Here is a 60,326-nt window from a genome sequence, read left to right as displayed (position 1 = left end):
GTTGGGCTCTGGGAGGGAGTTTAGGTGGGGGAGGGGGTCTGGGGTGCAGGTTTTGAGATGGATTTTGGGTGTAGGAGGGGGCTCCATGCTGGGGCAGCGGGTGGGGATGCAGGCTCCGGGAGGGAGTTTGGGTGCAGAAGGGGTGAGAGGTTGGGCTCTGGGAGGCAGTTTGGGTGGGGGAGGAGGGGGTCTGGGGTACAGGCTCTGGGAGGGAGTTTGGATGCAGGAGGGGGCTCCATGCTGGGGCAGCAGGTGGGGATCCAGGATGGTGGGGGTGCAGGCTCTGGAAAGGAGTTTGGAGGTGGGAGGGGTGCAGAGGAAGGGGATGTAGGGGTGAGGGCTGTGGGGTGGGGCTGGGGATGAGGGATTCATGATGCAAGAGAGCTCAGGGATGGGGCAGAGGGTTAGGGTGCGGGAGGATGAGGGTTCTGGCTGGGGATGGGGGGGTTAGGGTGTTAGAGAGGCTCAGAGCTAGGGCAGAAGGTTGAAGTGTGGGGGGTGAGGGATCTGGCTAGGGAGCAGCCCGGAGCTTCAGGGGAGAGGCAGGGATACTCTGGAATCCCGGGAGGTGCGCAAGGGCAGCAAGTGGGGGCTGGGGGGCACTCGGGGGAGGCGCATGGGGCAGAGGGCGGGGCCACTGGAGAGTCTTAGCCCCAAACATTTGTGGAGCTGGGCCCCTGGGCCCTAAACATTGCTGGAGGCCGGACACCACGGGCCCATACAACCACCCTCTCCTGTTGGTACCTCTTTGCATTTTGTCAAATCTACTGTGAAAGTGTTCTAAAATGAACAACATGTGTTTGGTCATCATCCGAGACTGCTATAACATGAAATATATGGCAGAGTGTGGGTAAAACAGATCAGAGGACATACAAAACTCCCCAAGGAGTTCAGTCACAAATTTAATTAATGAATTATTTTTTTAATGAGCCTCATCAGCATGGAAGCATGTCCTCTGGAATGGTAGCCGACGCATAAAGGGGCATACAAATGTTTAGCATATCTGGCATGTAAATACCTTGCAATGCTGGCTACAAAAGTGCCATGCAATTACCTGTTCTCACTTTCTGGTGATATTGCCAATAAGATTTATCTCCTGTAAATGCAACCAGACTTGTTTGTCTTAGCGACTGGCTGAACAAGAAGTAGTAGTGAGTGGAGTTGCAGGCTTTGAAGTTTTATGTTGTTTTGTTTTTGAGTGCAGTAATGTAACAAAAAAAAAATTTACATTTGTAAATTGCACTTTCATGACAAAGAGATTGCTCTACAGTACTTGTATGAGATGAACTGGAAAATACTATTTATTTCACTTATCATTTTACAGTGCAAATATTTGTAATAAAAAATAAGATACATTTTGATTTCAATTACAACAGAGAATACAGTATATATTAAAATGTAGAAAACATCCAAATATTTAATAAATTTCAATTGGTATTTTATAGTATAACAGTGCAATTAAAACTGCGATTAATCACGATTAATTTTTTGAGTTAACCGCATGCGTTAACTGTGATTAAACGATAGCCCTAGTATTCACCATTACGTACTACAGATGATTTTATGATCTAATTCTTTTGTGTGAGCTTTCTGTATAGTCATAAAATGGTCAGTTATCTTAAGGGGACACTTGCCAGCCCTTCTGTNTTATTTTATTTTTAATAAATAATTAAAATAAAACATTTGCAACTGTTGTCTGAGGACACGGGCGGAGGAAGTAACTGCAATCTCAGACATCCTTCCATTCACAAGAATATTTCTGAGTATTTATTGAGGGCTGACAGTTTGCTTTGCTCTGTACAGAAGGCGAGCCTGCCCCAAGGTGCTTACCATTTTTAAGGCTTGAATTTACAGAGAGGTTAGTGGGAAATGTGACTAAATGAAAATGGCACCTTCGCACCCAACATATCTACTCCCTGTGTGTATTCAGAGTCAGAGCTCCTTACATTATTGACAGAAATAAGTTAGCACTACTTTTTGCTACTGTTGCTCTGCAGATTGAACATTCATAAAGAAGAATGAGCTGAATTGTAACGTTTTTATGATCAACAGAATTGTTAAATAAGTTTGAACAGCAGACTCTTTTTTATTATTGGTGATAATGCACGATTCAGAAAGAAAGCAGATTGACTTTTGGATCTCAGGGTGAGTTTGTAAATCAGGTTGGACACATTTGCACTAGAAACAGACAGAATGAAGATGAAACCCTCAGTATCATTTTTACAGTCACTTTTTAGCTTGCACCTGAAGGGCACAGTGAGATTACAGATCTGTTTTTCTGATCCCTATTCTTCCATCCAAACTATACAAATGCTAAACAGATAGAGACATTGGGCTGAGCCGCTGAAGGGAGTTTGATAACACAATATTGGGAAGAGGGTAACATCCCAGAGTTGGGAACTAACAAAATATAAAGGAAACATGGATGGATCACGTAGCTGGACACTACAATTTAAAATATTGTACAGAATATATAGACTCTTACCAGACTCAAGAAAGTTTGTCTTTTGCCATCAATGTATCTTGAATGTTCAGAGATGCTACATGTCCTTTGCACATATAGCATCCTCTCACTTAATCCAAAATAATTTAAGAGGTGGGGAGGGCTTTAGTGGAATCACTGGCGTTAAACTGATGTGAAGGAGAGGAGACTCAGACTCTACGATGGAAAATGTAGTGTTCCGGAATCATACAATTGAGGGTCAATTTGATATTACAAGTGGATATGAAGTTGAGCATGAAGTCAGTTATCCTGGGAGACACCAGTTGCCTGGTTACCTTTTGAGAAGCTTGTTTGTGACACCAGTGGTTGCTGCTAAGAGACTAACTCTCTCATAATGGAAACAGCCCTGTACACGGCACAAGATTAAAGTACATTTGAGCAGTAACTTGGTAGCTGTTTGAAAAATTACTTCATCAAATTAGCTAATCACCATCATTATAACATCATGTAGCAGCCCTTATGCAGTCTGGAGACACATAAATTAGGCTTTCTTGAGCATTACTGCAACAGGTAACATAATCTAATAGATGAGCTCGAACTGTGATGTGTCCTTTCGGACAGAGACAGGATCTGGGGTGTTTGTTAGGCATTTTCTTCTCTCCCATTAGTGGGCTGTTGTTTCTCCTTGATGCCCATGACTCTTTGTGTGTAATAGTTCTTTGTTATTTTGTTTGTTTTTCTGTTTGTTTCCTCTTAATTAGTAGCTTGGGGGAACAGAGGGGTGATCCTGAAGTTGTTATGTAATACAAATATTCAAAAATATAGAGCTGTCAAGCAATTAAAAAAAATTAATCGTGATTAATGGCACTGGTAAACAATAATAGAATACCATTTACTTAAATAGTTTTGGATGTTTTCTACATTTACAAATATATTTATTTTTGATTACAAGTATTTGCACTATAAAAAAACCCCCCAAAAGAAACAGTATTTTTCAATTCACCTCATACAAGTACAGTAGTGCAATCTCTTTATCATGAAAGTTGAGCTTACAAATGTGGTTCATGGTCACATACGTCCATGCTGATGGTGGGTTCTGCTCGATAACAATCCAAAGCAGTGCAGAGTGACGCATGTTCATTTTCATTATCTGAGTCAGATGCCACTACCAGAAGGTTGATTTCGTTTATTGGTGGTTTGGGTTCTGTAGTTTCCACATCGGAGTGTTGCTCTTTTAAGACTTCTGAAAGCATGCTCCACACCTTGTCCCTCTCAAATTTTGGATGGCACCTCATATTCTTAAACATTGGGTCAAGTGCTGAAGCTATCTTTAGAAATCTCACATTGGTGCCCAGGGGTGGCAGGTTTGTAGAAATTTTGGTGGTGCCCAGAACCCACTGCCCCCAAACTTCGCCCTCCCCCACACCTGCCTAAGGCTCTGGGAAGGCGTTTGGGTGAGGGGAGCAGGTCCGGGGTGCAGTCCCTGGGTTGGGGCAGGGAATTGGGGTGCAGGAGGGGTGCAGGGTGCAGACTCTGGGAAGGAGTTTGGGTGCAGAAGGGCTGAGAGGTTGGGCTCTGGGAGGGAGTTTAGGTGGGGGAGGGGGTCTGGGGTGCAGGTTTTGAGATGGATTTTGGGTGTAGGAGGGGGCTCCATGCTGGGGCAGCGGGTGGGGATGCAGGCTCCGGGAGGGAGTTTGGGTGCAGAAGGGGTGAGAGGTTGGGCTCTGGGAGGCAGTTTGGGTGGGGGAGGAGGGGGTCTGGGGTACAGGCTCTGGGAGGGAGTTTGGATGCAGGAGGGGGCTCCATGCTGGGGCAGCAGGTGGGGATCCAGGATGGTGGGGGTGCAGGCTCTGGAAAGGAGTTTGGAGGTGGGAGGGGTGCAGAGGAAGGGGATGTAGGGGTGAGGGCTGTGGGGTGGGGCTGGGGATGAGGGATTCATGATGCAAGAGAGCTCAGGGATGGGGCAGAGGGTTAGGGTGCGGGAGGATGAGGGTTCTGGCTGGGGATGGGGGGGTTAGGGTGTTAGAGAGGCTCAGAGCTAGGGCAGAAGGTTGAAGTGTGGGGGGTGAGGGATCTGGCTAGGGAGCAGCCCGGAGCTTCAGGGGAGAGGCAGGGATACTCTGGAATCCCGGGAGGTGCGCAAGGGCAGCAAGTGGGGGCTGGGGGGCACTCGGGGGAGGCGCATGGGGCAGAGGGCGGGGCCACTGGAGAGTCTTAGCCCCAAACATTTGTGGAGCTGGGCCCCTGGGCCCTAAACATTGCTGGAGGCCGGACACCACGGGCCCATACAACCACCCTCTCCTGTTGGTACCTCTTTGCATTTTGTCAAATCTACTGTGAAAGTGTTCTAAAATGAACAACATGTGTTTGGTCATCATCCGAGACTGCTATAACATGAAATATATGGCAGAGTGTGGGTAAAACAGATCAGAGGACATACAAAACTCCCCAAGGAGTTCAGTCACAAATTTAATTAATGTATTATTTTTTTAATGAGCCTCATCAGCATGGAAGCATGTCCTCTGGAATGGTAGCCGACGCATAAAGGGGCATACAAATGTTTAGCATATCTGGCATGTAAATACCTTGCAATGCTGGCTACAAAAGTGCCATGCAATTACCTGTTCTCACTTTCTGGTGACATTGCCAATAAGATTTATCTCCTGTAAATGCAACCAGACTTGTTTGTCTTAGCGACTGGCTGAACAAGAAGTAGTAGTGAGTGGAGTTGCAGGCTCTGAAGTTTTATGTTGTTTTGTTTTTGAGTGCAGTAATGTAACAAAAAAAAAATTTACATTTGTAAATTGCACTTTCATGACAAAGAGATTGCTCTACAGTACTTGTATGAGATGAACTGGAAAATACTATTTATTTCACTTATCATTTTACAGTGCAAATATTTGTAATAAAAAATAAGATACATTTTGATTTCAATTACAACAGAGAATACAGTATATATTAAAATGTAGAAAACATCCAAATATTTAATAAATTTCAATTGGTATTTTATAGTATAACAGTGCAATTAAAACTGCGATTAATCACGATTAATTTTTTGAGTTAACCGCATGCGTTAACTGTGATTAAACGATAGCCCTAGTATTCACCATTACGTACTACAGATGATTTTATGATCTAATTCTTTTGTGTGAGCTTTCTGTATAGTCATAAAATGGTCAGTTATCTTAAGGGGACACTTGCCAGCCCTTCTGTATGAAAATCTTTTACCTGGGTGTTTTAAAAGTGATACCTAAGGTTCTGTAACTGATAGAATGTAGAGAAAAACAATTTTCTCTGTTTTTCAGTTTGTGTTTAAATTGTTTAGCTTTTAAAAATTCACTATAAGCTGTTTCAATGTTGTTACACTTCTTAAACCTCCACTTAGTTAAAACCAGTAATTTCATCTTCAACACAAGTTATAGCATTAGGTGCTTATAAATTAGCTGCAGTTCTAGCTGAATCTACATTCAGTAATTCAGTGCAGAAAGTAGCAGATAGAAAACAAAATATATCCAGTCCATTCGTAACCCTGATGAAACTAATTTCTTTTTTACTTTGACTTAGCATGCTACAATAGATAAGGTACATAACTGTGAGTCTATTTCCACTGACTCGCAGATTGACCTTCAACAAGTCACTTCACTTCTCTTCAGTACAGTTTCCCATCAGGTAAGATAAGGCTAAAACTACATGCCTGCCTCACAAGGTGTTGTGAGGCTAAATTTAATAATAATTGTAAAGTGCTTTGAAATCCTCCAATGAAAGTAGCTATAGAGCCACAGAGTATATAATTATTGCCAGGATGTAATTGTATTTTCTGTTTAAATTAGGCCTGGTCTACACTAGTTGGTTATTTCGGAATTAGCCAAGTTAATTTGGGGGGAAAAAAGATTCCATCCACATGACCAAACCAGTTTTTTCGATTTAAAGGGCTCTTTCATCTGATTTCTGTACTCCACCTTGGCAAGTGGAGTAGCGCTTAAATCGAGATCACAATCCTGGGTTAAAGATATTGTGGATGCAATTCAATGTTATTGGCCTCCGGGAGCTATCCCAAAATGCTCCCTTATGACCACTCTGGACAACACTCTCAACTCCGATGCACTAGCTAGATGGGCAGGAAAAGCCCCGGAAACTTTTGAATTTCATTTCCTGTTTGGTCACCATGAGCACAGGTGACCAGCAGCACCAGGGCCGGTTTTAGGACGTGCAGAGCCTGATTCAAAAGAGCTGCTCAGAGTCTCATTGGAGCCAGCGGTGGGTGCAGAGGAGGATGAGGGTGTTGTGTGAAGCAACCATCTCAGAGAGTCCGCAGGCCCTCTTTTTATATGGCAAAACCACCAGGCATTGCTTGCTATGGGAAAGAGGGCCCTGCAGTATGAAAGCATTGAAATGAATGTGGAAGAAGCAGAATGCCGTGTGTCCCTAGGGCTTTCCGTGGCTCCCTGCAAGCTGAATTCTGTTGCCCGCATGTGATGGCTTACTCGCAAAAGTGGCAGACACTTCAGTATAAGAGGCAAAATGCTAACTTGTACAGAAAGAACATGTGCTGTGTACTATGAATTGCCTGGTTCACTGAGAAAGAGTGTCCCCTTTGTTCTCTGAAATTTATCTTTTAAAATACTGCCCCCCCCTTTTTCTCCTCCCACAGGTGCAAATGTTTCAACACAGCCCCTATCTACTCCATCCCAGAAACTGGTCCAGATTAGAAGGCAGAAAAACTCAGGATGACATGTTCGCCGAGCTCATGCAGTCCTCCCACACTGATAGGGCCCAGCTGAATGCCTGGAGGCAAACAATTGCGGAATCCCATAAAGCATTACAGGAACATGAAGAAAGGAGGGACACATGTGATGAAAGCAGGCAGGACGCTATGGTCAAGCTCATGGGGGAGCAAACTGACATGCTCCGCTGTATGGTGGGTCTAATGCGGGAAAGGTAGCAAGACCACAGACTGCCGCTGCAGCCCCTGTATAACCACCCTCCCTCCTCCCCAAGTTCCATAGCCTCATCACCCAGACACCCAAGAACATGAGGGGGGAGTCTACGAGGGCCCACATACTCAACCCAAGAGGATCGCCCAATCAGCAGAAAGTTGGCATATGTGAACTTTTGATTTGGTTTCTGGACTCGTCCTTCTCTCCTTTTCCACCCCCCTAAACCCAATACCCTTCACCTCCACCCCCACCCCGGTCTACCTTCTGATTTCTCTCAATGTGTTGTGCAACAAATAATAAAGAAGGGTTTTTAAACAATTGTGACTTTATTTCCTTTCATATATATAGGGGGCAGGTAACTTCAAGAGAAACAAACTCAACTGTCACATGACTGGCCTGTCATGAAACTGGCTTTCAAAGCTTCTCTGATGCACAGTGCATCCTGCTGCGCTCTTTTAATTGCCCTGTTGTCTCGCTGTGTGAAGTTGGCTGCCAGGCAAGTTGCCTCAACCTCCCATCCTGGCCCTGCCATAAACATCTTCCCCTTACTCTCACAGATATTGTGGAGCACAAAACAAGCAGCAATTACAATTGGAATATTGGTTGTGCTGAGATCTAACCGAGTCAGCAAACTGCACCAGCATGCTTTCAAACATCCAAAAGCACATTCTACCACCATTCTGCAATTACTCAGCCTGTAGTTGAACTGCTCATTACTACTGTCCATGATGCCTGTGTACGGCTTCATGAGCCATGGCATTGAGGGCTAGGCTGGGTCCCCGAGGATAACAGTAGGCATTTCAATATCCTCAACAGTAATTTTCTGGTCTGGGAAGTAAGTCCCTTCCTGCAGCTGTTCAAACAGACCAGAGTTCCTGAAGATGCGTGAGTCATGCACCTTTCCCGGGCATCCCATGTTGATGTTGGTGAAACGTCCCTTGTGATCCACCAGTGCTTGCAGCACCATGGAAAAGTAGCCCTTGCGGTTTATGTACTGGCCGCCCCAGTGTGCCAGGGCCAAGATAGGGATATGCATTCCATCTATCGCTTCACAGTAGTTAGGGAACCCCAGTGCATTAAAGCCATCCACAATGGTCTGCACATTTCCCAAAGTCACTACCCTTGATAGCAGCTGGTCAATGATTGCATTGGCTACTTGCAGCACAGCAGCCCCTACAGTAGACTTGCTCACTCCAAACTGATTCCTGACTGACCGGCAGCTGTTGGGCGTTGCAAGCTTCCACAGTGCTTTGGCCATTCGCTTCTCAACTGTGAGGACTGCTCTCATTTTGGTGTCTTTGCGCTTCAGGACAGGGGACAGCAAGTCACAAAGTTCCATAAAAGTGGCCTTATGCATATGAAAGTTTCGCAGCCACTGGGAATCATCCCAGACCTGCAACATTATGCGGTCCCACAAATCTGTGCTTGTTTCCTGGGCCCAGAATTGGCATTCCACAGCATGAACCTGGCCCAACGCCACCATGATCTCCCAATCGCCACATGCCATGCTTCTAGGAACATCTGTGTCCAAGTCCTCATCAGTATACTAATCGTCCTGTCATCACTTCCCTGCCCGGTTTTGCAGGTACTGTACATACTGCTAGATAATGTGTGAGGTATTTACAATGGTCAAAACTGCAGCAGAGATCTGAGTGGGCTCCATGCTTGCTGCACTATGCTGCCTGCATAGGTAATCCTGGAAAAAGGGAGCAAAACATAGGAGAGCTGGTTGGTTCAAGATGGTCGATAAAAGATGGTAAATGGTTGTCTTCTGTAGCTTTCACGGAGGCGGGAAGCTCGCTAGAGCTGCAAGAGTGGGAGAGCAGAGTTTGCGGCAGAAGCTGTGTGGCTCAGTTCACGATGGCTGAAAAACAGTAGGAAATGTTGCCTTCTGTAGCCTCCGCGGGAGCCCAGGACAGACAACATGGAGAAAATAACTAGTGCTGCAAGAGCAGAAGAGCAGAGTTTGCGGCAGAAGCTCTGCGGCTCGGTTTACGGTGGCCGAAAAATGGTTAGATAAAAGAATAGATAGAAAGACGAGAAACATGCGAGGTGGAGTCAGGCGGTACACCGTACTGCACCATCTGCTGGCAGTATGGCATCTGCCATAGCTTTCAGGGAGGGAGGAGTGAGTGACGACACACACCCAGAAACACCCACAAGAATATTTTTGCCCCATCATGCACTGGGACCTTAATCCAGAATTCCAATGGGCAGCGGGGACTGCGGGAACTGTGGGAAAGCTACCCACAGTGCACCGCTCTGACATTCGATGCTAGCCTCAGTACTGTGGATGCCCTCCGCCAAATTCATGCACTTTAGCGGGGACACACAACACCAAATGTATAAAATCGCATCCAAAATTTGGAATAGAATAATTTTGAATTAATTTTGTCCTGTAGACATGCCCTTAGATTGGCGATTGGAGCAGAATTAGGATCACCTACTGCCAGTTAATAAATGGGGGTTTTGCCATTGATTTCAGTGGGAGCACAATCAAGCCCCCTTATCTTAATTTCTACATTGTCTGAAGCTCTATGTACACTTAATATGCTATACTAAAATAAATACAGTATTATTCTGTTAAACAAAGAACATCACGAGATGGAAGACCGATTATACAGGGTATCTCTGGAAGACAGGTGTATACATTCAAAATGCATTGTCTAAATTGAATTGACTGTGTATATACTGCTATAGCTTCAAACAATATATCAAACAGATTCAGACGTGATACAGGAGTATGCCATTTGCAAATAAGATGTGCACATCAGAGGTATACACAGTACATAAACAGTGCATTATGCAATCTGTGCACCATATACTCATCATGACCATTGCAATGTTACGACTGCTCTTGCCTAAGATAGGGCAAACACCTAGACACTCATTGTTTACTGCCTTACCCAGTCTTGTTTTTATCATTTTATATGAAAGCCAATTGAGGTTATGCCAGAACCAGTTTAAATGAATTTCAAATAAAAGTGAGTATGGCTAGTGACAAATAGATAGCCCTGGATAGGGCATGGACAAGGCAAGCTTCTCTACATTGACTAACCTGGACTTTTTACTTCAAGGGGTGACAGGGTAGTTTGGAACATAGGAATTTTCATTCTGGATCAGCCCAGGGGTCCGTCTGCCCAGTTTCCTCTCTTTTAGTGTCCACTACCAGATGCTCCAGAGGAAAATGCATGAAGCCCCATAATGTACAATAACCTATCCTAGAAGCATTTTCCTAACCACCATCAGTTAGTGCATGGCTTATGCCTTGAAGCACAAGGGTTCATAACCATTTCCAGGGCCTAGTCAGTTCTTGACCTCTCTATTAAAGCCAGTTAGTTGTGTGTGTGATGTGACTACCTGACCATTAGAAAATGAACTGAAACTACCAGTTCATTTTATACAGGGCAAAGGGCCATAAGACCTAATGACTTTGACTTAGTATTGATTCTGGTATCCATCTTCAGATACTTGCCACGTGCTTATGTTATAAATAGATAGCTAAGGGTTAATGTTTCTTTTACCTGTAAAGGGTTAACAAAGGGCACCAAACACCTACAAGAGGAGCAATCAGGAAACCAGATTTTTCAAAGCTTAAGGGAGGGAATTTGTGGGTTTTTCTTGGTCTTGGGTCTTTGTCTGTTCTGTTGCTCTCTCAGCTATGAGAGGTCTATTTCCAGTCTTCTATTTCTGTTTCCCAGTTGTAAGCACAAAGTTAGCCAAAAGTTAGTCTTTAAATGTTTTCTGTATTTGCGCTTGTTGTATCTTGGCTGCGTGGTGATTATGTGTATTTGGCTATAAGTACTTTAAATTGTATGTTTGGGTAAGGCCTATTATCCCTTTTTCTATTTTTATTATTATCTTTCTTTTAATTAATTGACCCTGTATTGTCAACTTGATGCCAGAGACGATGTTAGTGTATTTTCTTCCTTTTATTAAGTTTTGCCTTTTTAAGAATCTGTTGATTTTTTTTCTGTAGTTGACCCACCAGGAAACTAGGTGGGAGAAGGAAATTGCAGCGGAGGGAAACTGCCTCTCTGGTTTACTCTCCTAGTGTCCCAGGCGTGGGAAGGAAGCGTATGGGGGAAGAGAGGTTATAGAATCTGTTCTGTATTCCTTTCTTTGGGGTTGTGTCTCTCTGTGGAAGAGAGGTAGACTGCGTTTCTCGGTATATGGATGTAAAGAGGTTGTATGCAGTACTCTCGTTAGCCAGAGAGGAAATTCTGGGTTGGCAGCCAGAGGTGCGGGGGAATGGTTTATTCCCTTGTGTGGTAAGACTCAGAGGCCTTCTGAGTCTGTGGGATTCCCCAGGAAGGTTGGGGGAGACCAGATGGAGCCAGACACTGGAAATCCTTGGCTGGTGCAGCCCGAGTAAATTCTAAGTGTATTCAGTCTTGAGCGGTTCATGCGCTTCTCAGGTTATGAACGCCTAAGGTCTCAAAACTGAGTACGAAAGCATGATAGCTTAACTTTAACTTAACACTCACGAGACCACAGGTCCTATGGACTGTCCTCACAGTGTGAGAAAGCTGTCAGCGAAGGCCTCAACGGTACTGATTCCCCAGTGTCACAGAGAGGCCCAGCATGGCCTACTTCCACCCACTTCCTACTCAGCTGACATTGTTACGAGTAACCTTTTTGAATCCAATAGCCTGCTTGTTTATGAAAATGTCTTGAAGGTTAATAGGGATAACGTGAGGAGGAAGAAAACAGTCTGTTTCTTTCCTGTTGTATGGAGTCTGCCAGTGATTTTACAAGGAGACTTGGCTTAGCCATATGTGCAAGGTCTGTATTAGTACGTCACAGTCAAGGTCTCACTCTTTATTAGGATTCCTCATTGTCTCTGCATGACATAAGAGCTCAGCATAATTTATTATAACCAGTTTGTGGCATTGTTAGGAAGCTAATATTATCAGTCGATTCCATATGACAGTGTCACTGGGAGAGAGCAAGGGAGATCAGTATGAAGTAGTGACAGAAATCAGGTCAGTGAGTCTAAGATCTAAGGAGATGTTTAAAAGCCTTTTGTCATGCAGCTAACTCCTCATCTATTTAAGGTGACTTTATATAGGATGTGAATAAATCCAGTCTTTCTATGGCAATATACTGAATATTTCCTAGAACTGATTAGCCCCTCAGAAGTGAGAAATCCATCTGAAAATCAAGACACTTCAAGTGGCTAAGTAAATTGTGAGAGGTTAAGGAATTTGATATGACAGTGATAAATCCTCATAGATGTTATCTGAAGCTGTAAATAGATCTGAACTTTTTCTACTTTAGTTCAGAATTCTTGTAAGCTGCATCTAAAGGAATATCACAAATCTGGGAGCCAGAATTTCTTGAGCTATATTCCTGGCTCTGCCTTCACACCTATGATTGTGTTCTGTCTACTATACATTTAAAATGTAGGCAGTCTTTCTTCCTCTCTGCCAAGGGAGCAGGTTTGGGATGGGAGAGGAGTCAAGAAAGAGGATCTTGCTGATTGAGAGACAGTCTGTTTTCCCTGTCATGGAGGTTTTACACTTGTACTTTCTTCTGTTGTTTTCCTTACTCTAAAATAAATCATGCATACTAAAAGTGTATATTTTGCTCTTTGTGTATAGGAAATATAGTAACTTCATTGGGGGTTATGCACATCATAACTCCAGGCTGAAGATACGTGTTCAGGACGCTGTTAATTCTGTAAGAGTTGAGTAACACACACACTCAGAGCAGCAGAGAGGCAGAATATTTCTGAGCACAGTCATGAGGTCCTGCATGGGTGAAACAGAACCCACATCTGTTTTGGCAGGAAAAAGACCAGAGAGTTAAAGTATGCCAAAATGGATACTTACACTCCTAAGCTATTCCCTCCAAAAAAAAATAGGCCGTTATTTGCACCTACCTCCTTTAGCTGTGCGAATACGCACACACATAATTTAACATTAAATAAGAGCAGCATATACACAACAACAAAAATACATCTAACAGATACTATAAATATATTCTTAAACAGAAAATTCTCTTTCGTAAGTATACTCTTTTGTTTCTAGCAACAAAGGTTGATATAGACGGAGCACGTAGCTTATCATTATCTCTATTTCTTAAACCTCCATAATGGGTGCCATGCTGCACAAAACTAAAAGAGATGTTTTCTGTTCTAATGAGTTTACAGTCTAGAACCCTGAATCTGCCACACTTATCCTTTTTGAGTAGAAATTGATGATGAAAATAATCCCATTGATTTCAGATAAAAGTTGCAGATGACAAAGATTAGTAGAGTAGTAAACAATAAGGAAGACAGGGCAGTCAGATACAGTGGTCTTGATTGCTTGGTAAGCTGGGCCTATTCAAACAAATGAGTTTTAATATAGCCAAATGCAAGACCATACATTTAAGAACAAAGAATGCAGGCCATAGCAACACAGTGAGGAACTGTATCCTGGAAAGGATTTAGGAGTCATAGTGGACATATAACTCAACATGAGCTCCCGGAGTAAGCTTTTGGCAAAAAGGGCTAATGTGATTCTTGGATGTATAAACAGAGTAGTATTGAGTAGGAGTAGGGAGGTGATTTTATCTCTGTATACGGAATTCGTGAGACAGATGCTAGAATAGAGTGAACAGTTCCAGGGTTCACGTTTTTAAAAAGATGTTGACAAATTGGAGACGGTGCAGAGATGAGCCACAGCAATGATTCCAGGGGTGGAGAAAATGCCTGAAAATGACTTGAAGAGCTCCCTTCCTTTCCCTTTTCAAAAAGAAGGATGAGAGGTGATTTGATTACAGTAAATAAAAGCATCTTGGGGGGAGAAAATATTGACTACTAAAGGGCTCTTTAACCCGAATGCAAAAGAGATAACAAGAACCAGTGTATGGACGTTAAACCAGACAAATTCAAATTAAAAACAGGCACCATGTTGTAATAGGGAGAGTAATTAATTATTGGAACAAAATACCAAAAGAAGTGGTGGATTCTCCATCTCTTGATGTCTTCAGATCAGGACTGCATGCCTTTCTGAAAGATATGCTATGATCAAACACATGATTTTGGGTTCAATTCAGGATGAACTGGATGAGATTCTCCAGCCTGTGAAATCAAGGAGGTCAGACCAGATGATCTAAGTGTTCCTTTTGACCTTAAAATCTACAAATCTAGGATTATGAGTGACAAAATCAAATCTCCAACGGACAAACTACACAAATCAGTTCCAACAGATGTTACTATCCTAGAGCATTTTTTGCCACCTGTCCTGACTTTTTCTTTCGTTGTCTAGTTAGTGACATTCTGAATTGCTCTTTCAGAACTAGAGCTTACAGAGCTAGCTTGGAACATCATTCTTATAATTATTTGACACAACAAGATTCTGGCCTGTGACAAAGTTACCCATATTCATCTATTATAATAACTGAAAGGTGTTAATAACGAGCATTGGAAGTTAACATAGGAATGATAGATTTGAAGATTTATATTTCCTCTAATTTTCACCATGAAGACAGAAATTTATGCACTGAACTGGCACCCATCAATAAACACCATTATCCTCTGGGAGCCACTTTTGAGGTACTCTGAATTAGAATTATGCCCTGAAAAATCTATGTCCTGCAGTAATATATCAAAGATGGACAATCATGAGATACGAGAATGTTTCGAGAAACATGGTAAAAAGATACAATTGATTATGGCAGGACTTTCTAAAGCTCTCAGCAACGGTCTAACTCTGCTTCTGTTAAATCAATGGTTAAATTCCCATTGGCATCATCAGTGGGAACAGAGTTAGCCAACATTAATCACTTTTGAAAATATTTCTTCTGGTTTCTCTTGTACTTTTTAAATTTTCAAACTGATCCAGGTTTTTTTAGATAACACACAAATACACATCTTGGTAGTCCATCGATTTGATGATGCCAAATCTGTGCAGATCATCTATTATTGGTCTCATGGTATGCCCTCTGATGACTATACAAGCCAATTCTAGAGGTGCACATTTTGCTGCAGATGGTGTATGCACATACATTATTGGGGTACTGTTTGCAATTCTCATAGTTAAGGTTGAGTTGAGCTTTGCACTTAAAGCAGTGGTTCTCAAACTTTTGTACTGGTGACCCCTTTTACACAGCAAGCCTCTGAGTGTGACCTCCCCCCCATAAAAAACTCTTTTTTTATATTTAACACTATTATAAATGCTGGAGGTGAAGCGGGGTTTGGGGTGGAGGCTGACAGCTTGCGACCCCCCATGTAATAAGCTTGTGATAATAACCCATTGAGGGGTCACAACCTCCAGTGTGAGAGCCCCTGGCAAAGTATATTGTCTATTTGCCAAGCTGTGACCGCCCTGCCTCTTCCCGTCCCATTCCGCCCCCTCCACTGAGCACACCACGACTTCGCTCCTCTCCAGAGAATCCACCATGCCACGAAACAGCTGATTGCATTGGGTGGGAGGCATAGGGAGGGAGGAGGAGGCACTGATTGGCGGGAAAAAGTAGAAAAGTTACTCCACAGGTAAGAAGCAGGAATGGACACAAGAAGCAGGACTGAAGACATGATGGAGATAATGATGCAGCTGCCCTTTATAGTCCTTTTGCCACGTGTCTGGTACTTCCTTTGTCCAAACACAAACTCACAGCACATGGCATTAAAAGGCCTTAGAATTCTCTCCATAGGCAGGCCCCTGTACGTCTTTGCTGAGTCATAAGGTGTAGCCCCTGGCCCTTTCAATGAGTTCATTGTACAGTTGATGTCCCTTGATGGGCCAACAAGCAGGCTAGGCCATGCTGATGCCAATGTGTCTGGGGGTGTTACCCAGATGCACAGCATAAATTTGGAAATACAGATATACCACACATATCTATAACTTACAATACAAAAGTGATACAACCATATCAACAAGATTATCATACTTGGGAAATTATAACATTTTTGCAGATATCTCACATAGCATTTTATAATATCGATATCAACCATATCATAAAGTGTCTCACATATTCCATGCAGTGTCACACACACAATAGCTGATTTTTGGATTATTGCAGGTCAGTTTCTCATTTGCAGTAGAAATCACTGATGTTGAGTCAAAGTATTTTCTTAGTGGGAACTGTTGATTTACAAAAGGTACATATGCTCTGTTTTCTTGAATGGGGGCAAGGGTGTAATAATCTGCATCCCCTTTTGCAGAAACCTGAGGTCAGACACCACGAAGCAGCTGTCTAGGGTTTCACACAAATCTAGAGACTCAACAAAACAGTTTTTCTCTTACTACTTCAATCCCTGAGCTTTCCACCTGGGAAAACTTTAGCTCAGAACTCCATTCTAGGACCACATGGCCTTCAAAGATGAGCCTGGATGTGAACCCTCCTTTTATGCTTTCTATTACAAAGGAATCTCAGTGAAGAATGCTTTAACTCACATATTCTCCTTGCAGAAGGTATGGGTGTTCATACATCAATGACCTTTAATGGAGCAAACCATAAGTAACTTTTGGCATAACAATGTCTAGATTTGCAAGTTCATACATATGTCCACAGAGTTGTTTGTTCTTGTAACCAGTTTGGTTTAAACAACTGATTACAATTCTCTAGAACTTCAAGACGAAATACTACAGGGATTAACTGTACTTTCCTTGCCATTTTTAGCTTTCATCACAAACACATAAAAGGGTAGAAATCCAGTGCCAGAACCACATGCAGTTTTGCTAAAGGGGCTAATATGAAATAAATATTTTACAGTACAAAGTATTATGTTTCATTTTAAATTGGGTTACAGGGTTGGGCATTTGACCAGTCCAAAAATAACTGGTTAGTTGACTGGTCAAACATTATCAATGTCAAAAATGGTCAAATATTTTAAAGCACTAATGAATTAGAACAGCAACAAAAAAGAGTAAGATGTTATGGTCTCCAATAGGCTTAGTCTTAGACTATGTCTACACTATAGCATATGCCGGCAAAACTTATGTCCCTCAGGGGTGTGAATATTCCACCCAGTGCTTAATTTGTGCCAGGATTTGCCAGGGCTGAGCACCTCTGGGCTTGGCAGTTCATAGCCCTGGCACCTCTGGGCTTGCTGCATCAGTTATTATGATGAATTAGGGCTGTCAAGTGATTAAAAAAATTAATCGTGATTATTCGTGCCGTTAAACAACAGTAGAACACCATTTATTTTAAATATTTTTGGATGTTTACTACATTGTCAAATATATTAATTTCAGTTACAACACAGAGTACAAAGTGTACAGTGCTCACTTTATATTTATTTTTATTACGAATATTTACACTGTAAAAACAAAAAAAATATTTTTCAATTCACCTCAAAGTGCAATCCCTTTATCGTAGAAGTATAACTTACAAATGCAGATTTTTTTTATTTACATAACTGCACTCAAAAACAAAACAGTGTAAAACTTTAAAGCCTACAAGTCCACTCAGTTCTTCTTCTTGGTCAGCCAATTACTCAGACAAACAAAGTTGATTACAATTTGCAGGAGATAATGCTGCCTGCTTCTTGTTTACAATGTCACCTGAAAGTGAGAAGGGCATTCTCCTGGCACTGTTGTAGCTGGTGTTGCAAGATATTTACATGCCAGATGTGCTAAAGATTCATATGTCCCTTCACCCTTCAACTGCCATTCCAGAGGACATGCTTCCATGCTGATGATGGGTTCTGCATGATAACAATCCAAAGCAGTGCAGACTGACACATGTTCATTTTCATCATCTGAGCCAGATGCCACCAGCAGAAGATTGATTTTCTTTTTTGGTGATCCAGGTTTCTGTAGTTTCCACATCAGATTGTTGCTCTTTTAAGACTTCCAAAAGCATGCTCCACACCTCGTCCCTCTCAGATTTTGGATGGCACTTCAGAATCTTAAACCTTGGGTTAAGCACTGATTCCACCCAGTGTGACATGAATGATACCAGCATAAGTGCTCGTGTGCACAGTATTATGTTGGTGGGAGAGCGTCTCCCGCTGATATAGCTTATGCCACTCACAGATGTGGGTTTTTTATGCTAATGGAAAAGAGCTCTCCCGTTGGCATAAAGTGTCTTCACCAGATGTGCTGCAGTGGCACAGCTGGTATGAGAACAGCTGTGGTACTGCAGCACTGTACATATAAACCTGGCCTTAGGTAGGTACTTATACCTAATTACAAAAAACAAGTTACTTAACTGAGTTATTTTAACTCAGAAAAACACAACACACAATAAAATTAAGTTCCAAAAAATGAAGGAATTATTACCTTTTTTAGCAACATTAGGTGAGCATTTAAAGGTGGATGATATTCAAGACTGGACAATTATAAAAGAAAAGAAAAATGAAGCTAAGCAGAATTAAAACAAACAACAACTATAAAAAGAAGAAAAGTAATTTTTAAATGCACTGATGCTATGTAGGCAACAGGCCAGCTCTTCAAGAATGTTGCTTTTCATTCTCTTCTTTTTCTATGGCAGCTTCAACTAGATATTTCTCGTCATCAGATCAATCAGTATCTCCTCCTTCCTTTTCACCTGCTGAATACTGAGTCAACTCTTCATCCACCATTTTCTTTTCTAATCGTAAATTGTGACACACAGTCGTCAGCTTCCGAGCAGTGGAGGTCTTCTTCAGTCTATCTCTGGTTTTTGAATGGATAGTTCCCTAAACCCACTGATTTCATTCCACACATGCAGTAGCACATGGAAGTGTTAAAAACATTTCTGCCACTGTAGCTAAAGTGCAAGGAAGACACAACCCTTTCCACCATCATGAAGGAGCAAGCTGGGATCGTACTCTACATTGTTTTACAACTGAATGGGCTGCTTTTTCCTTTAGAATTTGCTACCTCTTTTTTGTTAATTTATATATCCTTTAAAATTTACAACAGCCTCCATGAGGTCAAAAGCTGTATCAGAGTAATCATCAGGAAGGGCTTGGTGTGGGAAGTGTTGATAAAGAAATTAGGCAGCATCATGTGTTGGAGTGATTGATTTTTTTCCGTTATATTATATTGTCTATTCTCTTTTTATCTTCAGCTTTTGGAAGTAGACTGTGCTCTGTATTCTCACAAATACGTTTCTTAATGTTCAGGAACTCATTCTTGACATCACACAGTGTATAATTATCATTGTTCATATTCTGAATGGTCTGAGCTACTAATTCAAGAAGTGAAATTAATTCTGAGTTTCATATCCAAGAGACATCAAAAATGTCAGTGTGGATTACTTGGGAACAATACCCAACCACTGTTTCTTCAACACCAGCTGATTGAAGAGTCTTCTTGCATATTTGAAGCTCTTTGCGGTATTTAGTACAAGATGCCCATCCACAATGACAAGGCATACTCAGTGTGGTTGAAACCAACTGAGGTACTAAATAACTCTGAAAAATGACTACTGGTACGTTAGTTTGGGAAAAACTTGACAGTGTTTCTCACTTTTGATACACGTGATGAGAAAGTAGTCAGATCTTCAACATCACCAATGAAAAGCTGCATCGTATGGGCAGCAAGTCCATAACACAGGAGGTGGGATGCTCATTTATCGACAAAGCCTAAGCAGCCTTCATAGTAGCCATGTTGTTTGGTCACAACTGAAATAACTTTTAATGGAGCCAATTCATTTATTATATTTTTTAACAGGTCAGCAATATATTGGGCTAGGTGGTGATGCTCAGTTGTACACTGAAATGAGTAAAGCACTGGTTGTGGAGGTGTTACCATGAAGTTGACGACACCCTCATTGTGAATATTTCTCCACCCATCACACTCTAGAAGCATGTGAGAACCTTGCACAATATGGACACCAACTCTATTTTTCACATCGTCCACTTTGCCATTCAGAATGCTTCCTGCAAGCAGTTTTCTACTTAATACTTAAACTGAATGCACCTTATGAAAACATTCTAGCATATAAGGAAATGACTATATGACACGGTGTATTGCTGGCATAAATTCCACTAGCAAACATATGATCAGGTTCATTTTTCTGATCATGAGACATTCATCCAAAAACCTAATACCAATATGATGAACATCTGAAGACTTTCCAGGAGTGGGAGTTTTCGGGGCTGACGCAGATGGAGTGGGAAAATTCTGATTAGATGAAGAAATGAAATTAGCTTCACTTTCATTATCACTCATATCACTATCTTCATCAAGAGATTCTGTGCTTCATGCTGCTGAAGATGAAGGAGAATGCACAGAAGAAAAAATTTGGTGCAGATCAGTTTTCCCTTTCTTGCTGTTTGACTCCAGTAATCTCTCTCTGATAATAGCTGGATACATCGCAATAATTCAACACATTTCTTCATACTATCTTCATGTGTCACATATTCACAAGAACAGAACTTGCACTTATCTTTTAACAGTTTTTCTATGTTCCTGTCTAGTAAAAATTTCCATACAACTGATTTTGGCTCTCCCTGACTCTGTATAATTTATGTCATTGTTATTAATATCTTACTGCTTCTGGAATGCTCTCTAGATAATGAAGTATCTCTTGTCTTTCAATCAACCAATAGCCATTCACTTTTATTTCTAACTGCTGCTGTTCCCAAAGATTTCGGTCAATCAAAGTGTTTTTGGTGTTGCTGCCTCCTTCCTCCCAGAACCCTTTCAAACTCCCAAATCCCATGTAGAGCGAGGGCAGAGGCGGTCCCTCCTCCCATCAGCAAACTCAATGGACTCATAAGCAACACCAGGAGGAAGGACAGTGCAGGAAGGAAGGAGCCACTACAGAGATGTGATGTCATTAGCATAGATATTTTCATATCAGCCGCAAGGTTTGGCTGGGGATATGTGTTTGTGATGAGCTTTGAAGGGGATTTTTGTACAGAAGGGGAGGCATGGGGATTATTTACATGAGCATTTAATGTAGGTTGTTTGCTTTGTTGAGGGTGTCGGGGGGATAATAGCTGTGATACTTTTGTTTATTAAGGGAGAGGCTTAAATGCTGTGCATCTTTTCTCTTTGTATTGGGGACAAAGTTTCTCCTCTCCCTCCCGAACTCCCTTCTGAGTTAATTTCTGTATGTTTATATAGTCAGTTTAGACTGTAAACTCTTTAGGGCAGACACTGTGGCTGGTGTTTGTAAACCACCATGTTCACTGATGACCTAGCATATAAATAAATATATATATATACATACAATGTTTGTTCTAGAAGATTCCAGCCATTCAAGATGCTCAGGTTTCAGTTAGTTCACCTTCCCCCCCCCCCCAGAAAGATGTCATTAGCACATAGTAAAATGAGTGATCAAGACATTTAAGTAGGCTTGCTAACAGATGGAACCATGATGCAATCAAGAAGGTAGCCTACGGTCTACATCAGGGTATTCTTGCTGGAATATTTGACAATATTTGACCATTGTGAAATAACAGGTGGTCAGTTGACCTGCTTGCCAAGCCTAAATTGGTAGGGCCCAAATCATTAAGGTTTGATAAAAGAAGTCCATTCTTTTCTCAGCTACAGAAATGAAATTCTCATTCGTGCCAATTAAAATATCCACAAGAGGAAAATGATTATCATGAAAAATAGACACAGCTATTGTGGTAACAATACTACAATAAGCATAAACAAAAATGTCTTACGTTTGCTGCTGAGGGAAATTTTCAATTAATTTAAGAACATATGGTTGTATCTAGTAGACATTTTTAAAAAAAATTTACTGTAATGTTTAAGAAGAGTTAAAATTAGATGAAAGACAGTAGAAGGACAAGGTGGGTGAAGGAATATCTGTTACTGGACCAACTTCTGTTGGTGAGAGAGACAAGCTTTTGAGCTTACACAACAAGCTCCAATAAAAGCTATTACTTCACCCACCTTGTCTCTCGAATATCCTGGGACTGATGTGGCTACAACAACATTGTGTACATGAAAGAGAGCAGTTCAATGTAGTATAGAGGTAATCTAGAGTATAAACATAGCCATAGTAGAGCATATGAACTGTTCACTTTAGTTCTATATATTTATATTAGAATGCCATTCAAAGCCACAAAAAGAAACAGTAAATTTAGAGTTTCATGAAGCCCAAACAAGACTGCTCTCTCCTGGAGATAAATCTGCCATTGGATAATGATCTGAACTGAAAAGCCCAAGAAGTGATGGAAACAAGTAGACACTCGCACAGAATCATAAAACCAGCATCTAGATTCTATACCCATAGGCAGATACAGGGCCGGCCTTATGGGTGGGAGATGGGTGACCGTCCAGGGCACTGTGGTCAAGAGGAAAGGAGTGGGGCAGGTTTAGGGTGTGAGGCCATGGAAGGGAGCTTGGGGCAATGGGCAGGGGAGGCAGCAGGGGTCAGGCGTGATGGGTGGGGTGCCAAGAGAGGCAGCAGGACCCTGGAGCGATGGGGAGCCTAGGGCGGCATGGGCACCAAAATACAAGTTAGCCCAGAGTGCCATTTTCCCTAAGGCCAGCCTTGGATAGATGGTCAGATCCAGCCCCTTGTGAAATCTAACATGTTAAGGAATACAAACCAAACTTTTTAGATTCAAATATTTTAAGGCCATATCAGAAATGGAAAGAGGTTATTGACAAACACACCCTTCCTTCTGTCCCCCAAATTGTTGGATACATTGGGTGGTGGGTGTTTTACGTTATGCAGCACAGATAAAGGCCTGATTTTCCTCTCACTTAGGATCTGAGCCACAGCTCACTCAACCAGCAGGTCTTTCTACTGATTTCAATGGGCTTTGGATCAGATCATTACACTAATGTAACGGACTGAGTTATTTGGGATTTACACCATTTTATGTGAAATCACAAGCTCTTTGGGGGTGAGGAGGAGACTGCCTTTCTGTTCTGGGTTTGTACAGGTTCCAACACAATAGAGTCCTGCTTAATGGCTGGGGCTTGTTGGCACTACAGTAACACAAATAAACAATAATTAATAACTATGCCCTGAGACTTATTGAAGGCTGCATGTGCGTGGTGGGATAGTAGGGATGGGAAAAGAAGTTTGCAGAAGTTGGCCACTAGAGAGAGCACAGCATTTGCCAGGGAAATTTTTAATGAATGTAACTTACAGAAGACAACATCATCAACAAAAATTTTTATCTTTAATTTAAGGTTATCAAATGCCAATATGGTGCATTCTGGAATGCTTTCAAAACTCGACATTAATGCAAAATGTCATAAAATACAGGCTTGGTTTTGGACATTGGCTTGAGAGGATGGTTTACAGTCTAAACATCAGGTTTCGAATGCTATACATAGATTCCTGGATGCTACATGTTTAAATCCCCAAAGGGTTATCTTAGCTCTTCATCCTTCTTGATCACCTTGCACTTTACTTTATGGGTGGGCCCTTTGGTTTCATATGCTTTGCATGTGCTCTGATGACCATCTGGCAACTTCTGGAAGAATGGGGTTTTCCCTTGTATCTTTGCCCAACCTTCCCCCTCTTTCATATAGTCAAACAGGAACCTGTTTTGGGGAGTAGTTCCATACAATATCACAAAGAATAGTTCCCCATTTTTTGGCATAATCGTGGCAAAAAGTAACCTACGTTTCTTGATATGACACGATAAAGGTGCTGAGCCTGTAAAGAGTTAACACGTTCCACAGGTCACATGACTGCTTGGGGCAGTGTACAAAAGGAAAGAGAAAGCCAGGTCAAAGGAGGAGGATCTCCTTTCCCCTCTTGGCTGGCTAAAGTGAGGAAATCCTCTGGAGTATATTGCTCAGTGTTCTTTGTTAATTTGCTTTTGTCTCTACAACAAAGGCGTGGCAATTATGAATGCAACCACGTTCCCATTATAAGACTGATTCTGATCCCCAAAAGTGGCCTCTCCAACACATCCTCCTGTCTTCAGAGGGTCAGGAAGAGGAAAGCAGTCATCAGCAGCCTCTCCCCACAAACATTCCCTGGAATTCTGCCTGGTAGTGCATACCACCTCCTGCTTCTCTTACTTCCCATGTTAGCAAGCTGGCTGTCATTTACAAAGAAAGCAATTACCTTTCAAAAATAACTTTTGGCAAAAAATACTGCTTATCTGGAGGACAGATTAAAGATAAATCCAACTATCATTATCACTTCAAAAACCCAGAGGGCATTAGACACACAAATGTGCTCTAGTTAATTATTAAATGCTATAGTAAAAATATACGGGGTATTCAATCAAAACACCCTGTTTAGCTTAGCGTGGATTCCTCGTATAATAAACACTGTTACCCTAAACACGGGTCTCAAAAAAGGCACTGCATATTTTTTTAAAAAAGCTTTTATTTAGGAAAATATAAATAGTCCAAATAAAACTGAATATAGTGGTCTCCATTAAACAATCATTCTTTATTGCTGCCTTAAAAAAACAAACTAACCGGAAGTGACATAAGCCAACATTAGTTTAACTAAGCAACTGCATTCAGCTTCATCATACTCAAGGACAAAACCTCAGTGGTATTTGACATTACTTTCCAAATAGAATCCTTATTGCAGAAAGCTGTCCCAGCATCATAAAAAATGTTATGTGGCATCTGCCTGCATATCGTGTGCACCCATCCCTAATACAAATACAATTTACTTTATACAAGCAGCTTAGACATCTATTAAGAACATAACATACTTGAAAGCTACATGCTCAAACGTTATATGGTTGCTATAAAATGCCCCAGTAAACATATTATGCAGAATACTGTCTAACTCTTTACAAAAAGTAACAGAATCACAGTAAAATAATTCTTGACAGAGTCCAGAGAAAAATAATAATCAACAGATACCAGTACAGCTGTAATAAGTACATTGGGAGGTCTTCCCTGTAAAATGGACATGTTTTGCTTTGAATATTAAACTTCATGCATTTATAAAGGAATATGAGACTCTGCTCACGGACAACCCCCTCCTTCTCACTGTTGGTTTACCTTTAAAAGTCCCTATCAAAAACACTCAGGGTTCACTTTTTAATACTCTTGATGCTGGGAGCTGGGATTTACTGGCAACTGGATGACTATGACCATTACAGCCAAGGAGTTAATAAACCTAAAGAAGGGAATTTACAATTTACTAGCTTAGATTTTTTTTTCCTAAATAAAACGCAAAAGCTTAAAGCTCTACAAGTAATGATGAAGACTGCATTTGAAATTACAATTTTACTAGCACACATGCAAAATAAGTACTTAGGCACTTATATAACACATTTCTCTAAGGATCTCAATGTGTTAAGTGTCATTATCCTCATTATATATGAGGAAGTTGAGGCAAACATTGTTTAAATGGCTTACCCAAGGTCACACAGTGAATCACAGTGGCTGACGTGGGAATGGAATCCAGCTTTCCTGCCTTCCCATCCCATGCCCTATTTGCGAGACCAGTGTGAGTTTTCTGCTATCGCCTTGTATAGGAGTGGGCACTACAGGGCAAATTGTTAGCTGGTATAAAGTGACTGCTCCACTGAATGGAGCTATGACAATTTACACCAGCTGAGAATCTGCCCCTCTGTGCATATGCAAACATGTTGCCCCGTGCTGACCAGCTACAGCTTAACAAAGGTATTTCTATAGCTGACAAGTAGAGATCTTCCTTTAGCTCAGGTACTAGAACAGGGGTGGCCAACCTGTGGCTCCGGAGCCACATGCGGCTCTTCAGAAGTTAATATCCAGCTCCTTGTATAGGCACCGACTCTGGGGCTGGAGCTACAGGTGCCAACTTTCCAATGTGTCGGGGGGTGCTCACTGCTCACCCCCTGGCTCTGCCACAACCACTGCCTCCACTCCATCCCTTCCCACTCCCTCCCCCAAGCCTTCCATGCCCTCGCTCCTCCCTCCTTCCCCCAAGCCTTCTGTATGCCATGAAACAGCTGATCGGAAAGTGCAGGAAGGGAGTGGGAGGTGCTGATCGGTGGGGCTGCCGGTGGGTGGGAGGCCCAGGGAACAGTGGGGGAGCTAATGGAGGGCTGCTGACATATTACTGTGGCTCTTTGGCAATGTACATTGGTAAATTCTGGCTCCTTCTTGGGCTCGGGTTGGCCACCCCTGTACTAGAATCTCGTGTTTATGAAGCTAGATGGCCTGTGTTCCAGCCCTGTCTCTGCAGTTAGGTTTCTACTACAAAGAGGTGGCAATTAAAGTTGTAAGATTGTTGCCATAAGATTGATTTTGATCTTCAAAACAACAAAGAAAAATCCTCATGGTTTCAAATTTTTTAATGTCAGCTAGAATATTTTCTGAAAATGTTGACTAAGTATGGCTCAAAAATGGCTCATTTGTGACTTTTTTTTTGCAAGTTGTTTCTCTACCTGCCTAATTAAATCTCATTAAAGCACAACATTGGACATATGGGTAGATTTTGACATTGGCTCATTCAGGAGGCAGTTTTAAAGGGCAGAAATAATAAAATGTTTAAGAAATTGCCATCATTTGAAAACTAGATCAGATTCTCTGTCAATGAAGCTTATGGAGAAAAAAACATATCAACAGAGAATATTTTTGCTGCTAGCCTCCAAAAATCAGACAGGGATCATTTTCAGAAGTGAAAGAAAACTCTTGGATCTAATTAAAAATGTGTCCTTCTTCATTCCCCACCCAAATGCCCCTTTGGTCTATGAAAAATGTGCACGTATCCATGTGTTAGATGGAGTAACTGAGGAACGGATGGCTTGAGTAAGCAGCGCAAAGTGAATTAGTCAGACAGGAGAAGCTGGCTCAGAGAGTTTAAATGACTTGGTAAAGATTCATATAAGAGGTTTAAATGCAGAGATAGGAACAGAATCCTGGCGTATCTTACTTGCTAAAGCACAAAGCCTCTTATAGAGATTACTTCAAATTTCTGTATGTAGGTTCCAATCCTGTGGGGTCCCACTGAAGGCACTGACGACACCTAACTGGAAGTAAATAGGACTGCCTACACCATTAGTAACCAGGCCAACATACAACTGTCTAAAAGTCTGTATTTTAACATGTTTTTTGTCTGCATTGTGGACAGGTCAGCAGTTACCGAATTATGTTAGCAAACTCATCATGAGGTAGTGCAGTGGTTCTCAAACTTTTGTACTGGTGACCCCTTTCACCCAGCAAGCCTATGAGTGCGACAAGTTAAAAACACATTTTTATATTTAACACTATTATAAATGCTGGAGACAAAGCAGGGTTTAGGGTAGAGGCTGACAGCTCGTGACCCCCCGTGTAATAACCTCGCGACCCCCTGAGGGGTCACGACCCTCAGTTTGAGAACACCTGAGGTAGTGGCTTGAGCCCACAATGACTTCAGAGAGGCTCCACACAGGTACAAAGGCCATCTGCACAGATCTTGTCAGGATTGAGCACCTTTAGATGAGTGAGCCTGAGGACTAGCCAGGCTGATTAATGAGTTCAGCTGGATTGCGGTCGGACCACCTGATTGGCTGAAGAGGGCCTGCAGGCCTGCTTTCAGCTTAGCAGCAGGTCACTGGTTGCTCAATGCTAGGCCTGCTGCTGTGTTCACTCAGGATCCAGTCTTGCTCCAGCTCACATCCCCTTCCTTGGTCCTGACTCCATCTCTGACTCTTGGCTCTGGTTCCTGGCTCCTGACTTTGGCCTGGTCTACACTAAAGGGGGGATCGATCTAAGATACTCAACTTCAGCTACGAGAATAGCGTAGTTGAAGTCAGTGTATCTTAGATCGACTTAGAATCACTTACTTTGCATCCTCGCGGTGCAGGATTGACAACCGCGGCTCCCTCGTTGACTTTGCTTTCGCCTCTCGCACTGCTATAGTTCTGCAGTCGACAGGAGAGCAATTGGGGATCGATTTATTGCGTCTACACTACACGCCATAAATCAATCCCCGATAGATCGATCGCTACCTGCTGATCCGGCAGGTAGTGAGATGTACCCTTTGACTCCAATCCTTGACCCCCAGTTACAGTCCCTGCTCCCATAGTCCAGTTTTAACCAGTGAGCCAGACTGCCAACACCTGGACCCCTGAGAAATCTCTCTGCACAACTGGAGCCATCACGTGTATGGTGATTCTCTAACATGGTTCTGTAACAACTATATTGTCCTGTCTACAGTTCAAACCATGCCAGATAACCACAATGCACACATACACAATATCCTGAAAGTTCATATGACAAAAAGCACTTCACAGTGTATAAACTGTGAAAGGAATTTGAAAGGGTTTAATAATTAATATGGACATTTTTATTAATAAAGTGTCCTTTTCCTTTACCCAAGCATTTGGGGTTCAGCATCAACAAGTTCAAAATAAATTACAGTGTATAGCCAATATGTAGTATTCCACTCACTTATACTGCATTTGTGTATAAAAGAACCACACATTTTTCTTCATGAAGAAATGTACACATGAAAATAGCAATAAGTATTATCATCAGTCAGACATTTCATATCTTTATAATGATCTTGGGAACAACACATTCTGGCAAATGAACAAGATATAAGGTTCGGAGACTGAAACATGAAGAGATATGTGAAAAGTAATCTGAATTTTAAAATACGTATTTTATTATGGCACAAACATTTTAATATTAAATAAATGTACAGTCTTTCTGTATTACACTCTGACTCTCAAAATAAAATAATCCATCCTGAAAACAGATTCAGTTTTGATGAATATAGCAATAATATTTCTTTTCCCTTCTACAACACCTTTCATCAGAGATCTTCAAAGTATTTTACAATAATTATGGACATTCAATCTCCCTCACACACCCCGCCCTTCAGTGACATAACTCAGCATTATTATCCCCATTTACAAATGGACAAACAAGAAGCACCAAGAGATAAAGTGACCTAGTTAAGAGTATATGTGATGGGACCAATCCTGCATTCAATACTCAGGCAAAACTCAGGCCATTTATGGGAGTTTTGCCTCAGTAAGGATATTATTACTATGCACGCATTTAAATTTGCCTATCACGGACAGCTTTCAAATTGCCTGACAAGGAGTCTGAAATGTAGGAAACTTTAAGGGCAAAATGGCAGCTCATAATGACAAAGTAGGCAAGAACCAATATTTTGGAAGCTGGTCTCCAATCACTACAAAAACACCTGTAAAAATACCAATTTAAGGACAGATCCTGCAGTCACTAATCAGGCAAATGTAATTGCTCAATGGGAATTTTACACTAAGGATTGCACGATCAGACCCTTAGCTGTTTATCTTTTATTACAATTCAGTAATGGCCAGTTTTTAGGGGAAGTGGACATAATCTGCCCATGTAACTATATCCATGGAATGCTGAACAAACTATAAAGACACTTTCTTGGAGAAAACCAAGAAAGCAAAAAATAGCACCTTCCTTGGAGTTCAGTTTGATTCCATGTCTTCATCCACTAACTCAACTAGTGGAGCATGTCTGTTGGCCTGAGAGCCTTCTTGGTAATTAACTTTCTTTATTATTCCTGCCTTGGGAGCTCTTATGGTATGCTGCATAGAAATAAGCACATAGACAGATCAATAGACTATTTAAAAAAATTATTTCTTTTTTTTAACAACAATCAAGCATATAAATCCTGAGCAGAGGTGACATTAGATCAAATCAACATTTACCACTTCTTTTGACACATTTCATTCTTCTAAAATGTTATTTTTATTCTTGAAAGAACCTCATTTTCAAGTTACTTTGGTTTTTCCTCTTCAGTATTTAACTGGAGAGGAAAACAATACACTATTTGGGGTTACATGTTACACAGATATTTCCATCTTATTTTACTTCATTGTTCCTTCTTAAAAATAATTAGACATCTGTTAAAGTAACTCAGTTTTAGTTCAACAATGTTAACCATTTAACAGGTCAGTTCCTTTGAAAGGACTGCTGATGCATTTAATATATTTTTGTTTGGTGGACAGGAAATGTTTTTATTTGACAGATCTTAGGCTAAATTAAGATGTGATTACCAACTGCTTACACACCAAGTCCAAATTTGGCTCATAGGATTATTATATCATGTCCATTTTCCATTGCACCTTTTGTAGCCCCGATAGTTTCTAAATAGGATTACTCTAATAATCAAAACAATAACAAATACTTTCTTATATCTTAGCAAGGATTCATTTAAATTAATTTTGCAATTTAACCTTTTTATTTTAAATAGTAGCACAAATATTTAGGAACTACTCAGATAAATTGTCAATGAAAGGCACAAAGAGCCACACATGTAACATAGATAACAATGTTACAACCACCTAGCGATATACAATTACCAAAATAAGTTTTAATAATTTTAAATTTGAATTAATTTTCTTAGTATGCAGGGTTTTACACAATGTTATCAAAATTTATAAATTATTTCAAACACTAGCTTAAATCTGTTACATTATTTAGTTCAGCACCCATACACTGCACTGTAAAAATAAATCCAAACCCAACAAGCTCAAACTACAGAAACTGGGATAGTGCCGGCAATTTTAGCCAATGCCAAGCAATGTAACAAAACATGATAGAACATCCCACATGCTGCTACATTACATTTCATGTTGATCCTTACAAAGAATCTTTAGTTTACTCTCTGTAATGCTTTATGTAAACAATAATCAACAGGATTACACACAAGAAAATGCTGGATAGATATTTAGAGAAAGAATTACTGCTTGCTGAATTTCAGCATAAAGTAACTGCAGATAGTAATATCATGTGTTTAAATCATGGCGAGAGAAAGTAAAGTAAAACATCCAGATTATGAAAGATGGTTTTGTATTGAAAATAATGGATAATTTATTTCTGAGGCATTTAAAGAGCTAACAAAATGGCCATTTACAAAAATTACAGATAAAAATTATACATAAAAATATTCTTTGATAATAATTTCCCAGTAAACATAATTCTCTGAAATCCAGTCAAATAATATATTAGTTTTGCAATATTTCAAGCGGTGTTGGTGATGAAACAAGACTGAATTGTACAATATTCCAATAAACCAACCCTGGATTCATTTCAGTATCACTGGAGTTTGTTTTTTTCTTCCCAGTAATTAAACCCTTTTCATGTCACTCACCTCCATTTTCATAGCTATCATAACCATTAGAGGGTCTCCAGCTTGTACCTTGTCCCCTGCTTTCACAAATACCTAGAAATTCAAAGCAAGCAAGGATTAAAAAATCATGTATGTCCATATAATCCAAATCACTTGGGCAGGATTTCTACCTGGACATCTGGCTAGCAAAAGAGGTGAAAGTTTCCTTCAGAGAAAAGCTAAAGGAGAGCTGAATAATAAAGGCATCTTCTGGACTTGGGGATTGGTCCTGCTTTGAACAGGGGGTTGGACTAGATGACCTCCTGAGGTCCCTTCCAACCCTGACATTCTATGATTCTATGACTGATCCTTTTCAGTAGGCTTATCTGCCAAGAGGGAATAGATCAGAAAACCTCTAAGGTTTCAGCTCTAGAGACATGTGGCTGAAAAGCCAATTAAAAGGAAGAAATGTAATTAAAAATGGCAAGTTTAGCCAAATGCTTAGAATTTTTAAAGAGCTCTTCCTGCGTTCTGCAGAAACAAGACAGGAAGTCTGGAGACCACCTGCACAGGTGAACAAACTGAGGGATTTTCTCCAACTGGAAGGAGCCAGGGCTGTGTAGGAGATGTTCAAACAGGTTTCCTTTTCCCTCCCCATCCCACATTTGTAACAATCACCTTTTCAATTGTCCCAGTCATAGGTGCTATAGCACCTCCTTGAGGTCCTGTTGCACTTGCTCCAGATAAGTATTTAGGTATTGGAAGCCCAATTTGTGCACTCCCTTTCTACAGAAAATTAAATAAACCAAGATGGAATTAATGTCATTAACACATTACAATTGGTACAAACTTTGATTTATATTTATAGTGACAGAAGTAAATACATTTGTTACTAAGTAATTAAGTAGTTTGTTTACTCGTGTGGATTTCACATGACATTTATCATAAAGTCATTTTAATTTCCTTTAATCACTTTTACTGGAAAAAATGGACCAGCTTTACCATGGAAGCTGGGACATTTCTTCTTCGTAAGTACTACTGCTAATGTAATGCAGAGAATGCCAAGGTAAGTTGTCATGTTAATCTGAATTTATTTTTCAAGGCTAAATTGGAGTTCTCCTCCTCAAGCTCCATCTTGATTACTTTTATTTTTCATTGTTTTATTTTAAAAATGAAGTACATTAAAATAAAAAAATCATAATTACACTTTTCCTCATACATACTTTTCAGCTGTAAATTATAACTAGTGTTCTAGGGAACCATTTTAAAGTATTTTTTTTCCAAATATCATTTTCATCTCTTTTGATTTGGTTAATTGCAATTAATTTACTCAGTTGTAGATTATTAGTTACCAATTACAGTTATAAATCTAGCAAGGATCTGAAGATTATGAGCTGCTATAAAATTGAAATAGTGATACATCTCACCCCCCTAAATTTAAGATTACTCGTCTAAGTCCACTACACTCCATTTCACAATCCTGCTTACTCCCCCTCAGCTGGGATTTTAAATCTCAGATGATGAAAAAGAAACTTTACCAGTGAGAAGAGGTAAATAGTGTTGTCCAAAATGACCAGCTTAGCTTTACAGACACTCCCGTTTACTGTACATCTCAGGTAAGTCAAATCTCCCTCATTAGAAATGTCTCCAGAAACATGGAAAGCTTTATCTTTTATCTGAAATACAGTTGTTAACTGTTAAAATATGTTATAGGTACAGAGCCTAATGTAATTTTGTAACCAGTCAGTGGCACAATTACCTTAATGGGTTACAAGCAACATAGTTCATTTTGCGTCCACAAAAGAGTTTTTCTCCCATTCTCAGTTTGTGCATCTACCTACTATGTATCAGTGCAATGTGGAAAATGAGAGAAGCTATCTCATAGTGCTTCAGCTGTGGAACATGACCAGTGCTTCAGTGCTCAGGGCTAAGAAGAAAGAATGGCCAAACCGATTAATACAGGCAGGATAAGAGGGTCCTGTCTGCTTTGTATGACCCAGTAAGCCTAAATGTTATGCTGTAGTCATATAAAGGAGCATTTACAGTCATAGCACATATCTAAACCATGTTGCTGATGATTGACTATAACACTGCATTCTCTCTTTAGAATAGTATTTCCAGGGCAAAAATCATTGTTATAAATAGACATGCTAGTAACCATTTGCATTAAAGTGTTAACATACATATTAAAATGTCCTTAGTCACTCCAGTCTGAGGTGGATAATATTCAGCTATATTCTACCATGTAGTGTCCCCCACATATTTTGTTTTGATTTTTAAGGGTTTTCCTCACCGTAAGTGCAGATTAATTTCTTCAGTCTCTCTAGAGACCCTAAGCGCTCATGACCCTATTATCTCCCATTAAGGGGACAAGACTTGCTTAACAATGCATGGTTAATTTCTTGAACAAAAAGTTTAAAAAGAAATTGTTAGAAAGAACTTCTAGTTTATGAAGAATGATTTATAGGCTGAATGAACTACCCTTGGGAAGAGATACAAGTTACTCTCCATAGTGAGTATCACTTGTCATCGTTCACCCCCTCCCACCCACGCTGATGGGTGGCTCTGCCAAAGTTAGATGAGAAAAAGGAAGGTTGCACTTGAAGGAGGAATACTGACAATGGAGGCTCTGAGGAGAACTTCTGGATTAGGGAAAGTGTCACAGAAAAAACTTCCAAATGAAGTTAAGGAAGGACTGTAGAATCAGACTCTAAAATTGGATTATTTATGTCTAGAAGTCCTTGGTTATTAATGAGAATCCAGCCAAGGTTAACAGTAACCCAAATTAGTTACCATATGATGGCTGTTTGATATTCCACGTGAGTAAGATGATGGTCTCAGTCCAATTCCAAATGGACAGGCGTCCAGATTAAATAAACCTCCATTGCTACAGGAAATAAGTACCACCACTGTTGAGAATCGCAGCAGAGAGGTTAGTGATTGGTTCATTCTCCACAGACTGTTCAAACTGGGGCCCCTCCTCTTCCTAAGTGATCCTTCCACAACAGGGTTGAGACAGCATGGAGAATCTTACAGTACTTCTAGCATGCTATCCCTGTTCTGTACATAGAGGATTCAACTTTTCAGAGATGTTAATCTTGTACTTTTCCAGAATGCTAAAGATGAAAAATTGTATACATGAAAATATTTCTTGGTTAACAACAGTTTCTCTCGGTCCTGTTCTTATGTTAATTGCATTAAAATTAACTTCTTGAGCCAAGAGATCACACTTGTTCAAGGCCTAGATGTGCAGAGGTACTGGAAATGGACATAAAAATGAATATCAACTGTTCTCATTGCATGGGTTTTACTTTTTTTAAATCCTTCTTCACCTTGGACTCAGCAATTTGCTGTTCTAATATTAAGTTGTAAATTATTGAAGGAACTTGGCTGAGCTGCCTCCATCTGTATTAAAGATGGTGCTACAGAACAGAAGCAGTTTGTAAGATGTTCCACAAGCCTTGAGAATCTATCATGTCTAAAGAGTGAAAAAGAGAACACACACTTGTTTCAGTGTTCACTTGTGATAAAACCATGTAAGAATGGCTTACGTTTTGCCTCAATTTACTGCCTTGATTTTGTATGCCCCAAATCATGTTATAGACCTAACCAAGCCCTCTCACCCACATGGGAGTTCACCACTAAAATTGAAGGGGAAAACAAAACAAAAAACCCCCACAACCACTGTTCTGTTGCTGATAAAGCACCCCCATCGCAGGAATTTTCCTAACGAGTTATAACCATCAAGGTTGTAAAGCAGACACACCCAGCACTGGGAAATTAGGGAGGAGACAGAAAGAGACTCAATACACAATAAGATAAGCTCTAACCAGTGTTTTTATGCTGACCATCTGCATAAACAGAGAAGGTCACAGCTAAGTTACAATTTGAGCATGAAAGATACAAATGTAAAAAACTTGGGCAACAAGGAGGACACCTAGGTGCCAGTACGTAACTGGTTAACATTTTTGTTATTTAGGAGTGTGGGATAATGTGATAGGATTAGTACATTTGAAGGCGGTAGCTAATCTTACCTATATAATGTATATGAAAACCAATGCTCTTTGGGAACCATTTCCAGACTGCAGTTCAACATCAAGCTGCTGGAACTCTGATCTCTCTGCATAACCGTGACATGTAGAGGTATTGCCGGGAACCCCCAGATGAATGGATCCTGACTGGCCATCAGGTGAAATAGATGTTTAGAGCACAACTGCGTAAAGCTCTTTCACTGGGAAAAGGTTCCATACACCCGTAGAGCCCTGAGCCTGGTGGGCAAGAGCAGGTACTTAAACTGACCAGGTTTCTTCCTGAGCCACATGGATAAGGATAAGTACCTTACACCCTGAGCTCTCGGAAGGGAAAGGGTGTGGGTGCTTAAATTGACCAGGTCATGTCTCGAGCCCTCGGTAGGGTATAGGTGGTGCGCCCTAAAGTGAGCAGGTAACAGTGTGAACTCTTCTTGATTATGAGGGATGCTGGTGAGGTGGGGTGAAATGTTGGCATTTCAAAATGCTCAACAATGATAAGACTGTCATCACGTCGATTTTTAAAATGTGTGGTCCTGAGATACAGAATCCACAAAATAACCCTTATATGCACCCTAAAGCAAGGCTGACTAAGTGGCTACCCCACTATATGTAATTATGAACTTGAAGACTACGTCATACAGCATATGCAAAAGAGAGCCAAATTAAATTTGTACAAGCAACCTTAATAATGGCATTTTCTAGCTTTTGAGTCCTTTGCAACCTTAATAATGTTCTTTAACATGATTTTTTTGTGTTCATTTCCTAGGTTTTTAAACAACCAAACTGAAAAAACAGCAATTCCAGCATGTGGTGTCATAGTGACACCTACATGGGTCATCAGCAAGTTTGGAACCTTTAGATCAATCACACAGACCTCTGCCACTTGAGCTAACAAAGAACTGATAGCAATAGTAGGTTGTCATCCTTTATGTGGGCCAGCCCTTGACGGGGAGGAGACACACACAATTTGACAGTGTATTTCTCAGATATTTGATGGCAGCTCAGGAATCGTGGATTACATTCCTGACTCTAGAGATGATTTTGCTCCAGTGGGCAATGACTCTTCTGCCCTCTCCAAGCACTCAGGACATCTTCTGCCCCATTTTCTCTAATCTGTGCTTGTCCTAGTTCCTTAACCCCAGCTCCTCATACTAGTTCTATTCTCCTTGCCAACCATGTCCTAGTCTCCATTTATCATGCTTCTCATCGCAGTCCCAGTCTCCTTCACTGAATGTCCTTCTCTGGACTCTCTCTCCCAGTCTCCTCTCCTCCAACCTCTTTTGTCCAGCCATTCCTAGTTCCTCTCTGCTCCTCATCAAATCTGTCCCTCTCCTACACCGTTCCAGTCTCACACACTCATGTTCTCCACCCCAACTGATTTGATTCTCAGTCCCAATCTCTCTGACACACTCCTCATCCAATCACAGGGTCCACTCCCCAGATTCTTGTCCTAATCTCTTTTCACAGCCAGTCCCAGTTTCAAAGATCATAAAGCCAGAAAGGACCATAGTGGTTATCTAGTCTCACCTCCCTGAATTAATTTCTATTTGAACTAGTGCATATTTTTTTAGAAAAACATCCAATCTTGATTTTAAAATTTCCAGTAATGGAGAATGCATCACCACCCTTAGTAACTTGTTCCAATGGTTAATTACCCTCATTGTTAAAAATTTGAGTCTTATTTCTAGTCTGAATTTGCCTCGCGTCAAATTCCACCCATTGGATCTCGTTATATATTTGTGTGATAGACCAAAGAGCCCTGTGACTGTGATCAAATCCCCCTTAATCTTCTCTTTGATAAACTAAATAGAGTGAGCTCCTTCAGCCTTTTATTGAGGCATGTTTTCCAAACCTTTATTCATTGGCATGACTCCTCTCCCTCCATGTCCCAGCTTTTTGTCAGAACTGTCTCCGCTCCCCGCGATCTTCCTTCCTCCCACCCCACTCGTTCTCAGTCCAAGTTTCCTTGCCCAGCCAGTCGCAGTCTTCCTCTCAGCCACTCCTCTGATTTAAGCATACACCTACTGGCTCCCAGTATGCACTCCCCATTTCCCTTCCTTAGCCAGCCCGAGTCACCCTCCCACACCAACTCCCAGACTCCCTCTCCCATTCCACCAGTCTCCAGTCCCAGTCTTCTCCCACCCCACAACACCAGGCTCCTTGTCCCATTTTCTCTCCATCAGTTCAGCTCTAGCCCCCTGTGCATTCAAATGAGGCAGCTTCCTCCCCGACACTGCCTGGGATCAGCAGAGGAGGTCACTGAAAGCACAGGACAGACAGGTTCCTTGCTTTCCATTCAGATGTGGTTAAACACTGGAATAAATTGCCTAGGGAGGTTGTGGAATCTCCATCTCTGGAGATATTTAAGAGTAGGTTAAATAAATGTCTATCAGGGATGGTCTAGACAGTATTTGGTCCTGCCATGAGGGGACTGGACTTGATGACCTCTCAAGGTCCCTAGAGTCTATGAATCTATGCCTGGACCTGCCCCTGCAGGGAAAATGCTACTCAGCCCTAGACAGAAACTTCAGGGAATTTAGTTTCTAAACATAAGTCTCTACTAAGCATCTGAAATCTGTGGTTTTTCAAAGGCTTATAATATGGCCAAATTTGTTTGGAGTTTTGTTGGGATGGCAAAAGGTACATTCCTGACACAGGCCGCCCCTCAGCCACATATCAAGTCCCTGCTCCAAAGCATGGGGGAGCTAGAGTATTCAACGATAGACCAATAGACAACGTGTTTTTCCTTAGCCTTATCCTCAGAAATGACATTCATTTTGGCTGAAACTTAAAAAAAAAAAAAAAAAAAAAAAAAAAAAAAAAAAAAAAAGAGTTTTAAAAAAAAAAAAAAAAAAAAAAAAAAAAAAAAAAAAAAAAAAAAATCAGCATGAGGCAGACACCCAACATTGAAAATTTCAGACCAAACGTATTCGATTGGCACAGTTGTAAGCAACTGAAAAAAGGATCTTATAATGAAAAGTGTTGGGCAACATTAATAATAGGTGATGCAATCAGCCTACGTCTAATAAGAAACATACAAGTAACAAAGAGGTAGCCATGTTAGTCTGTATCCACAAAAACAATCAGGAGTCCTTAAAGACTAACAGATTTATTTGCACACATGTATCTGAAGACGTGGGGTTTTTACCCACGAAAGCTTATGCCGAAATAAATCTTAGTCTTTAAGGTGCCAAGAAACATACAGTAAATTAACTTTACTCATCATTATGATGAGATCAGTTACTAAAGAGTATGAGAAAATGGAACTTTACCTGCATGTTATATGAACCGTCATGATTGTAACCTATAATTATGTCCACATCTGTTTAATAAAATATTAAAAAAACAAGATTTACTTGACTTAGAGAAAAATTAAACTTAAAAACAGAGTTCAGAGCATCTTTTTCAACATAAATATAAATTTCCAAACGAGAAGGCCAATAAAAACTGTTAGACTAGCTCAGCAAACCTCGTAGAAGGTTGTTCTGACATTTAGAGCAAATTTTTCAAAGCTGGGTGCCTAACCCTAGGTTTCTAAATCCATATTTAGATACCTGAATAAACTGACTAGAGTTTCAAACCATCCATAACCCAGTGAAGTCAATGGGAGTTGCAGATGCTTAAGTCCTACGAAAATTCGATTCTTTATTAAGGTGTCTAAATATGGATTTAGAACCCTAAATTTAGGGACACTTTTTAAAAAATCTGGCCCGTGTCTCCAGAAATCTGAGTGTGAAATTAACCATGATCTTTAAAAATGCTGATTGGAGCATGTGATCTTTGCAGGTTACCCCTCCCCCATCAGTCTTAAATAAACTTTTTCCTACATATGTTTGCTCTTCCCTCTTCCAAATCTTTACAACTTTATGCGTGTGCATGTTGAAATAACATGGTCTCAAACACGTTACCCACAGCTAGTCACTTACGGTTTTCACCATCTAGGAGAGTCAGGTTTCTGGTGTAGGATATATTTATTCTTCTGCCACTGCTGGATGCAAATGGTGAGAATTTATCTACAAGACCAAATACACAAACAGTTAATGCTGCATTTACTGTATTACAAATAAAGCACATAAGAATGCTTGGCATGTACTTAGTGTTTTACATCTTCAAATCACTTTATTAACATTATTAATTATTATATTGTTATTATATATTTATGTTGCACCAAAAGGGCTGAACCAGGTTGGGGCTCCATTGTCATAGCTACTGTACAAATATATAGTCCCTGGTCCAATCAGCTTACAATTTGTAAGACGGGCTATAATAAGTGGATGAGGGACAGAAGTAGACTGAGAGTAGGACGGGGAGGAAAGATAACAAAAAATGGTGGCATAGCACACACTAGGTGCATGTACAATTCTCAGTCAATCATCGAACAGCAGTCACAATTTGCTATCAGTCTAGCCATTATCAACCATTTTAATCCTCTAATGTATAACTGTAAATATCCTCTCTTCTTAGAGATATGAAAACTGATTTCAGAGGTCACTGAAGTCATGGAAGTCCTTCCATTGATCCAGATCCTGTCTGGGATCCAGTTGGTGTTTTAAGCTGAAGGTCCTAGGGTTGGCTGAAGAAACAGTATTGATGGACATTAAAAGAGACTCTGAGCTAGCCCTTCTCACTGGAGAGAAATCTGCAGACATTTTGAAGATGATAGGAGCAAAGTGGAAATGACAAACACGTGCAAATGAAAAGTTGTGTTTCTATCTGAAATACATTAGAACAGTCCCTTTTTACCTAGTTAAGAACACATGCATCACAAAGGTGTTATACTTAATATCTGTCACCTAAAGAAAGCTATGTCCTGCCCTCTCAGTGGATGGTAGCAACCAGATGTCAGGAGGTTAAACAGTGAGGCAATAAGGGAGTACAAAATCAATGAAATGGACAAAAGCTCTGATTTCTGTCTCACCTTCTCAAAGGAAAAATAAACTAAAGGAAAGGGAAAAAATTAACTTACCACCAGACTGAACTCTAAAAGCATCTGTTATCATTTTCTCTCTCAGTATGAGTCCCAGAGCAGCCTCACACAAAATTTCATTTGGGGTTGCCTGTTTGGCTGGAAACAGTTCATCATGGTGTTGAGAAATGAAATTGGTGTGCACGTTTCCAGCCTCAAACTGTGGGTGTCCTGACAGGCTTAGTAAGAAATCAATATTGGTGCTTAGTCCTACGATCTGTCAAGAAAAAGGAAGACAAGGTGGGTGAGATAATATCGTTTGTTGAACCAACTTCTATTGGTGAAAGAGACAAGCTTCCGAGCTCCACAGAGCTCTTCTTCAGGTCCATACAGCTCAAAAGCTTGTCTCTTTCACCAACAGAAGCTGGTCCAATTAAAGACATTACCTCACTCGCCTTGTGTGTCTCATATCCTGGAACCAACAGAGCCACAACAACACTGTGCCAAAAAAACAATGAAACAACAAATCCACACACATTCCCAAATGAAAACGAAGAGCTGCTAACGGACCTACAGCTGTCTGCTCCACTGATACCGAAAATGTCTTCTTAAAAAGTGACAACAGTGCAGTACAGCACTGAGAAGAGAAAGAGTAATTCAATTGGTATATATCCCGTTATTTAAGAAACTATCACCTTTGAAGAACTAGGGTAGGATTTTCAAAAACACTAACTTTTGGCCTAACTTTTCCTTCGCTGAAGTCAACAGGAGTTTAACCACTGATGTTAATGGGAGCAGACTGAGGCCAGTGCTAAATGCTTTTGAAAATCCTATCTCAAGTATTTAAGGAGACTCAGTCAACCTGAAATGTAGTCAATTTAAAAAAAAAAATTTTAAGTCTTTCAGGTGCTATCTCTGCACCTATTACCTTTTTTTTTTTTTAATTATTAGAGTCTCTCTCTTTTGTTGCTGTGCAAAAGACCCACACAAACAACAGAGGAAACTGACTAGTTAGAGGAAATTAGTGAAACTGATTTGTTACAATGTGCTGTCAAACATATAGACTAAATGAACTTAAAAAACAAAACAAAAAACAAAACAAATTTAGAAAAACATATTTCTCTGATCTCTGTCAGTTATAATAATCTTCTGTGTTACTTCTAACAATAGCAGACAAAACATTTTCAGATGCATGATTTTTAAGTTGATTGTGTCCCTTAAAATTTATTTTTTATATCAGTAAATGTAAATAAACAACACACTGCAACTGGCTTCACTTCAAGTCAAACCTTTTGCATTAGAAATGTTATCTGCCTTGTTCAGTCTGGTTTGTTTTGCTTTGTTAAATAAGTAATAGTAAAATTTTAAATACTGAACAATCCTTTATAATTTTAGGAGTTACTACTTGACAAGGGCCTGAACTAGATGCCAATAGCCAAACTTTTTGAATTTTGAAAAAGTGCAGACTGGAGTTTAAAACATTACAGTTTGGGCTCACCTCTTCAATGGACCCAAACGGGAACATCATAAGAACAGCCACACCGGGTCAGACCAAAGGTCCAGCTAGCCCAGTATCTTGTCTTCCAACAGTGGCCAGTGCCAGGGCCCCAGAGTGAATGAATAAAACAGGTAATCATCAAGTGATCCATTCCTTGTTGCCCATTCCCAGCTTCTGGCAAACAGAGGCCAGGAACACCATCCCTGCCCATCCTGGCTAATAGCCATTGATGAACCTATCCTCCATGATTGTTTTGAACCCTGTTATAGCCTTGGCCTTGACAACATCCTCTGGCAAGGAGCTCCACAGGTTGACTGTGCATTGTGTGAAAAAATACTTCCTTCTGTTTATTTTAAACCTGCTCCCTATTAATTTCATTTGGTGACCTCTAGCTCTTGTGTTACAAGGAGTAAATAACACTTCTTTAATTACTCTCTCCACATCAGTCATGATTTTATAGATCTCAATCATATCCCCCATTAGTCATCTCTTTTCCAAGCTGAGAAGTCCCACTTTTATTGCTCTCGCCTCATACTGTAGCTATTCCATACCCCTAATCATTTTTGTTGCCCTTTACTGAACCTTTTCCCATTCCAATATATCTTTTTTGAGAGGGGAGTGACCTCATCTGCACGCAGTATTCAAGATGTGAACGTTCCAAGGATTATATAGAGGCAGTATGACATTTTCTGTCTTATTATCTATCCCTTTCTTAATGATTCCCAACATTCTGTTTGCTTTTTTGACTGCCGCTGCAAACTGAGTGGATGTTTTCAGAGAACCATCCACAATGACTCCAAGATCTCTTTCTTGAGTGGTAACAGCTAATTGAGACCTCATCATTTTATGTGCATAGTTGGGATTATGTTCTCCAATGTACATTACTTTGCATTTATCAACACAGAATTTCATCTGCCATTTTGTTTCTCAGTTACCCAGTTTTGAGAGATCCTTTTGTAGCTCTTCGCCTTCTGTCTGGGACTTAACTATCTTGAGTAGTTTTGTATCAAATGTTGCCATCTCACTGTTTACCCCTTTTCCCAGATCATTTATGACTATGTTGAATAGGACTGGTCCCAGTACAGACCCCTGGGGGACATCACTATTTTGCTCTCTCTATTCTGAAAAGTAACCATTTATTCCTACCCTTTGTTTCCAATCTTTTAACCAGTTACCAGTCCATGAGAGAACCTTCACTCTTATCCTATGACAGCTTATTTTGCTTAAGAGTCTTTGGTGAGGGATATTGCAAAAGGCTTTCTGAAAATCTAAATACACTATATCCACGAGATCCCCGTTGTTCACATGCTTGTTGACCCCCCTCAAAGAATTCTAGTAGATTGGTGAGGCATGATTTCCCTTTACAAAAAACATATTGACTCTTCCCCAACAAATTATGTTCATCTATGTGTCTGACAATTTTGTTCTTTACTATCGTTTCAACCAGTTTGCCCGGTACTGAAGTCAGGCTTACCAGCCTGTAATTGCCAGGATCACCTCTGAAGCCCTTTAAAAAAATTGACGTCACATTAGTTATCCTCCAATCATTTGGTACAGAAGCTGATTTAAATGATAGGTTACAGACTGCAGTTAGTAACTACAATTAGTAGTCCTGCAATTTAGCTGTAGCTAAGTTAAACCCTTTCAAAAAAGCCATTTTTTGCTACTATTGCGATAGGAACTGTGTAAACAGCTTATGTAGAAACAGACTTGAAATCGTATTGGGTTCCTTATATTATTTGTATTTCTGTAATACCTAGGATCCCATTGTGGTAGGTACTAAACAAACACAGAACAAAGGATACTTACATTGTACTGATGGAGGCTGTACCGCAACTTTTTCAATGCTGCTTGGCGATCCTCTGCCCAAACAACTAGTTTAGCAATCATTGGATCATAATGTACAGAAACTTCATCACCTAAAGTATAAATATATAGGAAATGATTTCTAAGAACACTGACACACACCTTCACATAGATATGTTTGATGGCATGCTTTATAAAGTGATACTAGCACTATGGCAGCAAAATGCACTGAGAGACCCAATGGCCAGTGCTCCGCAATGGCCACGTAGGAGACTCAAGTTTGATTTATGGACCAATCTCTCAAATCCAAGGCCAGCCTGAGTTTGAAATGTTACAGAGGTGATACTATTCAACATCAACCTTCTTTGCTGAATTAAGGCATAGTATTGACAAGCTTTGAAAGAAATCCAATTTGCCTATCCCATAAGGGCAATAACTGGAGTGGGAAGATGATGAGATATTTAGGGATCCAATCAAGATATAGTGGAATTCTCAGGGAGAAGAATTCTGTAGTTTTCTATAATTACGACAATATCCTCTGGGGCAAGTTCTGGCCTCAAGCTCAGCACAAGATTAAAAAGCTGCAGCCAGAGGGAACTTGCTTGAGAGCACATTTGTAATGAGCTGTTCTTTTAAACAGATATTTTCAGTTAATACTGTCTTCAAATTTTACCTTGTCTGACCCCAGTTTCTATCCTGGTAAAACTGTCAGGTGGTGGTGTAGACAAGTGGAGTAAGGGTCCAGCTCCTGGCATGAAGTTATTATTAGGATCTTCGGCATATATCCTGGCTTCAAATGCATGGCCACTGAGTGCAATTTCTTCCTGCATTAGGGGAATTTTCTCTCCTGCTGCAACCTGTAGTTAGTAGAGTAATTTTCTATTCACCGGGGAGCAACCCTAACAGTTCGGGTCAGAGCACTAGCACATGGATGCAGATATCTTATGTGTACAGACACACAAACTTTTGATTGTAACGAATAACAGATGGAAGCTAAATATGACAAAATTATACATAAACGATCTGCACGAAGGCAAGGTACTATTTACAATTATACAATAAGAACAGCTGTAATCTTCAATGTAAGACAATAGGTCAAGGAGCTACAAAAAAACACCAAGTCAGGTGGTTTGGCTGTCCTGGCACGTGAATAAACATAGCTGAGAAAGGATTGCAATATATTGATCTTTTTTGTCTTGTTTCAGGCCTAGGCTTTCTCCATGACCAATATATCTTACATTTTGATGTATTAGTTGCCCAACCAAGGAATACAATGGCTGCAATATCAAGTAGGAAGGGACTTTTACATTGTAACCAACTTAAAAAAACATTCACACACAAAACAAGTTAGTTCACTAGCCATTTTCTGTATTTCCTATTTCAAATGTGTGTATTTGGATAACAATTTATTCCTCCAACTCAGCTTCTTGTTGATCCAGAGAGAATGTCATGATCCTATGTTTGTGATATCAGCCTACTGTCCGGGAATGAGACCAACGCCACAAATTCTATATTGTTATCTGATAGCAGGATCAAGGAGAAAGAGAAGATGGACTGGGGAAGAAGGACCCTTCTTCTGAACACAAGTAACCTCACAAGTGATGAGAAATAAGTGATGGGTGAATAGTTTTAGGTTTTAATTCTGATAAATGTTAAAGTTATTCCTTCCTCTCTCCCCAGAAAGAAAGTCACAATTTAAAGGATTTTGAAAGAGGATTACTTCCAAAGTTCTATTACCGTAAGATGATCTTACAACATTCCACAAAACTGAATCACAATAAACAATGCTTTTTCTTCCTCTTACTGCTACGGTCCAATAAAAAAAAATGTGAGCCTATAAAGCACTGAACAATAAAAGCCTGCTCATCTGGAAAACAAGATTTTATTAGGGAGAAGAAAATCCTTCTAAGTGGCTGGAAAAACTTGCTAGCTGCCACTATTGCTAGAGTCTAGTCCATCTGTCCCTTCTTTCACATACTCTGAAATCTGTACACAAGTTTAAGAAAAGGTTTCACAGGAAGAATTTCTAATTACTCAGGATTTTTAAACTAATAGGTCAACAGGGACCTTTTTACTCCCTTGAATTCAGGAAACAAAGCTAGAAAAGTAAGGGAAAATACACTAGTTTCAGGGTAAATCCAGGAAACATTTTAAGGTAAAATGCCGTGGAGAAATCTGTAGCAGGGTCATGGTAACCAGCCAGCAAGGACAGCCACAATCAGACCCCTTTGCCCACATTGGTCTCAAAAGCACACACAATTTCCATCCACAAGGGGGAAGAAAACACCTGATAATCCAAGTTGTAGGTATTTATTGTTCCTCTAAGGCAGTGGTTTTCAACCAGGGGTCCACAGACTCTCTCTTAAGACAGTGGTCCCCAACCTTTTTGTGGCCAGTAGCACACTCATGTTTTCAGAAGAGTGTGGCAGGCGCCAACAATTTTTCAAGACTTATTTTGTATTTGTACATTAAATAATACAAAAAACATCATATTTAATATTACACAATATATGAATCTAGAGAGAAGAGAGAAGCCAGAGAGAAGCCGTGAGGACGGAGAATGCAGGTGCCTGCAGCCCCGGAGTACTCTGTTCCCCGCAGGCGCGGGGCCGCGGCTTCTCTCCCATGCTGGGCACTAGGTGGGTCCCGGGCCTGCCTGGGACCGAGAACGCCGGTGCCCGCAGCCTGCAGGCCCGGAGTTCTCTTTCCCCAGCAGGTGAGGCGCCGCGACTTCTCTCCAGATTAAGCTGCGGCCCCGCGCCTGCCAGGGACCGAGAACACCAGCATCCCCAGCCTGCAGCCCCCGAGTTCTCTGTCCCCGGCAGGCGCGGGGCCGCGGTTTCTCTCCCCTGCTGGGCACTACGCGGGTGTACATAAATGCCCCGGCGGGCGCCATGGCACCCGCGGGCACCAAGTTGGGGACTACTGTCTTAAGATTTCAGAAAGGATCCCTACCTCTGTTTGAAATGAAAAAAGGTTGAAAACCACTGCTCTAAGGCATAGCAGTGAACCCTGGATCTGCGTAATGCTTTTTCCCCTCTCTGGAAATAACATCCTTTTCTTTACACCTCCACTGGTACCTGACCATAGTCCTGATTCTTCTTTTAGTTCTTTCCACCTTCCCTCTCCTCCAGCAGTGTCCGACTTGTGTCTCAGGTCAGCACTCTTCAGTTCTCAACTCCCATTCCCAGATCAGCAATCCACAGCCTTCCTTTTCCTGCCTTGGCATCTTTAGATTAACTGCCACTTTGGTTTTCTTTTCCAGCTTTAATTCGCCCCAATCACATGCACCATTTCTGAACATTGACACAACCCAGCTCCCCATTGCCCAACACCTGTGTACCCAAACCCCGATGCTCCCCACAGTCATCCCTTCCATCATCCATACCCTTTCCCCCCACACACTGGAAGGTTCAAAACATCTTACTGTCTTTTGGCAGATGTGAACAGAACTGTGCTTATTACATGTACGGTAGAATTGTCAGGCTCCTCCCCACATGAACTTCTGCTGGGGTAGAAGTACACAGAAAGAATACCACCTCTACTCTCTTGAAAGGGGTTCTGTTTCTCTGACTCTGCACCATGCATGGTTCCTGGGCCAAAGAAACACTTTGCATGTCAAAAATTAAGCTTCTAAAGCATATTCAGAAATGCAAGGATAAACTAAGAATCTTCTCCTCTCACTCCCCATATTCTCTATATCCCAGTTAAATGCCTGAAGATCCCCCGTCCCTACTTCTCCCTGACACTTTGAAGCCCAATACTGTGAGGAGGACTGTGTGAGGATTCTATTCAAAGCCTTTCCACAATGCTCCTTTATTAAACAGGGAGAGAGGGAGGCTGCTGTGGAGCAATGGGAATCACTCCCAACCATGGAAGTAAGAGATCAGCATCCTGCACACAATAACGTCGAGCATTACCACACTAGACCACTGAATAGACACCATCCATCCCTGCTACCCTTGCAACTAAAATTAGTTATCCCTTACCCTCAGCTGCCACTCCACCAAGTCAGTCCCTGTGATCATCTCAGTAACTGGGTGCTCCACTTGCAGCCTAGTGTTCATCTCCATAAAGTAGAAATTATGTTGAGAGTCCATAATAAATTCCACAGTTCCTGAAATATTTAATAAGCACACATTTCACTGAGACAAGAAGGCTTTCTACCAGGTGGCCACCTAAAGATATTTAGTGATTTGCAGTTTGACAAAAACTTTTTGACAAAACTGGAGAGGTGTGTTAATGGTTTGAGCATCAGGTCTGAAACACCTAACTTGCCTGAAACCACTGGATCAAATCCCAGCACACCTTTATTATCCCAAGACATTCTGTGCTGATGGACTGCTACTCTTCTCTCCAGAAGCAGCTGCCTTTCAGTAGTGTTGTATGTATGATATTTATAAAGTGCTTCAGGATCCGTCAGGAAGAATTGTCCTACGCTAATTTAAAAGACTTCCCTTCCAAAGAATATCTTTAAAAGAATCAGAGTTGTTAATATTTTTCTAAACTGATTTTCAACTAGTAACTATACTAGAAACTACAGCTGTTTTCCATGAGATTATTTTTAGAGAAAGCCCTGAAGTTAGAACACTGACACTTTGTTGTTTGCAAGGTGAATGATAAATCACTTTGCACATATAGTCTGATGTGCATTCAGAATATTCACCTTCAAATCTCAAACTATTCAGCTGAATTATTTGCTTTCAGACTTCTTAGCTTTTTCTCTTCTGTAGTCCTATACCACTCTGGGCAGGGGATTCATGCTAAGTTTCGCTAGCTTAGAACTCAATAACTATGTGATAACTACATGAAAGTTAAAAAAATGCTACAAGTGTGTATCACCTTCCAGAACAAGAAAACGACATTTAACTTGAGGCTCCAGGCTCTATTAACATAAGAGAAAGGCACAAGAAGGAAGTTAAACCTGATGTACCTGCTCCCACATAGTTCACAGCTTTAGCTGCTTTGACAGCAGCTTCTCCAAGTTTCCTTCTCACCTCAGGCTCAATTCCTGGCTGTGAATGTAATGATAAAAAGAGATTGCACATTACTGACAGTCTCACAGATATCATACCTACTGTATGTGAATACTATGCCATCTTTAAAAAACAGCAGTAAAATCCTGAACCATATTATATTTAAAATCTTTGCTTCCTGACCCAAGTGGCAATCAGCTTATGTCCTAAATCTTGACGGTAGAGAATCTTTGATAAATTGATAGAAATAAATAGAATATGCAAAATGTTGGACAACTAGAGTTTAAGTGGGAGTTTTTTCCCTTCCTCTGAAACATCAAGTACTGGCCATTTCCCAAAATAGGATACCAAGCTAGACAGCACAATGGTCTAATTCAGTATTGTAAAATCCTACATTCTAACCTTCGGTTTTGTCTCTGGAGCTCAAAAAACAAATAAAATAAAATGCAAAAAGGTTCTGAGATTTATTTATTTAAGTAGCAGAAAGCAGACAGATGCATACAAAAAACTCCAAATAATATTACTTTATAAACTCCATTTAGGAACCCTCCACTTACCCCAGGAGCTTCTTCAATGATTTTCTGGTGTCTTCTCTGCACACTGCAATCTCTTTCAAACAAATAGACTGCATTGCCATGCTGGTCACCAAACACCTGGACTTCAACATGTCTGTTTCATAATAACACAGGTTTCAATGTATATTACTAAAGATCACTAAAGCCTCAATTTTGCAATCTGTTCCACCGAGGCAGACACTTGCACAGCACCCCATTGACTTCAATAGGGTTTCATACAGCTGTAAGGGCCTGCCCTCTTGGTTCCAATTGCAGATCAGCATGATGCTGTTAAGTGATTCAGTGAAACATATTATAACTCCAAAAGCCACTAGTTCAAATGGGATTTTGAACTTCTTGATCATTGTACTGAAACTTAATAAGTTTAAAAAAAAAAAAAAAAAAGAGAGAGAAAGAAAAAAATATTTAGATCCGCTACTTCTACATTAATTTTTGGACTCAAGATTTTTTTCTTTTTTAGTTTTAAATCTATGAATTCTGCAACCTACACATAGGTCCTTTGACATCTCCTAGCCTTTGATGTGCTCAGGGGAAAACCACTTAATCTGTAAAATATTATTCCAGGAGGCCAAACACTAGCTTGTGGCAGTTCTACTTATTGATGAGAGAGGCAGACTTTTAGGTATTACAGTAATTTACCAGGGTCTTGATTGTCCCATTGTTTGCAGACACATGCAGTTCCCAAAGAAGTCAATGGGAGCTGCACGTGCACAATGGATAAGATAAGCAGGTCTAGGTTTCTTTTTACAATGTAGGTACTTTAAAGCTGTATTTAGAGAAAGGTCAGTCTAATCTCCTGGTACCTTCAGTTGAAAGTATTTATATGTACCTACCTACTACATGTTCAACAAGGTGTATGCCAAGAATACCACTGCTTTGCAATCTATAACACCTTGTATGTGTCTATGTCAAAAGAGCTTTATGAAAGTTAATGAGCTCAGTTTACAGCATAAATGTAACTGAAGTATTATCATCCCCATTTTACAGACTGAGGCACAGAGAGATTAAGTGACTTGTTTGAATACATACAGGACATCTGAGGTAGACTATTGTTCTCCTCCTGACTCCTATTTCTGTGCTTTAAGCACTGCTACACATTGCTTCCTTTAGACCTAAAAGAATGGTGAGGTCAGAAGGCTGATGTATCGACTAGGCGTGTCATTGCCATAACATAGTATGCAATATCTAGGTGTCTCTCCACAACACCACCATTAGGATGCTGCCAATATGTCACCAAGACAGCTAGATTTGTTATAAATTATCATTCAAAGTCACTGTCATCCACTTCACGCTTTGTAAAATTAATAATTCTGCCCTATTTTATGCAAGTGCAGAAAGTGTGTGCAATGCTATATAAGACACAAACTATCATCTCGCATAAAAATGTTGTGCTGGTTTTTTAAAATATTTTAAATATTAAAAATATAATCTACTTCTCTTACCTTGGATTGTCTACAAATTTCTCTATCAGCACTGCATCATCATTGAAAGACTTCTTTGCTTCTCTCCTGGCTGATTCTAGTTGGTCCAGGAACTCCTTTTCTGAATGAGCAATTCTCATACCCTAAGAGACAACATAAGGATATCTAAATATCTACTAAAGAACAAGTAAATAATAACAGTTACAAAAAAATCTCCACCAGTGTGAAAACTGGTGAATGATTAAAAGAATAATTATAATATGTGTTTACCAATAAAAGAATTCCATTCCTTCTTATGCATCAATAGAATTATTTACTAACTTCCAAACAGTTAATCTTTGCAAATCCCACAGAAAATAAAAGTGTCACTAAGGCTATAAATTAAAGATAATGTTGTTGCACTGGTGTAGTTAAGGACAGAACTCATTTTGACTTTTGGATCTCATGTTAAGTTTTCACGGCTGGAAGACAGAAAACACTGTTTTTCTTTATAAAATATGTACATTTGTTATGGAAATCATGGAGACAAACCTGGAGCTCCATCATGACATTTTTCTGCAGGCTCTTTTCACATTTCACCAGGGAGATCATCAGTTAATAAATAATAGCTATACACTGAAGGGATCTAAATATTTCAAAGATTTCTAAGAATCTATTCATGCAACATTCACAAATTTAAAACCACCACTAAAAAATATAATCACAACAGACATTGTCATTAAACAATGATTGAATCTCATAAAACCTCACCTATACAACACAATGGACCAAACGTTCTGCTAGTGTATATTGCTGGAACTCCATTCGAGTCAATGCAGCTCTACCAGTTTATACAAGCAATTTGGCCCAAGAATGACTAAATAAAAGGAAAGCACAATGAAAGTGCTGGACATTATTTTATTAACTTCAAATTAAAATAATTTGCTTCCGGTTACCTTCCTGATAAGATTCCTTTTATAGAATTCAGTTACATAAAACAGAAGGTACGATGTAGCAATATTAGTACATATCTTAGTAGCATAACTTCAAATCAGATAAAACAAGCTTGCATGAGTTTTCCTTACCTTTCCTCCGCCTCCACGAACTGCTTTAATCATTACTGGATACCCAGTACTCCTGGCATGTTCCTTTAGACATTCATCAGACTGATCTTCACCATGGTAACCTTCAATGACAGGAACCCCAGCAGCAGACATTATAGCCTTGGAGGTGCTTCAAAAAAAATATTTTTTTGATATTTAAAATGGCAATGATAATAGCTGTTTCTTATAAGAGGCCTCTGATCTGTAAACACTGCACAGATGCTTAACTTTATTCATGTGACTACTTCCATTTACTTCAATGGGACTACTAAGATGAGTAAAGTTACGCTGGTGCACAAATGTTTTTAGGATAGGGACCCTAATTTGGTATAGTTCAGCATGCACATAATTTTTTTTATACTTAAGAGCATAAAAGGAACAGGGATAGAACACATGCACATAACACTAGTTAAATCACACAGTACATTAATACACATTGTAAAATGAACCCTTATGTAGGTACAAAATTAATTCAGATAATGTGTTTTATGCTTGATTAATAATGTTGATTTATTTGTCAAAGGGTTATTGATTAAGCAGCCTCTAATTTCCACTATTCTATTTATATCTCATACTCTGGCAATTTTCCTTTGGCCCAAGAACGTGGCATAGGCCTCTCTTCCCATCAACACCATTCAAGAACAGCTACAAGTCACTGCAGAGACACGAGATGCTTCCTTCCACCACCAATGAGAGCTATCAGTAGAGCTCCCACAGCACTTTCAGCCCTTTCTGACCTGAAGTCTAAAGACCTGGGTATTGAACCTAGGTCCTTGTGTATGATAGTGCAAAGCATTAATCCTAGAGGATCCTAGACTAGCCTATGCATGTAATTATTAAAATCTTATTAATGGCAGAATCTTGATTGTTCCTATATTTGTATTCATCCCAGAACTATGAACAGTTTGGAGCATTGTACAACAAGCTATGTAGAAAAATCAAGAATAATGCAGGGAGCAAAAGAGCTAAGTAAAAAATCTTCATTAATAATGAAGGCAAATTCACTGAACTGTAAGTTACACATTGAAGTGAGTAACAAATCAGAATGAGATACCTCTTAATACCCATATCTCTGATAGCAGACGAAGGAGGGCCTATGAAGATGATTCCCTCTTGCTTGCACAGCTCGGCAAACTCTGTGTTTTCTGAGAGGAAACCATACCCTGGATGAATAGCCTAAAACAGAATGAAGGTTACCAGCCTCCTTTACACCAGTGTAACCCATGTCACCCTAAAACTACTGGTTTTTATAGAAGGTTTTGTGGGGGGAGGGAGGGAAACATGAGATGGAACATACCATGGATAAAAACATCAGCCACCAGGAATACAATTAAGAAAAACTAAAGGGTGGGTGGGTAGGTTGGTCCAGCAGTTAAGGAATGGGTCATAAGTAATTATAACAAGACTAGCAATCAATGGTTAATCTGAAGGAAATGTTTTATGTTGCTTCATTCCTCTGTGGCTTTGTGCATGCTGTCTATTTAGCACTTGATCCTGCAAACAGTCACACCCATGAGTACAGTTAGGCCAGGCAGAATTTGATTTTTTTAAAAATAATTTTAATGGATAATATCAATGTTCATTTTAAGCATATTTTTATATTTTATCAATTTAATTGTTCACAGTTGCAAGAAACTATAGGGGGGTATCAGGCAAGAGAGTGGGTCAGACCATTTTTTAATGATCGTAGATGTTGGTTTCAAAAAGTTGAAATTTATAACAATTAAAACAAATTCTCAACATGACATCAAAATATACACAATGAATATCCTTAAATCAAATTCTAATAGGTTCTCAAGCAGCATTTTTCTTACTTTGCCTATCTATAAATTTCAATTATTATTGACGGGAATTTTTTTTTGGTCAATTTTTATATGGATGGTCAAATTGATGTTTACTGACATTTACCGATAAAAATCTCATCCCTCCAAGCCTAAGTATAGTTAGTCCTATGCAGAGTCCCCTTGATGTCAGTGGAACTCTGCTCAGAAGAAAATATATCCACAGGAATAATTAATTGTGGGACTGTCTTTAGATTATAATTTAAGCAATCTGGAGCAGAGAATTGGGCCTAATCCTGCAAATATTTCCACAGAAGACTAATGTTACTTATGTAAGTAGTCCCATTGAGTAAAGCAAACTAGGTACATTTTGAGCTTCAGGTCCTATGTAAAGAGCCTACAACACTTTATGCTGCTTGGATAACATTTTCAAAAGTGCCTGAATGACTGAGGAGCCTAAGTCTCATTTTCAAAAACGACGCCAGAATTTAGGAGCCTAAGTCTTATTGACGTTGCTTTTGAAAGTAAAACATCAGTATTTTTGAAAGTGTTACCTTATATAAATAAAATAATATCTCATGTATATAAGTTTTGACCAAAGCAGACAACCTTTAATTTAAAATGTCATTATTTTAACTATCAAAAGAAAGCATCTTAAAACTACATTGTGAGGTGAAAGATACAATAAGCTCAGAACAGACACAAAGAGGACAATACTACTGTATGTATTGTTTAGAACAAAATAAGCTGCACCTTACATAAGAACAGCCATACTGGGTCAGATGAAAGATCCATCTAGTCCAGTATCCTATCTTCCAACAGTGGCCAATGCCAGGTGCTTCAGAGGGAATGAACAGAACAGGTAGTTATCAGGTGATCCAGCTCCTGTCACCCATTCCTAACTTCTGGCAAACAGAGGCTAAGCACACTTTATATGAACAAACATTTAGGGCTCTTTCCTCAGTAATTTTATCTTTACTTTTTAGCTCAAACCCAAAGGTTAAATTGGAAATTGAATTTTCCCATGCACTCAGAGGAACCCATTTAACTGTTCTTAAAAGCAGAAGTACAGTTTTTCATAGGGAAGGCCAAATCAAAGTGTGTAATTTGGTAGGGGCAGTGTAGTTATATTTACCTGTGCTGTTGATATTTTGGCCACTTGTATTATTTTTTCCATGGCTAAATAGCTCTGCTGAGAGGCAGCCGGACCAATGAAATATGCTTCATCTGCCTATTGTAAAAGAAATATACATTACTATTGGATCAAGTGTTAGACAACTGAAAAACAAATTTAAACCTTAATTGGGGACCCATTTTATCATTTATAAAAATGCTAACATGCAGCAGTTTAAATTGTTTGCTCTTCAGAAAAGAACTCAACTGGGTGAACTTAATTTTGTCATTTTTTATAGAAAGAGAGACCACTGGCCACTAATCTGGACCTTTCTTGAGTTTAGAAAAGGAAATTGTCTGCTGTTTTTGTGATGTCTTCAGAGGTCTAGAATAAAACTCAGCATACTTTTCTTTGTGATTCAACCAACACTTGAATCTAGGTCTTCAGAAGTGAAAATCTATTGCACTAGCCCACTGGCACCTCCTTTGGTATTGATGATATTTAACAGAACTCTTCCCCATGCAATTTAACATTCATTTAATAATTAAAGGCCTGATCCTGCAAAACTTACACATGCTATCAACATTATTCACATAAACAGGCTCATTTAAGTCAATGGAACTACTCATATGAGTAAAATTACTTGTGTGCATAACTGTTTGCAGGATTGGGCCTTACTTTTTTAACTAGTATACTTCACCATTGCGACATGCATGGAATTCTTGTCTGCATCACTGTAAACTGCTACAGACTTCACGCCCATCTTTCTGGCCGTCCGCATCACCCTGCATGCAATTTCTCCTCGGTTTGCAATGAGGACCTTCCCTATGTTTCTTCTTTCTATTTAAAGAAACAAAGTCAGGTTTTACATGTATATGACCAATCTGTACCTTACCATGTTACACGATATGAAAATACTGTCACAGTTTACATAATATTACAAACTTCTATTACAATATTTAGTATACTATTTAAATACTACATTGTTATGCTTTTTAAAAAAAATGTCTAGCTATTATATGGATTTTGTACTCTTTGTATCAAAAAGGGTCTTTGAAGAAAGAAAATTACAAACCTAAATATAACTAAAGGCAAATAAAATTCCGTAAAATCTTTTCATGACATATTTCCAGGTGCTTCTCATTATATCTAACGTATTGAGTATTTCTTTGGAAATGTACTCAATTGAGCACTTATAAAATAAACTCTAACTTTTTAATTTTTCCTATAACTAATGTTCTCGAGTTAATTTCAATTCTATTAATGTTGTTAACATATTTACAGCATACATGGATAGAGAAAATAGTTTAATACCTGTTGTTGAAGCAAATTTCAGGCATGTTTGTCCCCAAATCCATTTTCTGCACAAAACAGTAAACAAACAGAATTATAATAAAGAAAAAACATTAAAGTAGGGTATAACTGAGCTATTTCTATTCTTGGGTGCAGCAAGGATACTAATACAGTTTTGAAGTTTTTAATCACTTAGTATTTATACAGTACTGTCAGCATATATGAAGTGGTATGCCAAACAAAAACAAGTCCCTCTCCAAAGGAAGTTACATGAACAATAGATCACAATCCAATCAAAATAAAAACAAGGTGGTAAGAGGCATTAAGACTGGAATACTTTGAGGAATAGCGTTTTTTCTTTTTAAAGCTTTTAAAGGACAATGTGGTCAAAGTGTGGTTATTGAACAGGAGGTGTTCAAGGTACACAGCAGCATGTGAAAGAACATATGAAGTCCACAGAAAAAAGGTTAGGTGGAAAGTCATGGTGGACTCAAGAGAGATGTTGCCAAGAGTGAAGAAACAAGCAGAACAGAGTTATGAGAACTTTGATTCACAAACCTACTATTCTGTTCCAAATACAGAAGTAGTGAGCAAGGCAAATTAGAGATATTTGAGAATGTTACACAGGCAGAGAGACATTTTAAGTAGTTCACTTAAGTGTTTTAATTAGCACATAAATTAAAATTTAGATTGGATCACTGGCAACATGGTGAAAGAGACACACTTGGAACAAATGACTAGATCATGGTGGTTCAACTTGGGCAGTGAGTTTAAGACATAACTTTGGTTAATAATCCACACATTTGCGAAACCACACCAGCCAAGGGAAATGAACAAAATTTTGGCAATCCCCTCTGCATGTAACCAGAAACAGTGCAGAAAAGATATTCAGATATGAGATGGGTATTAACCATTGTTTAGGAAATGTCTACACAGCAACCAGACACGCATGGTTGGCCCGTGCCAGCTGACTAAGGCTCACGGGGCTCAGGCTGTGGTCTGTTTCATTGCTGTATAGATGTCTGGGCTTGGGCCTGGGCTCCAGGCCCTGGTGAGGTGGAAGGGTCCCAGAGCTCAGGCTACAGCCCGAGCCTGGAAGTCTACAAAGCCATGAAACAGCCCCACAGCCCAAGTCCTAGTTGGCTGACATGGGCCAGTCACAGGTTTTTGTTTGCTGTGTAGACATGCCCTTAAGATACCACTATGAGAGATGTCTTAGTAATAACCCAAATGAGATACAAAAGTAATCACTGGGGGTGGGTTCTAAAACTGAGCTTGATGTTTTATGTTTTCTTTTATGTCACCTGTTAAACTATACCTAGAGGATGAACTGTACTGAGTTTTTATCACAGAGCTTTTAAAAATACCTTTGGTGAGGGGATTATTTGTCTTCACTGGAAAGAGCTATTTTGTTTGCAAATGTTAATGTTTTATTGAAATGTATCATCAATGGGCACACTACATACATTCAAGAAATAAAAATTTGTCTATATGAAACCCCCAATTTAATCAGTATCCCATTTTATCAGTTGAAGAAAGCAAGAAACTAAAGATGCTAACATGAACTGATGGAATCCATCACTCATAACACCACCACTAACATATGTGCTAGAACAGTTACAGTATTATCAACTGCCTTCAATTTTCTGCATTCACTTCCCTTTCCATAGTCAAACACACTTTTTATGCAAAAGTCTGTTTTATCTCCCTGATATGTCCTGTGTCACGTCTGCATGACAGCTGGAAGGCATCCATTCCAGCTCCAAGAGACATATTCAGGACAGCTTGGGTCAAACTAGTGCACTAAAAACAGAAGTGTGGCCCTGCTGATGCCAACAGCAGCAGCTAGCCAGCCAGCCCATGGAGCCTGATCCCATCCAAGATCCTAGGTATGTACTCAGGGTGGCTGGTCCCTCCTGCCACTTAGGGTGACCAGACGTCCCAATATCTGGGTGGTTGTCCCGCACCCTGACCACAACTTGTCCTGATATTTCACTCCACTCGCAGCACGGGTTTGTTTGTTTGTTTTGGAGGAGGGGGGTTGGCTCCGGGGCCAGCAGCACTCAGCTTTTTTTTTTGTTCTGCCAGCAGACCCCCCTCCCATGTGTCCCCATATTTTCCTCATCTCAGCTGGTCACCCTGGCCGCTACACTTGTACTGTCAGCGCGCTAGTCTGATCAGAGCGGGCCTGGGTGGGTCTCCAGCTGGAATTTACAGCTTCCAGCTCCAGCGCAGACACAGACGTGTCGCTTCGGGACTGTTTGCCTCGATCCTGGGGTCCCGGCGTGAGGGGGGTGGCGCAGGGCTAGGCCGTGCTGGCAGCCGCGCGGGCCCGTCACCTGTCCTGAGCGCTCCGCGCACACCCAGCAGCGGGGAGGCCCCCTCCGAGGGGACGCTGAGGGGCCCCGGCAGGGCAGCGTTCAGCTCTGGGCCGGCCACCTGCAGGCAGGAGACCGGGTCCCGAACCACGGCTGCTCTGTGCGTGGGGAGGGAAAGGGACTGTCCCGAGGGGCTCCGGGCCGGGGCCCAGTGGCCGCCCCGCACTCACTGGTACTGCAGCGCCCACAGGCACCGGCGGCCCCGCTCGCTCACTAGCGCCGTGGCCGCCATGTCTGCGCGGGGACGGGAGCCGAGCGGGCTCAAAGCAGTTGGAACGCGGAGTGGGCGCGAGGGCGGACCCGTGTGTGTCAGTCCCGGGGGCGGGGCGAACGCACAAGGCCGCTGGCCAGTGGCTGAGCATCGGGAGGGGGCGTGGCCTTGGGGGAGCTGGGGGCAGTCCTGGGCAGTGAGAGCAGAGGTGCGCCCTGGTTTCCACGTCCCATGGATCCTGAGGTGGCTCAAGTTGATGGGCCAAGGCTGAGCATCCCAGAGCCATGCATTGCTCCCCAGGGGCCTAGCCAGCCACAGGCTGGCAGCTGGAGTCAGAATGAGAGACTGAACTCCCAGGGCTCACCTTGATGGGTCAAAACCCTGCCAGCCCCAATACCTGTCCTGACTTTATAGGGACAGTCCTGATTTTAGGGTCTTTTTCTTATATAGGGTCCTATTACCCACCAGCCCCGTCCCGATTTTTCACATTTGCTGTCTGGTCACCCAACCTGACAATCAAGAGAGCGCCTGACCCACACTAAGAGCTGGGTTCCCTAAAGAGATCAGTGCCCTGATAGGAACCAAACTACATAGGTGGTGGGTGCTGAGTCATTTGGAAAATTGGATTCTGGGTGCTGAGCCCTTTGGAGAGAGTTCACACCTATTCTTGATCCAAATTGCAGCCTTACTCCGTTTCTCTATTAAACAGTGGATTTTCTGCAGCTAAAGCTAGGCCTTGGTGCTAGGTCACTTGGCTCTTCTGAGTGCCGTCAGGGAGATCAGCGTTAAGTACTCTGTCACTTCTCAGGTCATTTTTTCCCACACCGTAAAAAGCAAATTTGTTTTTCTCAGTTACTTGCTATGGGTAAATCACCTGTCGTTTCAGTGATCATCTGAAATACATCCAAAATCTCTACCTTCCTGGTACTTATTTATATTGCAGTAGTGCTCAAAATACATGTTAGGTGCTCTCCAAACACAGAGGAAGATGGATCCTGACCCAAAGAGCATACCTGCCATTAACTAACTTCTGATTATTTTTTAACCAGACATAATGGCACTAAAACACCTGGTTTCAGGTTTCTGCTGTAATAATTTGCATTGTGGTGATCCAGGGTAGCCGTATCAGCTTTGGGAATTTTTATGGTCCCTCAGACAGGACCCAAAAGGAGGACCAGAGCACTGGCTATGTAGTTGGGATTATTTGACCTATCTATCTTTCAAGGCTGTTAATTTGAGCATACATTTATTTTATTCTCTTTAAAACACAGTGCTTCGTACTACATTATATTGCCTTAGAAAATCCTGAGACAGATCTTTCATCATGTTTTTAATTTGCTTCTGAACACTAGAGGGCAGCATTTTATTAAGTTTATCATAAGTGGGTTTTAGCCTGTGAAAACTTATGCCCAAATAAATGTGTTAGTCTGTAAGGTGCCACATGGACTCCTCCTTGTTTTTGCTGATACAAACTGACGTGGCTACCACTCTGAAACAAGTTAAATATATATTACAAAGCCCAAGTTATAGGTGGGTGAAGTACAGAATATATTTTTAATCATAAAAGTAATGGAGATATACCTATCTCATATAGCTGGAAAGGACCCTGAAAGGTCATGAAGTCCAGCCCCCTGCCTTTACTAGCACAATTAGGTACTGATTTTGCCCTAGATCCCTAAGTGGTCTTCTTAAGGATTGAGCTCACAACTGTAGATTTAGGGGGCTAATGCTCAAACCACTGAGCTATGCCTCTCACCCACTTGCTGATCCACATCAGTGGCAGCATAGTTTATTCTGCATTTCTTTGCTGCATGGATTAATTAATGTATCACCCCAGCATGTTTTTAAGTTATAACAAAATCAAGTGTATGATCAGGCATGGCTGCTCCATGACAACCCCAGCTGGCACTGCTTGCCTCAGTTTCCTTCCCTCAGGTTGAACTCCTCTGTTTTGTGCTGCAGATATGGCTTAGCCCTCTGGCCAAGGGAGAAACTTTCAGGGAAGCAAAAGTCCATCTAAGGAGTCT

General features: G+C 40.6%; 1 protein-coding gene across 4 annotated transcripts; it reads right to left on the bottom strand.

Moving 5' to 3' along the window:
• Positions 1-28,754: 28,754 nt before the first annotated feature.
• On the bottom strand, positions 28,755-58,359 carry MCCC1 (methylcrotonyl-CoA carboxylase subunit 1). 4 transcript variants are annotated; one of them, XM_032803847.2, is made up of 19 exons: positions 58,259-58,359; positions 55,732-55,778; positions 55,118-55,257; positions 54,439-54,534; positions 52,577-52,698; positions 51,505-51,652; positions 50,462-50,583; positions 49,002-49,113; positions 48,402-48,483; positions 47,458-47,585; positions 44,142-44,325; positions 43,472-43,581; positions 40,225-40,441; positions 39,185-39,271; positions 38,531-38,580; positions 32,766-32,903; positions 31,906-32,013; positions 31,270-31,341; positions 28,755-29,701 (listed from the first exon to the last, which is right to left on the bottom strand). In XM_032803847.2, the coding sequence occupies exons 1-19, from the start codon at positions 58,318-58,320 to the stop codon at positions 29,582-29,584; spliced, it is 2,145 nt and encodes a 714-aa protein (XP_032659738.1). In that variant the 5' UTR covers positions 58,321-58,359; the 3' UTR covers positions 28,755-29,581. The 4 variants fall into 4 exon arrangements, with proteins under 4 accessions (XP_032659738.1, XP_032659739.1, XP_074924471.1 ...); XM_032803848.2 differs by lacking the exon at positions 32,766-32,903 and having other exon boundaries at positions 29,495-29,701; positions 58,259-58,350; XM_075068370.1 differs by lacking the exon at positions 52,577-52,698 and having other exon boundaries at positions 29,495-29,701; positions 58,259-58,345.
• Positions 58,360-60,326: the final 1,967 nt, after the last annotated feature.

Source organism: Chelonoidis abingdonii, chromosome 8, assembly GCF_003597395.2.
Source record: "Chelonoidis abingdonii isolate Lonesome George chromosome 8, CheloAbing_2.0, whole genome shotgun sequence".
NCBI classification, from domain to species: domain Eukaryota; kingdom Metazoa; phylum Chordata; order Testudines; family Testudinidae; genus Chelonoidis; species Chelonoidis abingdonii.
The sequence above is the reverse complement of the archived record's forward strand: the minus strand, read 5'-3'. Positions and strand labels throughout refer to the sequence as shown.

Bases quoted from the DNA above. Each gene is read 5' to 3' on its own strand.
- MCCC1 (XM_032803847.2), bottom strand. From the start codon at position 58,320: ATGGCGGCCACGGCGCTAGTGAGCGAGCGGGGCCGCCGGTGCCTGTGG. The intron at 39,272-40,224 runs GTAAGTTAATTT...TTGGTCTTGTAG, and splicing joins TTTTAGAGTTCAGTCTGGTG to ATAAATTCTCACCATTTGCA. The intron at 31,342-31,905 runs GTGATTGTTACA...TTGAATTTCTAG, and splicing joins TGACTGGGACAATTGAAAAG to GTATTTGTGAAAGCAGGGGA.